This window comes from Pipra filicauda, unplaced genomic scaffold, assembly GCF_003945595.2.
Source record: "Pipra filicauda isolate LSUMZ 115617 unplaced genomic scaffold, ASM394559v2 scaffold9_size5747161_pilon, whole genome shotgun sequence".
NCBI lineage: Eukaryota > Metazoa > Chordata > Aves > Passeriformes > Pipridae > Pipra > Pipra filicauda.
Window position 1 is genome coordinate 3303678 of NW_024105198.1, and position 69344 is coordinate 3373021.

The window sequence follows — 69344 nt, forward strand, 5'->3', positions numbered from 1 at the left end:
CACTGGGGCTCTGTCAGTGGCCCCGGACGGGCACGTTCCGGTGCGGGGCGCGGCGGCGCGGGGGCGGCGGGCACGCGGGGCTGCGGATGCCGCTCCCGCGGGGTCACGGGTGGAGCAGCTGCCAGCGGGGCTGCGGCGGCAGCGCGGCTCGGTGCCAGGCGGCACTGACACCGGGGTCCAGTAAGGGTCACCCCAGCTGTCCCGAGACTCCCGGGCAGCACTGCCGAGGCTGAACCGGTGGTGCTCGCTCTGGCTCTGTTGCTCTGTCCCTCACGGCCGCGGTGGGTCCACCGAGCGCTGTCTGTGGTCCCGCCCATGGCCGGGGGCTCCGGCCGAGCCGGCGGACGGTGGTCGCCAGCAAGCGGCACTGTTACCCCGCCAGCCCCGCCTGCCGAGCCCGCAGGCTTTGCCTTTATGTGACCACAGTACCTGGAAGAAGCGGGTGCCGTTCTGGGAAGGCAACCCCCTCCAGTCCCGGGTATTAATAGCTGCTCGTGTTTCTTTTCCCTGTTCAGTGCTGTTGGGACTCAAACGCACCCAGGATGTGCTCAGATAAGCAGAGGCATGGGCAGTTTCAACTGGATCTGACACTTTCTCTCTGCTGCTTGTTTCTTCCACAGTCAAGGTCATTTTATTGCTCTTTGCTCCCCAAGACCCAAAGTGTTGGACCTTGTGCCGTTTGGGGCCGGGGTTAGTTGGACTCTCGCTGCACGCTCTGGTTATTAGGGAGCAGCCAGCAGTGTTGCTGCAACACACACAGCCTGGGGCCAGGGATTTCCTGCTGGAGGCTTCTCTGCTGCAGGGAGAGTGCTGGCATTAATCACCTCATAAAATCCAATAAATATTTAATTCCTCAGTGGGCACACTTGGTCACTTCCAGTGGGAAGGTGGATAACTGCACTCGCAGCATCTGAGTAAGAGCTTACCTGCAGCTCAGCTCACCAGTTCTGGCTTTGAAGTTGGGACTGGTCTGGGTGGCACTTGGGGTGCACAGAGCAGCAGCAGCCAGACAGGATGGCAGAGCCAGCCCCCTCCTGTCACATGGCAGCATCTGGAGCAAAGGCTGGGCAGGAAGGGCTGTTAAACTAAAACCATGAATAACAGGCACATGTCACAGGTGCGTGCTGCAGGTCCTTCCATGTGCTGGGCAGCTCTGCTGGTGTGCCAGGGTGGGGCAGGCTCTGGGCCAGCAGATGGAGCGAGGCTTTAATTCTTTATTTTTCTCAGTTGATAAAAAATCAACCCCATTCCCTTCATAGCAAACTATTATTTTTCAGCTGTTGGATGTCTAAGCAATATTATTTACAGCCAAAACTTAACCCCTGCCTTGATGAGGCAGTGCATAGGATGGGTGTGTGCCATGCTGTGCATGCTGTGTAGGGCATTGTGTGCCATGTCGTATGGAGTGAGTAGGGTGGTGTGTGCTGTGCCATGTGTGGTGTGCAGGGTGGTGTGTCCATACCGTGTGTCATGTGTGCTGTGCCATGTGTGGTGTGTAGGGTGGTGTGTCCATGCCATGTGTGATGTGTAGGGTGGTGTGTCCATGCCGTGTGTGGTGTGTAGGGTGGTGTGTCCATGCCATGTGTGGTGTGCAGGGTGGTGTGTCCATACCGTGTGTCATGTGTGCTGTGCCGTGTGTGATGTGTAGGGTGGTGTGTCCATGCCGTGTGTGGTGTGTAGGGTGGTGTGTCCATGCCGTGTGTGGTGTGTAGGGTGGTGTGTCCATGCCGTGTGTGGTGTGTAGGGTGGTGTGTCCATGCCATGTGTGGTGTGTAGGGTGGTGTGTCCATACCGTGTGTCATGTGTGCTGTGCCGTGTGTGATGTGTAGGGTGGTGTGTCCATGCCGTGTGTGGTGTGTAGGGTGGTGTGCCAGGGTGGTGTGTGTGTGTGGTGTGTAGGGTGGTGTGTCCCGTGTGTGGTGTGTAGGGTGCCATGCCGTGTGTGGTGTGTAGGGTGGTGTGTCCATGCCGTGTGTGGTGTGTAGGGTGGTGTGTCCATGCCGTGTGTGGTGTGTAGGGTGCTGTGTCCATGCCGTGTGTCATGTGTGCTGTCCCATGTGCGGTGTGTAGGGTGCTGTGTGCCACGCCGTGTGCAGTGTGCAGGGTGATGTGCTGGTGCTCAGGGTGAGTGTATGCTGTGCATGCTCCTGAGTGTATGCTCCTGCTCCACTGGCACTGCCCCTCGGGCCCCAGCCATGCCACTGGATGTGCTCCCTCGGCACTGGGCTGGCAGAGGCTGGTTTAAGGTGTGTTTTAACTGTTCTCAGTGCCCCTCTCAGAGCCTCACATGTGTTATCAGTGCAAGTCTCTGTGGCTGGTGCTCCAGCAGGGCTTGACATTGCACAAGAGCATTGCAGGACGGGGCTTTTCAGCAGTGAGGCCCCCCCAGCTCCCAGCAAAGGGCTGCTCCCCACTCTCGCTATGTCCATGGCAGGCACCTTCCTTCAGCTGCGGTGACAAAACCAGCTGTGTTTACAAGGGCCAAAATTTCTACAGGTGGCCTTTGGCCAATGCCCCTGGGGATCTTTTGGCCAGCCTGCCTCAAGCCCAGCTGGAGCCCTCAGGGAACCACGAGAGCCTGAAAACAGGGATAATACTGGGACATCAGAATTATGCCTATCCCTGCATGAGGAACTGCTTCAGTGGGGAACCAATGAACTTGATACTTGACTTTTGCCTTTTAATAGTATTTTCAACACAATACATGGAAGGTAAGGGAAAGAAATTCCCGTAGTGCTGGATCTTGTGTCACAGCCTCAGGAAGCTGTTTGTGCCAAGCTAGCATGGCTCTTGGGGAGGTGAAAGGAATGAAACAACTCAGCATCTGTGCAAACTTGAGCTGGGGCTGAACAGTGGAAACACTCCTGCAATGGGGTTATATTTTACAAGCAATTGATTTTTGACACCATTCTTGTCTGGAAGTCTGATTTGCAGAGGAATTTGTATGATAAGTTTAAATCCAGCTCTGTTCTGAGAAGCTCTTAAGCATGGACCTAAAATAGGCACATACTTCAGTGCTGGTAAAGTGTTCATTCTGATGAACAGTTGGGGAACAACCCTCGGATGCTGTTCCTGAATAGGGTGCTCTGGAGAGCTGTCTCCTCACTGTGCTCTTACAGGAATAGGCAATACTGACAAAGACATTGTTTTACTGATCTGGGCACACTTCTTGGAAGGGTCTGCAAGTGTCGGGGGAAGATGCCCTCTGTGTTGGATTATTTTATACTGCAGACTTTGGTGCTTTAAAAAAAAAATAATCACTACATTTCTGTAGCCATGGTTTACCCAGGGTAATACATGGTGTTTTTTATGGTGGATGTTATTTTTCTTTAAGGTTACAAATAGGTTATTTATATTTTTGTAAATTCTGTGTTGTTACCATTGTAATTCTGATGTAGCATTGCTTGTTAGGTTTGGGGTGTTGTCTGTGTTCAAATCTAGCAGTAGCTGAAGCTCCTGCCTTCTGTGTTAATGGTGGGAGTTCCCCCACATTCCTCCAGACCTGGTGCTCTTGAGTGCTGTGTGTTTGTAGTTCAATAAATTTTGGATCCAGAGGTGATGATGCTCAGTGAGTTTTGATTCCCCCCCCGTGGGTCCCCTGCCCACCTGCTGGTGGGGGCAAATGCTGCAGGGGCTGCAGGGGGCTGGTGGGCCCTGTCTGGCAGGGGCCTGTCTGGCAGGGCAGGCAGGGCTTCTCAGAGAGATGCTGCAGCAGCTGAGGCTGTCAGCCTTGTCTTAGGTTGATGCACAAGGACTGATAATAAACCAACCATGTTCCCCTCAAAGTACTTGGGATTCTCCTCCTCCACACTGGGAAAAGAGGTAGCTGTATGTGGAGTAAGGCTGGCAGAGGAACATATGTGCTCTATGCAAGCAGAGAAGTGTGAGGTTGAGAACCTGCTCCTCGGTGGTCAGGGCAAGGCTGGCTCCCACCCCAGTCCTGGTGCCACCTCAGCCACACTTTGCAGAGAGGCTGGCAGCACGTCAAGGTGCTGGAGTACATGGTCCTTACCTCAGCTGCCTCCAGCAGGAACATCTCCAGCTGGGATGCAGAGCTATGCAAAGGCACTCACAGCTTGGCAAGCCTCCAGCTCCAGAGGGAATGCCAGGGAATGCTGTTTGGCCCACGCGATGCATGTGCACCATCTCCTGAGCTGTCTCTGGAGGGGGAATGCAGATGTGTGTCCTGCTCCCAGCAGCCACAGCTTGCAGACAGCAATCCTACCGAGCCACATGTTCCTGACAGATGAGGTTTTGCTTTGAAGAACTCAGGTGAAACCTGTGGGAGTAGATACCTCACCTGCACCCCCTGAGGATGTACCTGCAGAGGTGGAGACTGTGGCTCTGTCCCCGTGTGGACAGTGACCCCTGAGACGAGATTATGTTAGACCTGCTGAGGTGAGACTGCAAACTGGTGGGGTCTTCGCATCATTCTCACAGGGGACCTCCCTCTGAGGGCGTGTCCTCCCACCCCTGAGCACTGAGTGGCAAAGGGGAGCCATGGAGGAGGCTGGCCAGGGTGAGGAGGTGTTATCACTAATGAAGTATTCTGGGTGGGATCTTGCTTGGAACCAGACTAACCAATGAGCCCTGAGTTAACACGGACTGTGTGGTCTGTGGACAGTGAAGTCAGAGGAGCTTTCTAAGGTCTTCCTCGTGTGCAACCTCTGGAGGCACAGAGCACGTGCTTTTACAGTTGGACTTTTTCCTGAAGCCCTATGTTTGCTTCTCCGTTTTTGGGCTGTGATGACCTGGATCAAGAACAACGTCGTGTTAAAACACAAACCTAAACATCGTAGTTACAAGGAGGGGAGGGCAGAGAAGGGAGCAGTGGGCAGGGGAAGGCTGCCCTTTTCCGTGCAGTAGAGGGGTAGAGGGGAGCCCTCGCTCCTCAGCCGGGTCTGACCGAGCTGCAGCGGGCAGCGACCAAACGCCAGGAGTGACACCGGCGGCTCTGGAGCGCCTCGGCAAACAGCTTTCCTGCTTTCACACTTCATTTCCTCACCTAACCTGAACCAGGAGGCTCACCACTGAGGAAACCTCAAACACCTGTGGCAGACTGGTTTCAGACCCGGGATGAGGGAGCTGTGGAGAGGAAGGAGGGGGGAGGAAGGTGCCACTGTTTTTTCCCACTCTCGACTTGCTGCTAGTCCCCACTCCCAGCCTGTCCTCAGGCACACAGACCCTGGAGGCAGGGGGAGCAGAGCTGCTCTCCAAGCATCCCTCACGTCCCCAGGCCCAGTGATGGTGATGAGCAGCTGCAGTGGCTTTAGGTGAGGGATGGGAGTGAAGATGCAGTGACTGCCCATGGTGGGGGCTCAGTTCCACTCTCCAGCCTTCCTGTGTGCATCCATTGGGGGGAGGAAAGAGCAGAAATCTCAGGGAACAACGGCAGGGAAGAAGGGGATTCTCACAGGTGAACTCAAGGAGAGAGGCAGTAATTAAATTTCAGCTGATTCTGATGTCAGGAGGGACAGGCTCAGAGGATGCTTAACCTCCTTTTGCTCTGCCCCTTGCATGGGAATCGCTCATCCCCGTGGGCCTCGATGGCATTCAGCTCCATAATAAACCCCTCCTCCCACTGGGCACATCCTGCTCAGCCCTGCACTGCCCTCCACGTGCCCCTGGCCCCTGCAAGGACAGCAGGACAGGTGGGTAAGTTTCCATTGCTAAAATTGAAGACTGAAATCCATTAGAGAGAACTGAATTTCCAGACTGGAGTTCCTTTCCTTCTCTGCTTTCCTTCCCCACAGGTGATGTTTTTACAGGTTTGTTCTCTGATTTTCTAATTCTATATTTCCCCCAGGCTTCCCCCGCATGCTCAGTTCTCACCTCACCATGCCTCTGCAGGACACAAGGACTATTACCAGTGAAGAAAACACGTTTCACAGCACATTATTGAATTGGATGTGTTTGCCCAGAGACAGAAATGTATTGTTCTTCTACCTTCCTCACGGGTACTTTCAAAAAGCAGCTGAAAAGCTTTAGCAGTGTGTTTGGGACATCCCCAGCATCCCTGGCTGCTCAGCGCCCACCCAGGCAGTGCCGCCTTCACCCACAGTCACTGTGGGCACACAAGCCACTACACCCTGGGGGAACTGGACAGACTGCTTAGGGAATTAAGGGAACATTAGTGAGAGCAAACCGTCTCAATTGGGACCAAACTGGGAGCAACAACATCCATCACACCAAAAAAAAAAAAAAAAAAAAAAAAAGTTCCCAATTCCTTTTATTAGCAGCAGTTGTTAATTTTTAAGGGAAAATAAATCCATCTCCAATTCCAGAGCCATGCTGATGGCAAACAAACATTCTGTCTTCGGGGACAGCCTGATGCCAATAATTATTATCCATCAAAAATACATTATTATTCCAAGTGAAATTCCTGTATTCCTGCCCTGAGCCCTGGTGGTAAATGAGGTTTTTGAGCCTGGCCAGCCTGTTTCTGCATGACAATTAGTACATTAACGGGAGCCAATAGCCTGGGTGTTGAGGTGGTTTGGCTTCCAGTGCAGCAGTATTGGGGAAGGAGCTTTAGCAAAAGAATAAAGTGTTTTTACAACCCATTCAATACCTCTTCACACTCCCCCTCATCCTCCTCTGAGCCGCTTTGATGGAATTATCGGATTACAAATACCTTAATCAAGTACAATAACAACAGGGCCAATTTTCATCATTTTTTACCTCCTACGGTTAATATTAGCAAGTCAGAGCAAGGAGCATGCGACACCCCCGGTCTGTGCCCCGGCCACCTCCAAAGCCAGACGGGTCAGGCGCGGCTCTGGGGCCGCTCCTCCGGGACGGGGGGACGGGCCAGGGCGGCTCCACCGAGAGCAGGGCGCTGCGAGCTGCTCTGCTCCTCACCGGGCTCTCATCCAGCTCCTGCCCAGAGGTCCTCCCGAAGCACGTCCCCCACCCCGGGCACCGACAGGGTCGTGCTCCAGCCCTGCAGAACCTGTGCCATGGAAAGCACGGCAGCTTGGTGTCAGGAACGTGCGTGTGTGTGAACATACACAGCAATACAGACCAACATGAAATGGAGGAAAGGCTCCTATCCCCCACTTTGTACAGGGAGGGGGAGCAGAGAACGTGTTAGCAATGCTCAGCAGTACAGATAGGAAAATAGGACACTTGTCCCACCTTCCCCCTCAGTCTCTCCTTTCTTCACAGCGACCAGAGGAAACAAGGGAAAAACAAAGTATTAGACAACTGGGCTCCACAAAGAAGTGGAGAATCAGTCAAGCAATGAATCTGTTCCCATTTATAGCTGAGATGTCTGAATACATTGCTAAATATTTATGGTCTTTATTAGCTCTGTTAATCATAACAGTTCTCCTGGAGAATGAATATTCCTACATCATGCCCTGCAAGCTGTGCAGGACAGCAGAATACTTATATTCCCCTGAATGGAAGGCGAAGGAAGGCAAGTTAATGCAATTCTCTCAAATAGAACACAGAGGTACCCTTATGTTCAAGTCAGCTTCAGGTTTCTTAAAATGAACCTTCTAATTTAATAAAGGGAAAAAAATCAATATCCTACCATAGAAATGTGAATGTAAAGAGGGAAGGGACACTGCATGGAAGAGTTTATTTGGAATGCAGCCATGGCCACCTCCATGTGGGAACCATTGGTGTCAGTCACTGTTCGTCAGCACGAGCAACTGGTGCATTTCATTTCAGAACAGGGCAGGAATTAGAGACAAGCAGGTGAATAACTGGCCTGTGAAGAGGGGTTCATGAAAGACAATATACTGTGAAGGAAATACTACAGTGGTAAAAACTAAAACTTGATTCTTTTCCAGCCCTTAGGAGGGACTCGGTTTATTAATCTGAAGGTGGAAGGTCCAAGCAGTGTATCACAGTTCAGAAGCAAGTGAAACTATCCAAAACAGCCCAGGGCCACCCAGCCTGCTGCAGGTCCCCACTAATGGAACTGTGGTAAATCCATCATGGAAGTGATTCAGGCACTTCTTGTGTTCTGAATTCTGCCATGTTTGGCATGTATTACCAGTAAAAGGTCAAAATAAGCTGTGGAAGGAGAAAGAAGCTGCAAAAGGTTGGGGTCATTGATTAATTGATCGCTTAATTCCTGTGGGAAACTGCCTGAGACAGGATGAGGCCACAAGCAAACATTTTTCCTGTCTCAAAAATAGGTACAAAATCTGCTGCTCTGAAACTTGCTGCCATCATTTTTGTTAGGTATCATAAACTATCTCCTAACAGAACCTATGGTCTGGCCTCTGATGTACCTGCTCAGCATAGATCGGGAAGAGCCAAGGACTGGGAGTATTCAGGCATCACCCTGGGAGAGCAGTTCAGGAACAGACCTTGGAATTGGGGTGGGGATCACTTGGGAAATGCCAGCAGTCTTCAAACCAAGCACTGACTGCACCCTGTGCCTGGTGCTAAACTGCCCTCACCTGCCGGTATTCCTGTCTGGGCTCCATCCAAAGTCTGGGAGATCAGAAGTGTTCCTCTGCCCAGTGCAGGAGGAGTGGCAGGGGGAGGCAGTGGGGGCTGAGGGGGGGAGAAGGCTGGTTCTGTGGGGTGCAGGTGGGTTCTGTGGAGAGCAGGGGGTCCTATGGGGGGGCAGGCAGGCTGACTTTGCAGTCGGTGAGAGGGCAGAGCTGTGTGCCCTGACTTGAGGGAGGTGCTCTCCTGCTGCCTGGGGCACAGGGCGGCTGCACATCATCGCCCACGCGGGAATTTGGGTGTGCCTCTCACGTCCAGGTTCCTTCCTCCCTCTTCCTTCCCTGGTCCATGAATGACCCAAGCTGCCAAGTTATTTCTCAGTGCAAAATGATGGTCTGACTCTGGCTCACCTATACCTCTACTTCCCAGGGCTTGTGCTGGATTTAACAGAGGACATTTCCATTTTTCTCTGCAGCATGCTTTGGCCAGCCCCTCCATACTGTTTTTCACTTGAAGAGCTAACTGATGATAATTGTATTCTGTTTCTCCTTCCTGAGCTAATTTTCTGACTCATTGTGGTTTTTTTCTGCTTGCTTTTTGTTAATCTAGTTGGCATGTTGTGGTTTCTTTGTTCATTATGTGATGGGGCTATATAAGAGGATTTGTCTCTGGAATTCAGGTATCCCTTGCACTATGTTCCCTGTTATCGTCTTCATCAGCAACTCTGCTGAAGGCACTCAGCTGCATTTGGCATGAGCTAACCTTAATAAATTTGGGCTGTTAATCACTCAGACATGTCTCGTTGGATCTTTGCACACTGATTTGTGTGTGCTCAAATAGCTTCCCTGGAGTAGACTTGTAGTGACTCAGTGTTTCAATAATCTGCCCTCCAAACTCTCCCTCGGGGTTCTGCCTCCCGGGGCTTCGCCTGCCGAGAGGCGCCGCACCCGCAGCCGCCGAGGGCGCGGGTCGAGGGTTCGCTCCGCAGGCAGGACAAGGGCTCCCCACGTGGCTCGGGCTTCCCGGGGGATTCTCCTCCCACGCCACACTCCTGTCCGGCTCCAGCCTCGGGGCTGCAGGGACCAAACCGTGCTGCTGCTGCCTCGGCCGGGGCAGGACCCTGCGCCCACCAGCACAGTCTGGATGAGGCCGGGAGCACACGCGGGGCAGCCCGGGGTCCCCCTTCTGGGAGCTCTCCCTTGGTCCTGTCTCGGGAAGCTCTCCCTTGGTCCTAGGGATCTCGGACACCAAGTTGCCTCTGCCACTGCTCAGGAAGCCATTCCCAAAGGTGGGCGGCGGGACCAGAGACAGATTAAGGAATGTCTCAGCATCTATTTACCTGCTGAGTTGACTCAGACTCAGCAAAAGCCGAATATCACAGATTCCCTTTTCCAGAGCCTGTCTCGGTAAGCACTCTGCTCGCCTGCAGTCCATCAGGGATGCAGCCTCCTGCCCCTCAGGCACTGCCCTTGCCCTGGTCAAACATCACTCAGGCTTTTTTGATGTTTTGCATCCTGTGTTTGCCTGAGAACTGCTGAGGGGTGCTGCTGGGAGTCAGGGTATCCTCAAGTGATATGGGAATGTCGAGGCATTGGGCGAAGCATGCGAGGCTCTGAATCTCATGCAGGCATTGATAATTATCAGTCCAGATAGCTGAGCCTTTAGAGAGATGTGATACAGTCAGCTCTTACATCGTGCCCATTTAGGGGAGAAAAATGCAGCAATGAGGAGATGCTGCGATTGACAGATCCAAGCAAAACCAGCCAGGTTATTTCTCACAGCAAGAGATGGCTAACTTCAGGGATTAGCAGCAGGTCAAGGGAGTGCGAAGAGAGACCCACTTCTTTGGAGTGAGGTGTTTGATTCATCCAGAAAAAGGTTATAAAGCCATTTAAAGGAAGAAAGGAAGGAAAATAAACCTAAGAAATATGAAAGACAATTCATAGCCTTTGAGAGCCCCTCACCAAAAGCTGATGAGGGGTGAGGAACAGCAAAAAAGTAAATGACCACTTCTCTTAATAATTAAATGAAGTGATGCTCAATAATTAGAGATAATTTTAACATTTAGAAAAACTCCCAATGAGGTCTTTTGACTGAAAACAGACCCTGCTGTACACTGAGGGAGGGCAGCACTGGCACCCAGCACAGGCAGCTTTGAATTCCCATGTTCAATAATTGTGACTTCCAAGCAAGGTGCCTCAGGGACCAAGTATGCATCCATTTCTGCTGCCACTCCTGGTTTGGGCACTGCAATGCACACCCGAGGTGCAGGGATGCACCCAACTGGGGTCAAGTGGCCAGAAGAGAGGACTCCCCCTCCTTTCTTTCCTATTCCTTCTCGCTGCATAAATGGAAAAAAAAAATCAGTCCTTGGTTTCCATTCTTTGGTCTGGATTATCATGCCCCAGGAACTGCTGGGAGTACTTCCTCATCGTCTCCAGCTACCAGGGCACTCCCCTCCTCCCTGGGCAGAAGCTCTGCCCAGCTATGGCCAGGGCAGACCAGGAGCACCCCTGCCCCCAGCAGCCACAGCTCCTTTGGGCTACTGGAATTTGTCACCTGGTTTGCACCAACTAGACAGCCCCAAAGTCCTCAGTTGCTCCTCACAGGACATTGCTTCTGGTCCTTTTTTGCCCTCCTGTTGTTTAAATGAGACTTTTACAGCAATTAGTAATGAGGCAGAATGATTCCATTCTTCAGTGAGTGAATGCTACAGTTCTGATGAAATATTTTGTGGCCTTCCATAGAGTGCCATTGTACCTCTATTTCCTGAATTAATATATTTATAATACAAAGAAATTCTCAATGGACTAAATTACTTGGTCACCGTGCCATCTGAGGCTGCAGCCATGGCTCCTGAGGTGCATCCCTGCTCCTCTCGCTCGGGGCTGGGTTCCAGCTGCCATCGGTGGTACAGAGATGGGGCAGGAGGAACAGCAGCATCTGAGGGAAAAATTGCTGTTGGAAACCTTTACCTCTGTCAGAAGACTTTGCTATAAACTATCTGGTGAAACTCCCTGTGGATGAAGTTCATCTGATGTCCAAGTCCTTCCTTCAAACACAATCTGTTTCTGATGCTGTGCCGAGCTCCATGTCGTGGCACGTGTTCCAGGCCAGCGACTCAGGCCAGCGTGAGCAGTGATAGAAATCCGGGTTCACTACCTCTGATAACAATAAATGAGAATCCCCAAAAGCATATTTCTGTGTCTGAGGAGCTCCATGTGCCCTGCATGTACTCCTGCTCCCTGGGCCAGCTTTACTGGTAGGGTGCTGGAGAGGCTGAGCACCCTCCATGCCAAGAAATAGGAGGGGCTACAGCAAGACCAGCCAAAAATCAGCAGTGAAACATCAGAGCAGCAACGTTGGCTTCTGAGGAGAGACAGGCAGGTGCCTTTTGATGTCCCACACACCCAGGTAACTCCCCTCAGCCCCACAGCTCACAGGTCTGTGTTGGCTGTTGGGAGGTTCCCGGTGGAGCAGATGGTCTGGGAGACAGTTCCCTTCCTGCACCTGGCCTGCTCCATCCACACCTCGCGGCAGGACGTGGGCAGGGCGTGGTCCTGAGCCCGCGGGGCCTTCTGGCAGAGGCCCAGCAGCGCCCGGAGCTCCGCGCGGAAGCTCTCGTTCAGCCAGCAGTAGATGAAGGGGTTGTAGCAGGTGCTGCTCATGGCAAACCAGTGCAGGGCGAAATAGAGCGAGTTCTTTGTCTTGATGCCCAGACTGGAGATGAGCACCACGTAGCAGTTGAGGGGGAACCAGCAGACCGCAAAGACCACCACTACCAGCATCAGCATCTTGATGCTCTTCTTCTTGTTCCTGTGGTGGGTGATGTACTGCTGCGTGGTGACATCCCCGATGGCATTGCGGAGCCACAGCTTCTTGGCCAGGCGCGTGTAGGTGATGGTGATGATCAGCAGAGGCAGGAGGTAAAGAAGGAGAAATGTAGACAGGTCCAGATACTTCCACACCAGCTCTGCGGGCTCAGGGAAATCAGGGAGGCACAAACTCCGGACAGTGGCTTCCCTTGAAAACAAAGAAATATAGGCCAGATATGGCACATGGTCTTTGCTGTCAAATGGTGCTGCCGGCTCGGCAAACCACACTGGGGGTCTCACACCACCCATGGCCACTCTTTCAGAGGTGTAGTGTGGACAGTGGGGACAGAGCCTGCAGGCCCTGCCCTCCATGGGTACACCCACCCTGCCGTGCCCCCCAGCAGCCAGGACCCCTTAACCTGCTGTGCCTCCCTAGCACAGGACCCCTTGGCCAGAGCAGAAACTGCTGCAGCAGTGAAAAGCCAAAGTTGTTTTGGAGGGGAGGGAAGGGGCTGCTGGAGCCTGGGAGCTGTGAGAAAGCCTCACAGGCACAAACAGCCCATCTTCCTTCCCTTCCCTACCCACCATTCTCTTGCCATCAGCTGCTAAAACCTTACTGCTACCTCTTAAAACAGGTGTGATGATTAGTGACTCGGCTCCAGTTGAACCTCTGAGATAAATAACAGAAGAACCAAGCGTAACTATGTGCAACTGCTCATTTTAACAACCCCTTACACCCATCCTGTCCAGCCCAGGGTCCTGGCACGTTCCCAGTGCCCGGCAGTGGCTCTCAGCCCCAGCACCCTCTGCAGCACTGCGTGTCCCCTCCACACCCCGCAGCTGGTGACTGGGGGTGATGGAACATTAGGAGAAAAGAGCACTTGCACATTTACTTCCAGTGAATGTTTTCTCCCTTTCTTTCCTTTCCCCCTTCTTTTGCTTTCATTTTGTCCTTCTCTTTTCAGTCCTTGTACTCTGCTGTCCTCTATTCAGCACAGACTTTAGTCCCCATCAAGTTGCATTATTCTTTGCAGTATTGATTAATATCTTTAATATCCTGTTTTCAACCACTGGAGCTGCCTTTTGTGCCACAAATAGAAGATTGTTGAGAACAGGTAGCTGGAGCAGGGGCTGAGGCCAGAGGGGTGTCAATAGGTGCTGGAGCTGAGCTCTGCCAAGCACGGAGGACCTGGAGGGGCTGCTTGAAAGTGGGACTGACTCAGGAGGGAAAATCATCTTTTCTGAACTTCAGTCTTGGCTTTTCCTCCACAGATATGGCTTACCACTTGCACAGGTGAGGCCAGACCCTGCCTGCAGGCAGCTCTGCCAGCCTGCCTGCCAAAGGGGACCTGCCAAAGTGGGCCAGACAAGACACTGTTTTGGTGAATTCTGATATGACCAGGGATTCAGACACACTGCTGTGCAGTGCAGCCAGAGAGGTGGATGCTGGTGGAGCCCCTTTTCCCCATCCCAGAATCCCAACTGCTCTCTGGTGGGAATCTCAGGAGCCCTGGCCCTGCAGGAGTTATTATAAGCAATATTACAACTGGGATTTTTTTTCAATGGAAAGCAGGGACAGGAATAGCATGTCCTGGAAGTCCTTATATCGCTGAGCTGCCTCATGCCAATGTGGGGCTCAGTTTCCTCCGGCTGTGCCAAAGGATGAGCAGAGACAGGTGCCCAGAAACAGATCATGGCATTTGTTCATTCATGAGCAATTTGTTCCCTAATCCCCGAGCACAGCTGGGGAGCAACGTGAGCACACAGAAACCCTGCCCGTGTTTACAGTCTGGGCAGTTTGATGTATGATATCCCCTGGGTCTCTCGGTCACATCAGGCACAAGCACAGGCAGGGGAGGGCTGTGCAGCCCCGTTCACACTCCCAGCTGGTGCAGCCCCGTTCACACTCCCAGCTGGTGCAGCCCCTCGTACACCACGAGCAGTGACAGCCTGTGCAGGCACTCGTGCTCTCCCGCAGGGAGGGACCTGGCTGGGCTGTAACAAATAATATTTGTCCTTAATACAGAAGGTCAATGTCTACAATAGAAATCTCACTCCTGCTGCCTGCCAGTGCCTCCTTGCCCCATTCCTTGGGATGCTGATCTCAGCCTGAAAACACAGGACATGGTAAGATTATCCCTGTGCCCTCGAGAATGACTTTCCTGTGAAGGGCAGCACCAAGAGTGTGATACCCACCACAAAAATCCCACTTGGGTACCATTACGGTTTTCTCGCCAGGAGGGGTTACAGCAATGCCACAGGCTGGTGGAGACAGGAGGGACAGAACAGTTTGGGTACCACAGAGGAACAGGGCAAAGAAACCCCGAAGCTCTGGTTCTGTGTTTCTCCCTGGCGGAGGGTGTCAGCAGCGACAAATGCCATCCCTGAGCCATTCGTGGGAAGATAAGCTGTTGCGCCTTTTTATTAACTTTTTTTCTCTCTAGATCAGAACCTTGAACTCATTCTGACATTTCAGCAGCCCTCATGTGGGTGTGAAATTCTACTTCATCTCCTTTTAATAGCTCCTGTTGCTGTGTTCAGCCAAGCAAAGAGTTCCTTTCCCTTGTGGGGAGGCACCATGGCACACCAGGACAGCTCCGGTTCCGGCCCAAGCACTGGTCCCTGACATGTCTTGCACAGTTATCCCCCCAGCCCTACACTGGTTCCCCCTAGTCCTGCACTGCTCAGCCACAGAGGAGGGGGTGAGGGCTTTGCTTTGCTTTGCTTTTCTCATTTGTGTTACATTGGGCAGAGGAGCCTCAAACTTTAAGGAAGGTTGGTCCTGATTCACAAATCCACATGGATGAAATACAGGGAAGCCACAACGTGCAACTCAGTATATGAAGTCCTGGGGACAAGGGGTGGCCCTGCTGACAAACCGAGGCAGTCCCCTCCTCCTGCTCCCTACAGAGCCTTGTTGATGTCAGTACCAGGTGTTCCCATCATGAGGTTTATTTTCTTTCCTTTCCAAACTGCAGTCTGGCTCTCTCTCTCTCCTCCCTGCATGAGCGAGTTGGCTGGACTTGGTCTTGTTCTGTCTGAGGAGCTGAGCAGGCACGAGGAGGGAAGAGGAAAGGCCCTCGGGAGAAAATTACCTTCTCCAGACAGAGTCCATCCTGGCAGGGCCATGGCTGCACCTGGAGCTGCCCCAGCAGGGGCTGGGAGTGGGACCCAGCCCCTCGTCCGGGTGGTGGGAGGTGGTGAGGGCGATCCCAGGACTGGGGGCTGCGTGTGCCCCCGACAGGCCAGGCAGCACTTGCACAGCCCAGCCTTTGCTGCAGGAAGTGGGATCTCACCCACACGCTGGCTCCCTCTGATCCCACAGCACCCTGCCCCACACCTGGGAGCTCCCAGCACCCTCCCTGCTGAGCGGCACTGCACGGGGGCTGCCGGACCTCTGCACACTCACTGGGAAGGGGAGATCACTCACCTGTAGTTATACTGGAAAAGCTTTTGGTAGATGGCATGGGGCAGGGAGAAACAGGTTGCCATCAGCCAGATAACAGAGATGCTCAGCGCTCCCTTGGTCAGGGACATCCTCTGCTTCAGTGGGTTCAGGATGACCTACAACAGAAATTCCGCCATGAATCCTCTGCCACAGGGAAGCAAAGCCCCTCCCAGCCCACATGGCAGAGGCAGTTTGTGACACAACGTAACACAGTTAATCATATGAGAATGATGGCCATGATTAGGAAAATGTCCTGCTCATTAGAGTGACCTGGAAAATGGGAAATGTTGAATTTCTCAATCTGCTCAGAAGAACTTTTAAATTTTATCTTTTTCTGTGAGAACCATTTTCCTTAAATTGGGGGTTACGTTAGGTCAGAAAAAAGAAGATATCTACACAAGTGCCTTCACTCCAGGATATGTTTGTTTATTCTGTATGAACTACATAAAAAATATCTCCTGTTTGAATTGGGCCTGTGAAAATGAGCCCTCCTCCCCTCTGCTGAGGCAGCAACTCACCCGTCATGAAATTTACACTCTTAGATCTTTCAGCTGATGAAATCTGATAGTCTGGAAGTTACTATTTGATGATGGCACAAGAGAGGGCAGTGATTACAAGGGACAAGCCCATGGCCCAGGCTGCCCTCACTGCCCTCGCAGACAGCATTTGTCATGGCCATGGACAGACAGACAGCGAGCAAGACCTTCTCACAGCTCAAGCCTCCTCCCAGTATTTCCAGCAGAGATTTCCCCTCTGCCACTCCCCTTTGCACTGGTCCAGCATCAGCCCCATGGCTCCACCACGGGACATTGGTCTCAGAATTTAACTCCATCTGCCCTGCAGCTTGATGACACAGCAAATGCCCAACGGGGAAAGAAGAGTAGAAGAACAAATAGACAACTAAATCACAATTTGAGCTGAGGATGCCTCACACTGGTGTTCTATGGGCTTTGGGTGTTAAACAAAATACCTTGAAGAAGTTTCTGCACAGCTGAAGTAGCACTTGGTGCTCAGTGCTGGCTCTCTGCCTTTCCAGGGCCTGCACACAAGATGAAGCCTCTGGAATCAGTTGCCCTGCCATACCTGGAGCTAGGCTGGACCTAGCTTTCTTCAGACTGGGTGGAAAAGGTGTCCTCACCCTTTTTAGCTGGAAATCTGGGAGCACCCTGTGAAACCCATGATGCCATTTTGTTCCTTCACTTCTGCCCCATATTCAGGAACCCACAGAAGTCCATCAATCCTTCCAGCCCCTGGCACAGGAGGGCTCTGAGTGAAGCTCTAAAGCCTTCTCACTGGAGAGGGGTTGAATCCCCAAATTCATCCACCTTGGGCCCATGGCTCGACCAAGATTGAGGGGGAATTGGGAAGGTCTTGGAAGAGAGGAATGGGTGGGTGGTGTCACCTGGTGCCTGTCGAGAGCGATGGCTGTCAGGGTCAGTGTGGAGACGTGCAGGGAGCAGTACTGCACGAAGCGGCTGATGTGGCACATGGCCTTCCCAAAAATCCATGTGCTGTTCACAAACCGGACCTGAGGGGAAACAACAACTCATCAGCCAGAAAACATGCTGAAAACAAATCCATGGGGAAATCCCTTGGGTGGCACCTGAACTGGTTCAGGGGTTCTGGCTGGGAGGGCACCTTCACCTGAAACCCAAAGAAAGATCAGCTACACTGGGCTCTACCTTTACAGAAGAATTTAGAAGGTCAAACCCCTCAGATTATGGGGTGGTGCTGCTGCAGCCCTCCTGGCCTGTTCTGGCCATTATGTGTGAACAGCAGTAATAACTTTTTATTGCATTAACAACTATATTTGGAAAAAGTGCACCAAGGTTTGGTATCAACTGTCAGGTCTGGAGAGCTTTCACTGAAGCCTTTACCCATCTGGCAGCTCCGAAAAGCTCAGTTACTTTCTTCCGGTCACCTCGTATGACTGGCATTCGGGCTGTTCTGCCCTACTAAGGGACTCTCTAGTGCTCTCCTGCACGAACATTAAAAGCACATGTTCACCAAGGTACCTGTTCTCATTCCCTGAGAAGCTCTTGCTGGGGTTTGGTGGTACACATGAAGAAACTTAAGAGTCTCTAGGAGATACAGAGACTAACAGAGAAAAGGGACCCCACAGGTTTCTGAACAGTGTTTTACTTGCCTGGTAGAGTTGTCTATTAGACTTGGTGGTGTTGGGTTCCCACCTCAGCCCTAGGAGAGCATGCACAGAGAGACTGTGACCACCAGAGTTCTAAAGGGCAGGAGACTCCCCTTGTGGCTGAAGGGATAGCACAGCCAGCCACTTACCAGAGTGAAAGGTGTGTTGAGCAGTGTGATCATGATGTCAGACACAGCCAGGTTGACAATGAAGAGGCTGGTGGCTGAGTGCATCCTCTTGTTCTTCAGCACTACGTGGCACACCAGCATGTTCCCAAAGAGAGACATGATGATAATGACTGAGTACGCCACGATCAGGAGAGCTTTCATGGTTGGTTTCTGGGATTCTGGCTCATATTTAGCCAGCTCGGCAAATTTCTCCCACTCAGTAACACGGCTGTCCGTCCAGTTGAAGGTGGTCCTGTTGATTGCTTGGTAGATGGACATGAGTTGGGTTAGGGAAGAGTAATGGTCCAACTCCTCCAGCAATCTCATCACCTGTGACCTGTATGGCTGAAGCAGCAAGGAAGGCATGGTGGGTTAACCCCAGTCTTTCCTCTGCTTGAGGTCACTGGGATCATGGCTCCAGCTGACAGCACGTGATCCATCAGCTTCGGCTCCTTGGTTGTCCAGGAGATGGCGAAGATGCGGCTGCCATTGCAAACACCACCCTAAAACAGAAAGCTGGGGGAGCCTCTGAGGTACAATGGGTTTCCCGGGATCAGGGGTTTCCTGGCACTGGCAAGGTGTTCCAGTGGCGTCTCACAAACGGGTTGGTTTGGGACTTCACACTCTCAGCACCTTCTTATATCAGGAAGAGCAAGAGCTTCACAGGTGAGCTGGAAAGAAGAACTAGTCGTGACATATGGCAAATGTGGAAAAATCTCAGGTGGGGTTTGAAGTTGTTTTAATTTGACATCAGCTTTTTTGTCTTTGTTCTTACCTGAGTTCATTTCTCCTCCAACTTCCATGGAAGGCTGCACTACCGGTGTTTTCATCCTCTGCTTCAAACCACCCAGTTCTTTTCTGTTGAAATGTAAAAGCAGAGACATTGGGGATCATTTTTGAGAGCAGAGGCAGCTTTTGTCTGCACCTAATTCCAGCAATTAGCCTGAAACTATTCAGAGCCTAGAAATCACATTAGAAATTGACTTTAGTCTCTCTTATTTTCTCCTCCAAATGATGGCTGAATTCTGCTTCCAGTGACTGAGTTGTAGTGGGGAAATGGTCTTTCCTGCAAAAGGCAAGACTTAGCAGTAGAGGCACGGAACTGGTGGAGGAGCCACTTCACAGCATAAAACCCAACCCACACAGAACAATTCCCCAGAATCTACCTTGGTTCTTCTTCTCCCAGCTCTTCCAGGCTCAAGCAGGCTGCCAGACCACCCCGTGCCGCTGCTGCAGGAATTTCTTCCCAATGCAGAAACACTCACCTTTAGCTCTAGCAAATCCAAAGATGTCTTTCCAGCAACATTGTGAATTCTGAATAGAAACCAATGCTTCACTCCCTGGACTGGATAAACCCATTAATGACACACATTACAGCACCCATTACACGCCAGTTCCCCGCACGCCCCAATGACAAGAAGAAACCAAACTCCCCTCCCTCACCCTTAGTGCCCTCCCCAATTCTTACCCCTTACCCTCACCCTCACTCCCTCACTTACCTCCCACCACCCGGTCGTTGTCGTCCCCCTGCGCCCGCTCAGCAGCGGTTCCTTCGGCTCCCTGCACTGCATTCCCTGCACCGCACACCCCGCACCGCACACTCTGCACACCCCGCACCACACACCCCCTGCACCGCACACCCCCCACACCTCGCACCGCGCACCCCGCGCACCCCGCGCACCCCGCGCACCCCGCACCCCGCACACCCCGCGCACCCCGCGCACCCCGCACCCCGCACACCCCGCACACTCCGCACACCCCGCACACCCCGCACACTCCGCACACCCCGCACACCCCGCACCCCGCACACCCCGCACACTCCGCACACCCCGCACACCCCGCACACCCCGCACACTCCGCACCCCGCACGTGCCGCCGCTCGGGGCGGGGCTCGGGGGCGGGGCCGCTCCATTCATGAAAAGCCGCGGGCGCGGCCCCGCAGCCCCCACCGGTGCCGGGAGTTATTACCGGGGGTTAATCAGTGCTGCTATTTCCCGCCCGCCCGGACCCTCCCTGCGGGCACCCGCAGAGCGGCCCCCGAGGGGTCCCAGCGCCCATCACCGCGAGCGGGGCACGGAGCATCCGTGCTTGCAGAGACCCCGGCAGTGCGTTAGCGGGAAAAGGGGAAAACCATCTTCACAAACTTCTCCCGACCCGAATCTCCCGGTGGAGTCTCAACACTTCTTCTTTGACAAGTGTTTTTCCCACGTCTGGATCCCTCTTGGCAGATGCTGGCACAGAAACACAAAAATAAAGGCAGTTAAGGTTTCGAAGATTTTAGACAGCATATTTTTAAACTAGATATTATCAACCTTCTCATTTTGCATCCCGCATGTGTCACTCATTCCTTATTAAAAAAAAAAAAGGAAGAAAGGTATTTTCACATCCGTGATCTCCTGCCCCCGTCCATGGTTCTGTTCCCACTGTCCATGTCTTGCCTAGCACCTCTGTGGCCATGTCATGCAGGACAAAAGTAGGGGAGCAGCTTTGGGACGGGGAACGCGTGAGAGGGACACAGGACACAGAGCATGTCTCTTGCCAGACTCCAAATTCTGTGTCTGGGTAAGAAGGTCCCACATTGAGGTGTGGAGCCAAGAATTTACATCAATTGCAAGTCCAAGGTTTAACAGCCCAATCCAGTTCATTAAGACGCTCCAGTCGTCCTGCTTGTTCCAATAATAACAGCAATTCTATTTTCCAAATTATCTAATTATTGCTAATTCCAATTAATAATGCACTTCAAAGTGTCATTCACAAGAGCCCTGATGTCTGTCCTAGTCTCCTGCATTTGTAGCCTCCATCAGGGCAAATAAACCATTGATGAGAGTTTGAAGGTTGGGCTTTTCCCACTTTGGGGTCTGTTTGCCACAGAGCAGAATAGGCATCCCAGCTCACACTGTGCCAGCCAGAGGCTCTTGGAGAGACCAGCGAAGATCCTTCCCATAAGCAGCAGAAAAAGAGCCCAGACAGAGATAGGAATTCCTTCTGTGGGAGGAAAGATTTGTATAGTTGGTGTGTGTTTCTCCAAGGAACTGGCTCTTTGCTCAGAATTTCGTATTTATGAATTCCCAGGTCTAGGAGCTGCTCCAGTTCATGGTTGGGTCAGAACCCCAGTTGCTTTCAGCAGAACGAGCCTTGCATTTGCTCTCTCGGGGTTTCTTGCCCGAGGGCTGCAGGAAGGACACACTTGACATTTATTTTCGCAGTAGCAAGATGATCTGGGAGGTTTATGCTTTTTTTTTTATTTCCCCTGAAGCTATTCTCACTGCAGCTGTGAGATTATCGTGTATCTGAAGAGCCATTTCATTATCCTCCCATAGTGTTCCTGCCTGGTACATATCATCCCTGGCTTTAGAGCTGCAAGCTCAGAAAAGGAAAGCTACAACTTTAGTCTAATCACATTTCCAGCAAAATCCAAGGCATGCTTTCTCCAGGTGCAAATTTTCTAACCACAGGTATGTGCTAGAATCTCCTGAAAGACTCAGTCACTCAATGGCTGAGGATTTAAGACTTGATTCCTTACACAGCAATAATTCTGACCAGCCTCTCCTGCCCCTGGACACCCAGTGGAGCTGCCAGTCTCTGACTGATGTTTGTCTGGTTTTTATCTGTCAGAAAACACTTTAGGAGCAGGAATGGCTGTACTGTGGAATAAAATTATTACAGTTTTCTGCTTGTTTTTCTTGGGCAAAATTCCAGTTACCTGCCTGTCTCTGCAGAGACTTCGTAGGCTGGAGGTATTAAAGGCATTCAGTACCTTTCCTTCTTGTGTCTTACTCTTAAATGTCAGAGGGTGTCTTTGTTTCCTGGAGGGCTGGATGCCCTCTGGACAGAAGAATTAATGACAGTGCAGATACACCAGCGCCAGAAGCTTTGCAACGGGGGAGCTGCAAAACGGCTCCTTTTGCTCTCAGGGCAGAGAAGGTACAGCTGAGGCCCTGAAATATTTATTACCAAGCCTCACACTGCCTGTGCTGCCCAGTGTGCACAGCTGGGCTGTGTGTGGGTCACTCCTGGGTTATAAGCCAGCTCGGGTTTGCCTGTGGCAGCAGGAGGGCGGGAGCTTCGGCCCCAGGCTCTGCCCTGGCTGTCCCAGCCAGCCCGGCTCAGCCGAGCACAGACACGCCAGATTTCTAAACAACTTTGCACATCTAAACCAGAAACTACAACCATATTTTAAATTCTTCTGCCAACTTAAGCCAAATTAAAATTCAGGGGGCAGGAACTGGGAAGTGCAATAATCTTCCAGTGACACCAAGGCCTGATTTCCCCAAGGTCAGAGTATGATCTGGCATTAGCTGCCACCCACATGAGAACAGTGCTTCCACACACATTGTTTCAGACCAGAGCCTGCCATTAGCATGTGCTTTAACTGGCTCTGAGATTCAGCACAGGCAGTGGGTGGAGGAGCAAGTTGTCCAAAATGGGCTTCAATGGGAGAAATGAGAAAAGAACAACACTGCCATTGCAATTGCATTTGACATTCTGTGAACAGTTACAATTTAGACTTTATTATTCAAAATACAAATGGCAAGTACATAATAGCTACTAATAGTGGAACTTCAGGATGGTTGGAAAAGAAAAGCTTTAAAAGGATTTGATAGTCCTCAAGTTTCAGCTGTAAGGTTTGTGTGACAGAACAAAGAGAACTAATCTGCCATTCTGCCATTGTAACTGTGCACTCTCCCTGCACTAATGGACCTTGTCTAGTGACCCACTTGGGCTGGATCTTCAACTTTAATTTTTTATTTTATTCTTGGGGTTTTTTTCCTTTTTTTCCCTCCTTGGAGTCATACAGCATAACTGACAGCACACTCAGTTCCTGCCCAAGTGCTGGCCCCCTGATTTCCAATGGGATGTGAAACCCCAGGAGGTAACAGCGACAGGCAGCTCCTACCTGTGTTGTCCTACCAGCTCCGAGTACTCCAGCCTGGCCACAGCTTGGGCCCACAACCTCTGCCCTCTGGGTCAGAGCAGTCCATCCATGTGAGAATCCAACTCCTCCATGTGCATCATCCTTTGCTGTAGTGGACTCTCCATTCCATAAGCCTCCAAGCCTTGAACACCCCTTAGGGTCTGTTTTCTTCTTAAGAGGTTCTTTTTTAGCTCTTCTCTCCCTCTGTGTAGGAATCAGGACTGAAAACAAACAAACTAACAAACAAAACAAACAAACCTTGGTTTCCTTAACAGAAAACTCTCAGCTAATGAAAAAGACTTGGAAGAGAGTAGAAGGGGTAAGTCCCTCCCTATGTGTGATGTGCACAGAGCTGTTATCGGGGACATTCATTCTTCATCCCTGCCTGGAGCTCACTCCGGGGGGCATCAGTCAGAGCTGCTGTGAGCTCACCTGCACAGGTACAGGAACAGTGAGCAGGGACACCCCCACATCCAGATGGGAGCACACACAACCCACACTTACACCCCCACTGCACTGAGCTCACAAGGAGCCCTCTTGCCTTTGATGAACAGTTCAAACCTCCTTCCCCTCTCCCAGTCTCTGAACCCAGCCCATCTGCGAGCACATCACTGGTTGGAGGCCGGAGAGCTGGAGATCCACAGGCAGGAGATTGCTGAAGAGTTTCCCTTTGAAGGTATCTGGAGCAGAGGCCAGCAAGACAGCAGACACCACACAGACCCTGTCATGAGCTCAGGAAGCAAAGCCTGACATGTGGGTGCATTTGACAAGGTGAGGAAGACTCAGGCAGCACCTTACCATGTGCCATTCGTTCCCTGGCTTTCAAGAAATGGCATCCTGGAACGGCTCATTATCACTGTTCCTTTCCAAGGCCCAATTAATTTAAGGCATGACGGGTTTGCTGGGATGACTCACACACCAAAGGAAGGGAGGAAGGAAGACAAGACTTTAAGAGTAGTGGTTAAATATGCATTTACTTCAAAACTCACCCATTGTGCAGTTCTGACCAAAGGAAGAGAATTGATGAAGGCAGGAGTCACCTGAGCCAGCAAGGGACAGTCATGCAGAGGCTGACAGCAGCTGCAGCAGCCTGTCAAGCTCTAGCTGGGGCCATCACCCACCAGGGCCCTGATTTGGGGACCTCCATGTGTGGCAAACGTGTCTGTGCAGCTGTTGAGGGATGTGTCACTTCAGAAAGCCTCTGAGCTGTGGAGTTCTGGTGAAAGGTCACCCACTCAGCTGGAAGGATCCCCCATGGATCCTGGGAAGATTCTCTCAGGATCCACTTGTTTGATCACCTTTTGGATGAGGAAGGAGCAGTTCAGCCACCAGCAGCATTGGTGACCTGTACTTTCCTGTGTCACCCCTGGCAGTGACTCCTGGCCAGGGGTGCAGCTCTGCCAAGCAGCCCAGGGTAGAGGACAGAGGGTGCTGAGGCTCTGTCGGGTTCCTGACCAGCAGAAAGGTCCAACAACTGCTCATGGGGGTGATGAGGGGGACCAGGGGCAAAAGCCTCAGCAAAGCTGAGCTGCAGTTGGTGCTGCAGGGTCCCAGTAGGGTCCCAGCAGTCCTTTGCTCTGGGTTTGCAAACACACAGCAGCAGGAGCACAACCAACCAGAAAAGGGGGAGTGGTTCTGACAGTCACTCAAGCTGAAGCATTTAAAACTTAATTTTCATCTCATTCAGGCAAAAGAGGTTATGAAATTATAAAAACCAAATCTGAAGAGCATACTCCAAATGACACTTTCCCAGGAAGTCTAAAGAGCTCAAATACAAAAGTACTGATTATCATGCTTTTAAATTATAAGTGAAACTGCCTTACCACAAAGGGAACAGAAAATGACCAATGTGGCATTCTTTCTGAAGAGGCAATCCTGGTTATTTTACATGCAAATTCCCTTCCAAGCAGCCTCAAAAAAAAAAATTAATACACACTGGAGAAATGTGATTTACTGGAGGAAAAGTCCAGACACATTCATGTTAGAAACATGATCTCCTTGCTGGAAGGAGGCACCATGGATAAAGAGGACCCCTCTACACAGCCCCTTTGAATCCCCAGGAGGATTTGTGCTGGTTTTCCCTGCAAAGGCTCTTGAAGAGACTGAGCTGGGTGGGACGGTGGGCACAGGGCAGCCATGGGGGCGGGCACACCTGGCAGAGTGACTGACTCTGCTCATCCTGGGATGGCATCAGCCTGTCAGCCCAGGTGGGACACACGGATGGCCTAGGCTGGGCTGCAGGTCAGGGATGTGCTTCAGGGAACTGCAGCAAAGAGGAATGGTTGGACTGGTTTGGAATGAAAAGGGCATTTCTCAGTGCTGTGCGAAGCTGGGGAGTGCTGGGACCAACCGCAGGCCCTGCCCTGCCCCTGCAGCAGCAGCGCTGGGGGCACTCACCCAAAGTCATACCGGGAAAACTGGAGCCTCAGCAGCTCAGTGTGAGGAGCTAAATGAGCACTGAGGAGTGAGCAGTGGACACAGGATCAAGCAGCACAAAGGTTTCCAGGGCTGCTTGGAGACTTAGATTTCTGTAACAACTGTGGACAAGTCAGTAATTTTCCTTTTCTTTACCTACTGGTGCAGAATCCTAAACAATCCAGGCAAGAAATCAACACACAAATCACCCAGCCAGCATATGGCTGCAGAACACTGCCAGCCAGCATCCTCTGCTCCCAGCTGCAATTATTCAGCAAAGCACGTTATCTGTGCCAGATTTGGCTGGTTTATCAGCAGAATTTTGAACAACTTAAATGGAAACAGGCCCACAGCGTGAAGTAAAGGCTCATCAATGTGCATTTCACTGCTGGGTAAAGTTGGGACAGCTTTTTTCCTCTTCACTTTATTAGTATACTCTTTTCTATCAAAAAATTTTGTACTTAAATCTTCCGGAACTGGATAGGGGTAAAAGTGCAAGGGTCAGCCAAACCAGAAAGGACATACCTGAAGGTATGTATCTCCCTCCTGTTGGTTCTCTGGTCTCCAACCACCAGCCTCACTTGGCCTTTGGCCACTGGTGCTTCCTCTGGCAGAGAGACTGGGCAGGCACTGATGAGTGGGCATCTGCAGCGAGCCAGCCCAGCTATAAGGGAAAATATGCCATTTTATTGAACCAGAAGATGAAGTTTTCACAAAAAACAAACAAACAAACCAACCAACCAACAAACCTACTGTTAGTGAGCTCAGCTAGTAAAGCCTCCCAGCTGTCAAACCGTCAGGGGGGTCACCCCTCAGCCCCCCCTGCTGTGGGGCAGGAGCCACTCACAGCCCAGCTGATGCCTTTCAGTTCTGCAGGGGCTGGGCCCCTGCCCGGCCATGGTGGGAAGTGTTCTCCTTGCCAAAATGAAGCTGGGCTATGTTTTCAAAGTGCCAGGTTTGTTCTGGATGCAGGGGGCTCTGCTCAGAGTTGGGTACCTGTTGGAACAGAGAAGTGGATGTTCCCCCGCTCTGAAGCTGAGGTACCTCAGGTACCAGGAGATGTTTCAGGAATGCTGTTTTCCTGCTTCTGCTCAGTTTTCTTGCTTGAGGGACTGATCTGGATCACAGTCCTGTGGGGTTCCTCCCTTTCCAGGTGTGAGAGGAAAAATTATGAAACTTCTTCTTGCTTTTGAGATGTTCAGTGGGAAAGAAGGCACGAACCCTCCTCTGGGCTGCTGCTGGGGCAGGGACTACTGGACCATGGATGGAAGGAGCAGGGATGGGGAGAGGATGCTGGCAGGGGCTGCCCATTACTCCTGTCTGCCCTCCCCAGCACCAGCACAGTGCCCAGCATGTCCCCAAAACACCAAAACCCCAACCATGAGGCTGCAGAGCCTTCAGTGGCACACAGAGACCCACCCGTGGCAGGGGATCCCGCTGGGCAAAAATGCAGACACCAAGGAAAATGGTGCTGCTGCTGCTGCTGCTGAAGGCTTTTCCCAGGAGGAAACAAGAGCAGGATTTCAAAGTCTTTGGTAGGCTCAATGCCATTCCCCTCAGCACTGGGACCTTCAGCAAGCCTGCCCAGATCCTTCCTGTGAACCACTCTTCCTGTCAGTGATGCTTAATTACCCTGGGTGATGGATTAATTTCTGTGTTTGGGGCTTATCCAACCTGGAACTCAGGTGCTATTCTCTTTTCTTCCAGTTTTTTCCTGCCCTAACTGATATTTCATTCAGGAAACTATAGATCGAAGAAGCCCCTCCTGCAGATCTTCCCAGACCAAGGCCCTCGAGGACATGAACATCAGGTGGATGTATCTGCCAAATATTTTTTTCTGGTTTTGTGAGACTTCAGAGTGCCTGGGATTTAAATGCACGTTAATATTGTGTGTTCTCTGTTTCACTGATTAGCCTGGCAAGCACAGCAGCCAATCCTTTCCCAGAGGCACATGAATGGCTGCAGAGAAGGAGCATTGGGAGCCTCTCTTTGTTCACTTAAGAATCTGAACACTTAAAACTGAAGAGACAGGCATTTCGTTTTTGTATAGAGAATTCAATGCCAAGTGCTGGGCTCAGAGAGCCATTTTCCTATTTCTATTCAACTCTTTTGTGCTAATCAGTGGGGTATAATCTAAGTCAAGCAAGTAAGTGCAGGTCAGTGACCCTGATGTGTCTTGCTGGGATGGAGGGATGGCTGGCTTAGACCAGCCTAAACTGATTTGTGGACCTGAAACCTAAAATACTCCTGAGACGAAAACAGGCTGTTGTCAGCACCGAAGACCTCTTATGAGAGCAGATGTACACTACAGGCTCTGGACTGGCTCCTTATTTTGGCAGTCTAAGCTCTCCCATTCTAATGCAGGAGACAATCTTGAATTCCCTGGGAAGAGGGAAGGTACAGAACTGGCTGTTGCAGTTGTGTGGTAGCTGTGAACAAAGATGAGCCAATATGATTCTGCTTTGCTTGCAGCCCAGGTGTTAATAAATTGACAGATTCTCCACGTGCCAGATGGGCAAAAATTGATGTGCTAAATTTTGGGGTGGCTTTGGAGGTGGCTGTACCCCCACTTCTCCTGATCACCAGCCAGTGTTTCCTGCTTCCTTCAGTCAATCAGGACTGAGACAGAGCAATGGAAGGCCTAAGTGCCTTCATTGGTGTGGTGAGGAGGATGCAGACCTTCAGCAGTGAGGTTCTTTGCCAGGCTGCTCAGTGAGCAATTTTCTCTCTTCCCTCCTCAGTATTTGATTAGGCTCATACCTGCTGACAGCATAAAGAAAGGCTTGAAAAATAAAAAGTCTGTTGTGTTTATGTGTGGGGAAATAGGAACAGCAAAATAACAGCACCCAGTAATGTAAACCATGACACAGGTCTGGGGTTCTGCTCCGCAGCCCCAGCTGAGCTCAGCTGTGGCTGTTGCCAGGAGCAGGGGCAGCTCAGGGTCCTGCAGCAGAGCAGACGGGTACTGCAGGTCTGGAGCATCCTCCCCCAACTCAGGGCTGTTCCAGACTCACCTGCAATTGCAGCTGTGGGCAGGGGTCTCAGCAGAGCCCTCACGAGGCTCAGAGCCAGAGCAGCAGCAATCGATACACAAGAGTGAAGATTTTTTGAGCAACACGAATCCTGGCTACTCTTTTGTCTGTTTGATGGCAGTCTGCATTTGCACAGTCAGTACTATTTCTCCATCATGACTTCTGTTTCTTCTCCACCAGGACTGGATAATGTTTATTTAATGAGCACTTAATCAATATGCAGCTGTTCTCTGGAGATGAACTGCCAGGGCATGACAGAGACATTCTTCTGGATGATATTCAAATTTCTTACACAGGTATTTTGATTCAAATGTATATAATTCTCTAATAAAAGCTTTGAATCAACCTGTAGCTCTCATACCAGAGACACTAAAGTGGTCTAGAGATAAACAATGAATATTCAGAATTTCAAATCTAGATTAAACAATGTTTTTTCTCCACGTTAACTTACGTCTCCTTTCTAGGAGTCAAGGAAGAGCTGTGAAGTGTAACAGTCCTCCAAGTGCCTCCCTCTGCACCATCCACTGCCTGTTGGGGCTTCCCAGAGTCACCGGCCCAGCGGGTTCGTGTTCTCCTCCAGAAACAAAACAACCTTCAGCAAACCACTCCCTCTCGCAAGAGCTGCACCCTGCACCAGGAGAGCACAACGTGGGCTTTGATGCTGTTATCTGCCTTGGTTCCCCTGTTTCTCAAAAGCTTTTTAATACCTGAGATTCCTTTTACAGGCACATCCAAACCAATCAAGCACTCCCCTTTCCACAGGGCTCAGCAATTAACACTAATCCCTGACAGTAACAGCATAAAGTGGAATCAGAAGATATGGGGCAGATCTTCACAGGGTGGGAAAGTGCCTTCAGAGTTGCTGGAACAAAACTCTTCCTAGATGCTCAGGCAGCTTATCCCTTGGTTAGGAAAGAGATTTCTTATTTCTCCAGATAGACTGAGGATTTACTTCATTAAGATGCCGGAAAAACTGCATCCCCATTCCTACACTCTTACACATAGAAGAACTAGCCATTTGTTCCCCAACCAGAAAAGAGAGAAACAAGTTTTCTTGAAAAATTTATGAGTATTCAGAAGTTTGCAAGGAGGCCAGAGGAGACAGCTCATGGTGTTGACCTCCTGAGCAGAGGGATGCAGGGAGGGAGGAAGCACCTTTCTGGGGGTGGCTGTGCTGCCCCTTCAGTTCCCTTCACCCAGACCAGCCTCATTCTCTCCATGTCCTTCATGTTTTTCCATATCTGAGCACATGCTTGGCTTAGTGCTTCCTTGGTGTTACAAACAGCAATAGACAGGGCTGACCATGACCTCAGAAACCCAAAGTGAAGGCAACTGCAGGTGAGCTAATCCCAAAGCTAAGCCTTCACCAAGATGTTCAAGAGTGCAAATAGTTTGGGAAGCAAACCCTGAGAGGCTGAATTTTCAGGAGTTCTGATTTGGCATTTCCAAGCATCACAAAATAGCATCTTTCCTGTATTGCAGATCATTTATTGGGATAATGAGAGGCAAAAAGAGTAGGATAACCTGATGCCCATGAAGCCTCACAGGACTGCAGTGATGCTCAGGGAAGCAAGACCTGTGGAACAGCCTGACCAGCAGCAGAGGAGAGAGGGGTATGGAAGGATTCACTGGAGGGAGAAAACATTTCATGACTCTGAAAAGCAGACAAGAATAGGTAATTATACTGCTATGGCAGCAAATGAGTCTTTGAGGTGCAAAGAGAAGCCTAAACTTCTCCTGAAACTCCTAAGTGCTTTAAGATTTGGGAAGTGGAACTTCAGCTGCATCCCTGTGAGGAGCAGAGCCCCTGCCCAGTGTGGGTACTGAACTGGAGGAGGCCAGAAACACAGGGCAGGCACAAACAGAGCCCGCTGTGCCCCCAGCTCTGCACAGCCCAGGGGATGGTCCTGGCTGCAGCCCCACCAGCTCCTCCGCCCTCAGAGCTGGGATAAAGTCTCAGCTCTTCCCAAACCCCTGGGCTTTGGCTGCCAAAAACACCACTCCAAGGGCAATTCCCCTGGGATAAGGTTTATCAAATACCTAAAAGCTCGTGCACAAACCCCAGGACAGTGGGAGCACCACAGGGATTCGCTGCCCCTTGGATACCCTTTTCCAGTGGTGTAAATTGGACCCCCTGAGCTCGAGGCTCCTTCATTTATGCTCCTTCTGGAGTTGGATCTTACTGAAGACGAGGATGAATCTCTAATCTACACCGTAACATGCAGCACAAACCTGCTCACAGATTTTAAGGCTGTGAAGAAATTATCAGACACCCAGGAAATGCTGGACAATCTGTACTATCCTCATTTTCTGTGCCCCTCCAGCAAATTGCTCCGCAATTTCCTCTTGCACGGTGCTAAAATAGAAGAGAAATAGTTTCCTTATGAATCAGCACAATCAGCATCTTTTGCTTGTTTTATCTGGCTGAGTAATTTTTTCTTAGAAGGGAGAAAATCATGCCCATGAGCCCATGAAACATCCATGGTCAAACACCCACATATCCAAGGGAGAGCGATTGACTCTGGACTTGGGAGCCAAATATTGAGACTAATTTCTAATTATTTTTCCATCTGCCATGTATGGAACCCTGTGGGCTCTGCTGAGGTACACAGGCAGCATGTCCCACAGTCCTAGGGGAGTGAAGCAGGGACCATCACCAGGACAGCACATGCCAGTTTGCCACCCACTGCTGCTCAGGGAATGTGGCCGGAGGGGGAGCAGCCAGGGCTGAGCTCATGTGCTGTGCAGGCTGACACTGCACTGCTCCCAGTGTTTGGAGTTGCTGTGGAGACACAGAGCAGGATGTGACATGACAACTCCTCTGCCCATGACCTTAAAAAGGACTTATTTTTATTAACAAGGAATGAACACAGACAAACATTTCTCTGCTGCTGGCAGCCATCTGTGTGGTTTGGCAGGTGTCACATCCCAGGGAGTGGGAGGGCAGGGGGACAGACAGACCTCAGCAGGGTCACAGCTTCACCCCGATACAGGCACAGACTCACTCACTGTGCAGCTGGAGGCCAGTGGAGCTGCCACGGGAGGGAGCCCCAAAGGGACACTCCTCTGCAGGGCTGGGCACCCTCCTGGTGCTGGGGCTGAGGGCTTGCCCTGCTGCAGCAGCTGCCCCAGAACAGGCCTTGGGCAGAGCGGGACGGAGGATCCCACAGGTCTTTGCTCAGGGCAAAGCTTTTCCTCTCGGCCTCTGTGGAGCAGTTCAGCATTATAAAGCCCCCAGCACTGAGCCTCCCCAGCCCTGCCAAGGGTCCACCTGTGGCTCTCCCTGAAGATCCAAGTTTACAGTTCTGTGGCCAGTCTCACAACGGGTATTTTGTCTCTGAAACTGTATCTCTTGCAGTCCCAGCAGTTCACAAGGAATTGTGGTTTCCATAGGAGTGATTGATAACTCCTCTTTCCTGAGCAAACATGACTTGACACAAAGGCCTTTTAAAATGGTGATCAGGAAGGAGCTGTAATTCATTACAAGAAGCTGGAATTAATTACTGCTGATAATCAGGGCATGCACGTTCTCTGCAGAGTGATCAGGAGTGCCGCCAGATAAAACAGTGGAGCTCAACAACATGGGGTGACCCTTTCTTTGGGAAGACCAGAGCAGGAGACATGGAGTCATCTGAAGCCCCTCGTGCCTTTCAGATGCCTGTGTACCCCCAGGACATTCCCAGTTTCCTCTCTCTACTCAAAGCCAGCCATGCTGAGCCCTCCTGTCACTCTTACCTGGATCTCTGGGACCGCATCCAAATGAGCTCAGGCTCTCCGTGATGCTATTTGAAAGGTCAGGATCTGACTCATGACTTCAGTATGGTGATATTTTTGGCTCTGCTTTAATCATTTTCTCCTCTATGTCTCATGCACTGCCTGCTAGGACCTCTTGTCCTTCCAATTATGGTGAAAATAGATTATTAGTAATAGACTAATTCAGGAACTACTTGGAATTATTGACTACCACAGACTCTAGTCCAACAATATGATTCCCTCATTTATCTTCCCCACTCCAGTACTGGCAAAGGGATAAATGCTGGACCAGGCTCTCCAAGGGAAATTCTTGTCTGCTGCTGGGAATGTTTATCATAGAATCTTGATGTGTAACATTAACATGCCAATGCAAAAAGGAAGACAAAAGCCATCACTAGGATCCCTGCAGTTTCCCTGGGGTCTCCACTCCCAGTGACAGAACTAACTCCTTCTGTGATCTGCAGAAAATCAGTGCCCTGTTCCCCAAACCCTGTGCTCTCAGCATGCCAGCTGCTGGCATTCCAGATCACATGAACTCCCAAATCTTTCTGACTTTAATTTGTGTTCCTCAGTCTAGACCCATCATGCCCAGCTACTTCATTCCTGAGAGCCCAACAATTTAAAAACTGCATTTCTTCTGCAATAATTTTATCCCATATTGTCTTTTATGCCTCATTTGGCAAATATTTATTCATACCAGCCCTCCTGTGAAGCAGAAAAATTGTTATCATTGACCTCATTTTATGGAAAGGAAAGAGTGGAGAAATGAAGTGATTTGCTGAGGGCAAAGAGGGAGAATCAGTATTAATGTGGGTGTAAGAGCTCAAAGGTCCTTTCTCTGAGCCATCCCTCTCCTCAGCTTTCCAGTGTGAGGCATCCTTTTTTGGGTGGCCAGCAGAGACCTTTATGGTGCTTCACTCACATCTGCTCTTTTGTTTTGTTCCACGGAACTTGTTCAATAAACACCGGAGTTGCCCAGGTGCTAGAACAAGGGAAGCCATCCTGCCCTGCCTCCCTCCCCTGCCTTCTCTCCTGCACCTGCCCCACAGCAGCATCCCCTCAGAGTCCCCCTGCCTCCAGTGTCCCTTTTCCTCATGAAGACACCAAGACCCTTCGCAGGGAGAACACCCTCCAGCCCTCACCTGGAGCCAGTTGCTGGGCTTTGCCCTCACACTGGCAGCCACTGCAGGGGCAGCACTGACAGCCCGGGCACCAACCCACTGACTGCAGGCACCACCACACACACCACAGGCATTGTCACACACTGTGGGCACCTCCACACACACCACAGGCACTGCCACATGTACCACAGGCATTGTCACACACCGTGGGCACCTCCACACACACCACCGGCACTGCCACATGCACGAAGGGCACCACTGCCATGCACCAGGGGCACTGCTGCACACCCCATGGGAGCACACTGGCACAACCCTGCAGATCAGCCAGAGTGAAACCCCAGTGCTGCCCCTCCAGCGCCCCAGCTGTGGCAGGGAGCAGGTCTCACTGTTCCCCAAAGGCAGGGCTTCCTCAGCTGGTTTTATTTTTGCCAAGTGACATGTCTGACCCATGGAGAGGTGAGCTGGTCCCAGCTGTTACAGGGCTGAGTTGGAGCAAATGTGCTGACAGCACTTGACACTGGCACAAAACAGCCTCCCCCCTTTTTAATGCTGCATATACTGGAAACTCCTATCTCAGCTGGCAGAAGCCTGGATCACCCAAAAGTCCATCTCAGCATGGAGAGGTGTCAGGAAAGATATTTTTGAAGTTCTGGATGAGCTCAGTCAGTGAAATGCAATTCCTATGAAAAACTTTTCATAGAGAAGATGGATTTTGCTGCACACATGGGATCCTGCACTCCCCAAACAGAACCAAGAGCTAAAGCCAAGCACTTGTTCGGGGGACACACTTTCCTGGTACTAATACCTCAGATACTTTTTGAGACTTGTGAGAGGGGGGAAAGTTATTTGACTGACCCTGTGTTTTCCTTTTCTCTTTCTCTCTCCAAAAAAATCATGTGGCTTTTACAGGAAAACAGGAAACTGGAGTTATTAGGAGCCACCACAGAGGCACCTTCAATGGCTGGAGCTCTTTATTTTGGAAAAGACTGTTGCTTCCCTACAGCAGTTTGCCTAGTCTTTTGGATATGTGTCTAGTTTTCCAATAAATGTGTCTATTTAAAAGAATTATTTTGTCTGTAGCCCAAGGTACGACTTTACCACCAAAACTCCTTCTGCCATAAGCCCATGTCAGCTGCCTGACTGATTGCTGAAGGCTGAGCACAATTAATGAGATCACCAATATTCAGGATTTCTGCATGACCAGGGCAAGGAGAAGTATTTAAGATATGAAATCCTTTTTCCACTGAAGAGGTGAAAGTTAAAATAGCATTAATAATAGCAGAACAGCCTTCCATTCCCAGGCTACCGAGAAACCCAAACATACAATTCATAGCAGTTTTGGGGTCATTTTCAAACGCTTTAACTCATGTCAAGCAATTTGCAGAAAACTGGGTAAGACTCCAAGGAACACAGGCTTTTCTGATTGTTCTTTGACTGCTTTGAGATTTGTTCATGTCTGAACAGCAGCACTCAGGCTGTCAGCAGTCCCAGGGATACCCAGCTGGAGCACAGTGGGGGGACACAGGGACAGGGTGTCAGCACAACAAGCATCGTCCTGTGTGGGACCCCTGCTCCTCCACCTCCCTCCCCCTGGACAAGTGCCCAGCCACCAACTCGGGACAAGCAGGACAGGGCCTCTGGAGCTGAGCTTAGAAAAGTAAGTTTTGGAACAAGTTTTTGTCCTTGCCAAGGTCCCAGACATGTGGTACTGAGCACACTCCTGTGCAGGGCCCTGCACTTCTCAGTGCTCCCTCTGTCCCTCAGTGCCTCCCAGGGGGATGCTCGTGGAGCTCTGGGTGCCTGCTCAGCCCCACCTACAGCTGATGCATCTTGCCCTACTTCAGTGGTGATGTGAAGGGAGCTGAGCAATTCTTACTGGACTGCAGGGAAACTAATTCTTGTTTTAGATGATTTTTAATTTCCACACACTGATGAAGTAGAATGGCTTCCAGAAAAAAGCCTGTGCTTCAGGCAAGGGTGTTCTCTGAGAAGGGAGGTACCCTGGCCAAAGCCTCTCCAGCTCAGGAGGAGCTTTTCCCACCGAGGAAGAAGGCTTCCCCTTGCTGGGCAAGGATTTAGTTACACAGTTTCAAGACACGCATAGCTGTGAGAATCATTCCAGTTCTGTGTCTGGCATTCCCTGTGAGACTCTGCCTGACCAAGTTCCTCAAGCATACTGGTGGAAGAATCTCTTTTCTGTGTGCTATCCAATTACCAGCTTCCTAAGAAGATTGCCTCTTTCCAAAGAACATGGCTTTTATGGGAAAAGAGAGAAACTGGGGTTATTGGGAGCAACTGGAGAGGTAGCTTCGATGGCTAGAGCTTTTTCACATTGCCCCTATGGCTGTAATGTTCCCTCAAGATGGACAGTGACACACACCTAAGGGCTCCTGGCCCTTTAAGCCCTGGTCTGAAATGCAACACTTCAGAAATACGATGGTTTAAACAATTTTAGTCAGTGAGTCAGTTCCGGATTATCAGCCCACAGAGGGAGGGTACTGAGTCTCGCTCATAAATTAGCAACCAGCAAGCTCTTCCCTTTGAAGAATGTTATTTTAAAGAGTCAGTTCACTTCTTTGCTCCAAGAACACTGCCCATTAATCACCACACAAGAACATTGCACCCTCCTCCCTGATGGCTTTATGCCCAGAATCACTAGTTCAGCATCACCAGAAAAGAAGGAGGGAGAAGGAGCTGGAGAAGAAGATTTCATCATACCAAAGACATGGGGAAGTAGGTGCCACTATGGAAAAGGCACTTCAAGGGATGGGATAGATGGGAAGCAGCACACAAATGCTTGCAAGACCTCCAGACCTGAAAATTTTAGAAAAGAGCTAAACCTATGCCTGCCTCAGGAAAAAGAGTAGGAATGATCCTGTGCCAAGACATGAGCAGTTCAGAGCCTGGACTGAGCAGGCTGCAGTCACCTCCTGTGACAGATTTCCCTGCCACACACCCTCCCAGATCCTGACGAGTTGTGCTTATTGCCAGGGCCGCTGCCATCCCACCAGTGCCCAACGCTCAGCCTCAGGCTGTGCCTCTGCTCTTCTCTGCCAGCTGTGGTTTACCCAGGAGGAACAGCAGTTTAACAGATCAGAAGAGTAGATGAAGCTGCTGAGGAACAAGTTCCTTGACATGGCTCGGATTTCATCTCTCAGTTTCTAGAAATCGAGAGAACCTGTGATTATCCCTGGAATAAAGTTAGTGACATCAGAGAAGAGCCTATGGGTATGACTGAGCAGGAAAAAGCCCCAGAAGCATCACTTCAGTGAATATTTACCTTCACTTGCAAGACCCCCTGGAAGGGTGGTACTTGCAACAGCTTCCAAATGTGATCCAACCTCCAAAGATCTCAAAGTTTTTTGTGGGCTAATTCCACCAGTTTTTGTGAAGATAGGAAAAGTCTGTGCTTCACATTATCTGTGAAGAGGGTTGTGCTTCAGGTGAAACTTGTATATTTATGCACACACACACACAGAGAAATGTATATACACACATTTTCAAGAGTGAAGAAGGGGGAACCAGGCTCCCTGGCACTGTGGAACTGGAGGCTGATGTTGCTTCACACTTTATCTGAGCACGGAGAGGGAGGGACTCAGCCCAGTTTAAAGGGCCCGTGAGATGCTGGGTTTGTCTGTCAGGCAGACACGAGGCTGTTCCAAGACAGACACTTCCCAGATGCTCTGTCCTGCAGTGATGAAGCCACAGAGGAATGCTGATGGCATGCTCAGGGCATCATTTCTATTTATTCCTCACAGGCTTTGTGCCACCCAAACTCTGGCTCTGCTCAGACGAGGTAAAGCATGTGCTTTACCTGTTTGGAAACAGGGCATATGCCCTGTCTGGAACAGAGCTTTAAATTCTGAACTCCAGGTGAAATCTATCCTTCTGAAAAACCCTTTTTCTGCCCTCCCAGGAGCCTCTCCAAAGTTCTTGAACCCATTCTCCTCTACCAAGACCCCTTCCTAGACTGGGACTAGGAATGAGGTTGGTCATTTGAGGACTTGAGAGTCTCCGTCAGTCCTGGTCTTGCAGATGGGCCCATCAGCTCAGAAGTTTGAGGACCCCACGGACCACACTGCCCCTGGCACCGCTTATTCTTGCTTCAAACCATTGACTTCTTCATACCAGAATTTTATGACTGATAAATCAGTGAATACATTGACAAGAGAAAGTAAATCCATGAAATACATTGACAAAAGAGAGTAAATCCTCACTTGGCTCATGTCCACCACTGATTTTAGTTACAAACCTCACATGGACATACTGCTGCAGCATCCCTCCTTGAGAAGGGCCTAACACCTGGTTCCTCAGGGAATTCCTCTGGCCTGCCCTGGTCAAAATGAAGCCTCTGATGCCCACTGACACTCATGGGAAGGTGAATCCTCTTCCCTGATCCCACAGGGCCAAGAAAAGTTTCAGAGGGTATTTTAAAGCCCTGATCAGAGCTGACTGCAATTTGTTCCAATAGGCTTTAAAATCATAGAACACAGAACCATAGAATCAGGTAGGAAATCATAAAATCAAGTATTAAAAGGCCACTGGGACCCTCTCATGAACTTCCAGGCCTAGCAAAACCTCACCATTAGTTTTACAATTCTTTCTTCCCATTGTTTCTATATTTCACATTCCAGAGTTTCCTGTGGCTTACACTGTATTACCAAGAGCTCCCTGAGGAAGAAAGAAGAGACTCACACTGTTACTGGTTGGCAGGCTCATTAGCAAAGGTATTAAAACCAAGCTTGAATGTTTTAAAACTACTAGAGCCCCACTGCAGTGTATCCAACCCCACTCCCAGTGTCCAGGCTGTGGCAGCAGGATGGAGCCAGCACTGCTCAGGGTGGCAGCAGGATGGAGCCAGCACTGCTCAGGGTGGCAGCAGGATGGAGCCAGCACTGCTCAGGGCACACAGGCAGTCCCAGGGGAAGCAGCTTCCAGGGCAGAGCTCTGCCGAGGGAACATGGACCTTCCCAGGCAGAGGGAAGTCTTCCAGCAGGGCTCACCAGCATAAGGAAACCCTGAAACCCAGATCAGCGGGGCCGGTGACGGGAGCCTGCGGGGGGGTCCAAAGCACAGAGCCCGGGGCAGCAGCCTGGGCAGGGGCAGTCAGAGCAGGGAGAGGAGAGAAAATAATGACTTGTTTTTGTGCCCCTGCTTTGATGTCCGGTCCCAATGACAGAAACACACCAGCCAGCCACAGAAACACACCTGTGCCAACAGCAGCAGCAGATGTCCATACAAAAACATTTCAGGCAGATAGTTGTCTGCAATAGAAAAATATTGTAAAAGAGGAAATTTTATTTTTTTAAGTTGCTGCAGGAAAATATTTTTCACTCAAGTTTTTTCCAATTTCAGATTGATAATGCAAGCTTATATTTTAGGGTAGAACATTTTGACTTTCCCACGGCAATTGGCAACTCCTTTTGCTGGCTGGATCACCTGTGAAACTGGTCCTTTCCATAAAACATCTTGGAAGCCTTGTGTGACTGACAGCTGTCATATTGGCATCAGGGACTCTCTTCTTTTATCCCTTTCATCTCTTTCCTTGTGTCCTAGAGATTTTGGGAAACTGGTCAAAAGCCCCCAGCAGCAGAACCCCTGGGATCCCTTCCCTCACCCTGTGAGGTGGTTACAGATCAAGATCTTCATCTCCAGCAGACAATGCTAAAATAGCAGTCTGCTGAAGGGCACACATTAAAGGTTCTCCTTTTCGACCAGTGCTTTTGGGGGGTCTTCTCTGTTGTGCATTTGCTTGGGTTTAAGGCAAGTAAAGAATTCACAAAAATTTTATAGTTAGAATCTTTCTTTACCTGGAGGCAGAAGTTTATATTTTTCACTTAATATTTCTAGAAATATCAGAAACAGCTGCTGAAGAAAACTGCCTGTTTTCAGAAAAAGAGAGGAAAGTTTTCATTTCAGATTTGAAGTGACTTTTGCTTTCTTTAAACACACCTACTAAGGTCTAACTTCCCTTTTTCAACTTTATACAAATTTTTTTTTTCATACAGGGGACAAAAATTAGAGCCTTCTGCATTTTGAATGCCAGACTTCTGAAGTGTCTAGTAGTCCAGCGTGAAAATTGCCAAGGAAATGAGGACAAAAAGTGTTTTAACAGACAGACAGATATTTGTTATCACAGGAAAGAATGAGGTAATTTAGTTCATCTAAAAAACCCTGATCACCAAGAAAAACGAGACAACGTATACACATCCCCTAATTACCAGGGACATGAGCACATCAGAGGAGTTTCCTAGGTTGAACAACTCACAAACTGCATGTCCTGGGGCCCTGGATTTGGCTGCTGCTGCCCAAAAGATCCATTAAAACAAAGTTGTGTTTCAGCACAAGGATGACTGAGGGCACAACCAGGACCCAAACAGTAAAGGCTAAAACACAGGCTGAAAATAACTTCCAGGAGAGAACAGACACTCTGGGGCAGGATGGGGTGGGGTTTCTGCTCAAAAGAGGAACCACAACTGAAGCAAAATTATCATGTCACCTTACAGCCCCAGCAGCCAGCCCTGGGATGGCAGCCAGCTCTCCTCAGCTGTCGGCAGGACAACAGAGCACATCCCTAATTACAGGGTGAGTCTCCCAGGCTGAGACTAGTTCTTGGGGACATGGGGGAAGGCAAATGGTCCATGAATTTCACTTACCTAATTGTCCCCCGGACTTATACTTTGCAGTTCCCAGCTCTCTCTAAATCAAGGATGTTTCCCAAAGCACTTTTTGGTACACAGTGTGATAACGAGACACAGAGGAATCCAGCTTAATGTCTATTCACTAAAGTTCCATAAGGCAAGTTCATCATTGTCTGTGCTGCGGGGCAGGAGATCAACTCAGGGAACTGGGAGGAGAAAATCCCCAAACAATGAGCCACCCTGTGGCAATGAGCTCAGTGTCTCTGGGAGGGATGGATCTGGCTGCTGCTGGGGGTGCTGGGAGCCAAGCACCAGCGCTGAGGAACTGGGGCCAGAGGAGCTGTAGGGAGCAGGATCCTGGCAACAAAAGCTGGGTGCTGAGGGGATGAGCTGCAGCTGTGCAGGGACCCACAGCCAGCACGTGAATCACCACCCTCACGCCTGGCAGGGTCATGAGCTTCAGTGGGCTTTGACTCCTTTTCTCGCATTGCTCAGCAGCACCCACAATCTCCTGTGACACCCCCATCAGCTGCCAGCATTTTATAACCTAACTGCACATGTATACTGAGGAAAACTACTGAATTTTGCAGCAGGGAGCCTTCCTCAGCCCTTGCTGTAGGGCTGGGGGCTTGCTCCAGCCTGCTGATCCACAGGGAGGTTTTGGTACCTTTAGGCAACACACAGTCCTCTCACATCAGCCTCATCCAACACAGGACAAAAATCTTTGGGGTGGCCTTTCACCAGGAACCCACTTTAACTCAGAGTGTGTTGGAGACAGGAGAAGAGGAACAGTTCTGGGAATCAGCTAAAGTTGTTCCTTCCTGCAAAGCAATGGCTTTGCCTCTAAGCTTGGAGCATCTCTCCAAACACAAGGAGTGCAGCCTGCATAAGTGGCTGTGAGTAATCTCCTTTGGCTGGTATTTTGCTGAGTTTATCATCTTTTAACTTTGTGATGACCTTCCTGAGTGACTGCAAATGTTGGAAATTGCACAAGTCCTGAAGGCAGAGCTGGCAGCATGCGATGAAGCAGCTGTCAGGGGCATCCCTCCAGCTCGAGGTGATGGCAGACTCGAAGTGTTTTAATAACGCCTCTGATTGATATTTCTATCTAAAATAATAAAGGGGATAAAAGAAGAAGTGCCCAGTGAGAATGTGGGCAACACTTTTACAACATGCTTTCTGGAAACTTTGTAGCATTTCATAAAAAGTGTGATGATGAAACTCCCACTTGCACCATGTCACCAGAAGGAAGCCCTCTGCCCAAAGGCAAACAGACCTGATAGGTAATATCAGGTAACATACTGTAGGCCATAATGCAGCCAATAATCTTTAGTTCACAGCCAAGGGTACCCAGTGCATGATATTTTACGGGATTGGGCTGAAAGTCCCTCATACTGGGTGACACCCAGTCACCTGCTGGTCTGGCTGGGCCCTCGGGTGCCAGATCCCACCAGGCTGACCGGCTGCATGGGGCTCGGGGGCATCTCCAGAAAACCTGCTCTGCCCTCTGCTTGGCTGTGGTACCAACCGGCTCTATGAACTCAGTTACACAGGCAAGGAAAAGTTTTATTGTTTCCCTGAAAACCATGGAAACAAGTAATGATTTATAGTGATTTATTGATAGACTGATTCTGACACCTCAGGATATTCATGAGAAAAGTGGACAAAAGACAGGATGCTGACTCATGGGAAGAAATGGAGAAAAAAGATGACGTTGTTCAAACCAGTCTTCAGAGCACTGATGAAATTCTGGGAGACATATTAATGACAGGGAAAAGTACCTGTGGGATTCATCTGTTTGTTTTAACCTCCCCAGGGCAAGAGTTTTCCAGTTGTGGGCCTTCATGTATAATAAGTGCAACATTATTACTCACAAATCATCAGCTGGAAAGGAGAGATGTTATGTCAGAGGACAAAACCCGACACCCTCAACATTTGATTCAGCTTCATTGGAAATCTATCACCTCCCTGGCTGTTTTTGGAGTCCAAAGATTTCAGTGTTTGGAGGTATTTTGGCTACTCTGCTCTGTTTGACCACGGCAATCCAGTCATCAAGACCTATTTTTAGACACATAAATAAAGAAGGATTTTGGAGTGGATCCTGAAATGTCCTGAGCCTCAACAGGAATGTGGCAGTGGCACTCAGCCGGGCTCATTCACAAGGGCTTGATTTGTTCATTTGCTCAGAGCTCTCCATCCCAGAGTGTGCCGTGAGTCACATCTCTGCCCGTGGCCTCCCTCTGGGAGAGGTTCCAGTGGGGGGTCTGTGCTAAACTGAGGTCCTGCCCCGGCCCAGACAGTTCCACCTTCTATTGATGTTTCTGTGGCTGTGACTGCCGCAGCCCTGGCACAGCCCCCCCAGTCCCCTGCCAGGCTGGCAGCTCAGGTCCGTCAGGAAGGTGTTGGGGACACCTTTGCAGGGGCCCAGGGCTCAGGGCAGTGACCAGAGCTCGAGCTCAGGCTGCCTTATCTCATTTATTTGCTGTATTCTGTCGGCTGAGACATCGAACTCCTCAGCTGTTGCTGTGTTCGAGGCTCGAGGGGTCCCTGCCAAGGCACTGGCACAGCTCTAAAGCTCCAGCACTTGCACTAGCACGAGCAGTGTCACTGCGGCACACCCCGAGCGATGATGGTGCCTGGTTTATCAGCACCTGGGGCCTCTGGAATTGCAGGTGAACGCCCAGGGACAGGTGGGCACAGGCACACGCTCCTTCTCCCACCCCGTTCTCGCCTCCTGCTGCGGGTGACTGAGCTCAGACCGGTGTCCCAGCGCTCCCTGGCGGCTCCCGCCGGCGGCTCCCGGGGCCGAGCCCGCTCCCCCCGGGACCAACCCCGCTCCCCCGGTGCCCTCCCTCGTGTCACTGTCTCCAATTAACGGCGCTGCTTTGGCTCTAATCGGTGGCCCTCGGTCAGCCCCGGTCATTAGTTATTGGCGCCTCGGCTCTGGGCTCCCCGAGACCGCTTGTGGTGATAAGCCTTGTGTATTTTCCTGCTTATTTAACTGAACTTCCTTGGAAACACCAGGAGCCGAGTGAGCTGGGATCTGCTGGGCAAACCCCACAGAATCACACCCCGTTACAGCAAGTGGGTCAGGGGTGTTCGAGTGGGCAGAGATCAGGGCACTTTCTCACGTGAGAAGTCAGTTCCATACCTGACTGAAACATTTTGGAACAAAGCAAAGCAAACCACCAGGAATAAATAAACCACCAGAGACATCAATCCCTGTATTTCATGGACAGGCAGAGGTGAAACAGCCAAGCCAGCACAGGTGTATAAATGAAGTAAACAAGCTGTGTTGGCAATGTTGCTTGTAAAGAATCACAAGACCTTCAATGATGCCAGGACCTCAGTGTGATGCATTCCAGCTGAAAAATAGACTCTGCTCTTCCTGGCCTTTTGATTTACAGTGGGTGAAAGATGGGATGGGACCCAGCCCATGTCATGCGCCCCTCCAGGTCCTTGGCCCTCCCAGGAGTTGCTAGCAGCTCGCTCCCCTCCAGGCTCCATCCTGCTCTCCCTGCAGTGTCCCTCTCTCCCATCTTTTTGTGGTGCCTCTCTCCCATCTTTTTGTGGTGCCTGTCCAGGACCAGACACTTGCCCACAAAAAGCCCAGGGGGTTTCTGAGGCTGGTGGGACACTTTACCTGCGAGGTGAATATCAGTACAAACCCCATTTACTCTTGTCCACATCTTGTCAGGAGAATATTAAAAATGAAAATGAATCTGGGACAGTTTAAGGGTCAGAGCTGATGGTACAGATGAGAGTTTGTTCTTCTATGAAAAACAGAATAACTTCTCATTTTGGTGTGTAGGACATCAGGCCCCTTGTTCCTCAACTCACAGACCAGTCTTTGTGTCATTGATGGCACTGTGCAAGTTAACACCTTTCTTGTAAGGAAAATCATCAAGAAGAAGCAATACCTGTACCTGAGTCAGGGATCAAAAATTTTAAAAAGGCCAAAGTCCACAGTAGCAGAAAAGTGGCAAACCAAGTAAATTGGTTTTACCAGCTTAATAGTTACCCAATTAGCTAATAATTACTCACTGGCAAGCTTATCTCCCGCACAACAAGCACTGGGCTCTTCGGCAATAGCAACAATCCCAAACGGACTCTCAGTTCAGGTGACCCCTCTGGCGTGTTCATCTGTGTTGGGGAGCAGAGTGCCCCTTGAGCAAACCCACCAGGGTCTTCTCGCCACAGTTAAAGCCAAAGTGAGAGGAACAGACAGGTTACCTGTCTAAGCCCTTGCTGTCCTGCTTGCAGATTTGCCCAGCGAGCCTGGGTCCTGCACAGTCACAGTGCACATGTTGTTACCAAGCAGCTCCTTCCAAACAAATCCGACCGATAACCAGTTTTCAAGAGTGGCAGAGCTGTAGCAGCCTCAGCAGTGCGTGGTTCCTGCTTTGTTCCTGCTTGGGGGCAGGTGAGGGAGAGCAGGAGGTCCCCAGCGAGGGGAAGGGAGACAGGGGATGGCTGAGGATCCCAGCAGGAGCACCAGGGAGAAATGCACAAGGAATCAATCAGGCCGTGCTTCTGCTTATTGAAGTGCTTATTGAAGAATAAGTATTAAATTCAAGGAATTGTCCTCAAAGAAGCCCATGCTCCTACCTGGACCAAGGCACCAGGCAAAAAGTGCTACCAGGACCAGCTATTGACTGCACAAGCTGCAGGGAAGTGCATGGGAATGGAACAGCCTTTGCAGTCGGGGCACATCCATAGCTGACTCCCCTCCTGGGTAATCACAGTGCTGCTTTGTGCAAAGGGCTTTTCATGCTGAAAGATGTCAAAACACATGGAGACAGAAGTTTTGGTTGTGGATTTGAGACTGCCAGGAGCAGCACTCTATGCTTTCTTGCTAATCCCCTCATAAGAGGGAATAGCATCTCCTTTTCAAAACCCAAAAGTTACACAAAAGCCACAGGAGAGAGAGGATCCTGAACCAGTATTTTATTGACTGTTATCAGCTCCCAAAAAACACTAGTGGATCAAATCTTGTTGTATTATAACCGCACAGAAATTTTGACAGAGCTCATATTAAAGCAAGAGCATCCAGAGAGAGGTTGTGTGTGATGAGGGTGAAGTTTGCCAGACTCTTGCAAAAACAACCATCTCAAAGAAACGATGTTTATGAGGCAGCCCAATGTTGCCAGACTGCATGTGCTGCGAGGAAACAATGTCAGTTTTCCTTCCAGGAGCAAACTGTCCCTCAGAGAACCTGGGCCAGGAGAGGAATGTCTGCCCACTGCAGAGGTCACACAGGCAGCTGTGGGTTTGAGCTTGGCTACACCATCTGTCCTTCCACAGGGACACTGACCCAATGTGCTGTCCTGCCAGAATAGACTCTGCCTGATTTATCCCAGAGTAATGAGTTTGGCAGTTCTCTAGGGGCGCATACTGCATTATTTAATCTCATTGATTTTTTCCAATGTAAAGAGAAGAACATTGGAATGAGAAGAAGTTTTACTAAGTTACTCACCATAACAATATTTCTTTGGGTTTGTGATTGGTTTGATTTCTTAACAAGAGACATCTTGTTTGCAAAAACCTCCAGATAGTGACATTAGGGAACTGCCATTTGCAGTGGCATGAATTCCCAGTTTTCCAGAAAGCAGAACACCAAACTTAGTAGTAATATATGGTTTATGCTGTAATTTACTTGTAACGCAAAATGAAAGGCTCCGGTGCTGCCTCTGTGGTGGCAGCTCCAGGAAGGATTCCACTCCAGCAGAACCAAAGTGAAGGCTCACACAGTGAAGCCCACAGGGAAAAATCTGTAAAACACATTTTCTGCAGGTGAATTCCAGCTGACACCCGAGCCTTGAGTGCTTGTTCTCTGAAGGGACTTTTCTAATTCCATTTCCTCCCCTCTAGGCACATCTTCTGCAGACTAATTCCTGCAGATGAAGAGGACAAGTGAGCACTGTGCCTAATATGGGAGCCCTGACCTGAAGCCTTTAGTGCTGGCAATGCCACTGGGGTTTGCAGTGTCCTGAGCCACACCAGGTCCCTGTCTCTGTCCCAGCTGCTGTTGTCCTTTCCCTTCCCACAATTAGCTTAGGAAGAAGAAAGATTCTTGTTGCTCTTATTCTTTCCTCAGCTTCACAGTTTCTTTTTGAAATGCCAATACATTCTCAGGTCACATATTCTTTCACCCATCAAAACATCTTGATTTTCAAATTTAAGCAGCCTTTCACCCAAGTCTGCAGCTATGGCACAGTGCCAGTCTGGATGGAAATGCCCAGCTGTAGACATGTAGTTTGGATTATTTTGCATAGGAAGGATGAAGCTAATTTCCTTTTCACCGTCTTTTGAAGCTCAATCCTTTGCCATCACAAAGGCCAAGCCAGGACTGAATGGACACAAAGAAACTGGTTATTCTTTCTGAGAAAGAGAAAAACACAACCTTGGTGGATTTTCACAGCCATAGGTTGAAGTTGGCCACGTGTTCCCACTGAGTCTCTCTCACCTGTGACCCAAACCCTGCTCTGAAACACAGGGGCTGGCTCTGCAGAGCCCCCAGAGCAGCAGCTGCCAGCACCCACTGTCCTGGCACTCACATCCCCAGGGATTCCAGCTGTCCCTTAGGTTCAGGAGGCACCACTCGGACCAGGAGCAGCGCTGCTGGCAGCGCTCCATCACCACTCCAGCAGCGGAACACAGGGGGCTGTGGCACTTTGAGATGCTCAGTTTTACTGAGTGGGGAGTACATGAAGGCTTACAAAGGAGCTCTCTCATCCAGGGCCAACTTCTCCTGTTTCCTACCTTTTGGGTTGAAAACCTGCAGCTCTGTTTCAGCACAACATTGGTTCTATCTCAGACAAAGACGGGTCCCAAGTTCCACAGGTGCCGAGTGGTTGCCGCTGCTGCCCATGGGATAACTCCAGGACAGACAGACAGACTGACCTGACAGGGAAGGGCTGCCAGGCTGGCAGGGAAGCCACTAAGGATGCAGTTCTTGAGGACTGATAAAAGATAAAGTATTATTGAAAGTGAAAAAAATTAGATTTTATGTTAAGAAATGTCAATTAATGAAGTTAAAGCCCAAACGGCCAAACCACTGTGGGCACAGCTGGTGTGTATATAACCAGTGTGGCTTCCTCATGTTTGCTTAGATCATGAAAGGCTTTGTGTACTGTTAAAGAAGTCTCTTAATTTTTTTCTGACTGTTCCACTGAAAAATATATTTGACAACCCTCATTCTGAAGCCCACACTGGGCAGTTCATCCCTGGAGAATTTTGACACCTGACAGGATGAGGTCCTGAATGACCCAGTCAAAGGTTGAAGTTTCTGTGCCTTCTGGCACAGGAAGGCTGTGGAAGGCTGACTAGATGGTCTCCACAGAACTTTCCAACTCTATTTTCCCCATGATTCTGCAATCACAACATGATGCTGCCCAGCTGTCAGGTGAGGGCTTCAGCTTTCTGCCACAATTGGCTGCACACTGGATATGTCTGTCTTTGCAGAGTTCCTCTGAGAGGGTGTCTGTGCCTTCTGACAGGCACTGCCTCTTTTGTCCCGGCAGTTCTCAGCCCAGGCGTGCTGGAACGGGGGGGAGATGGACTGCAGAGCGTGGCCCTGGGCCGTGGCCCTGCGCCGGCACACGCACAGCAGCGCCCGGAGCTCCGCGCGGAAGCTCTCGTTCAGCCAGCAGTAGATGAAGGGGTTGTAGCAGGTGCTGCTCATGGCAAACCAGTGAAAAGCGAAGTACAGAGCGTTGCTGCTGTGGATGGCCCTGCAGGAGATCAGCACCACGTAGCAGTTCAGGGGGAACCAGCACACAGCAAACACAACCACCACCACCATCAGCATCTTCAGCGTCATCTTCTTCTTTCGCTGATGAGCGTAGTATTGCTCCATGGTGAGGTCCCCAATGGCATTCCTCAGCCAGAGCTTCTTGGCCACCATGGTGTATGTGATGGAGATCACAAGCAAGGGCAGGACATACAAGAGAACAAACGTAGTCAAGTCCAAATACTTCCAGAAAAGGTCAGCAGGAGGAGGGAAGCTGGGGAGGCAAACCATTCGGATGGTTCTGTTTCTGAAGATCAAAGAGAGAAAGAAATCTCAATTCCACTTACAGCTATACACACCTGAGGGCAAACACCTCAGACATTCAAACAAGTTTCAGTTCAGGTATAGGTAGCAGAACTCATTTGGTATCATGGATAGGTGTCACTCTCAGTGGAAAATTTTTCTCTAGGTTTGACCTTTGGCCCCAGTGAAGGTATCTTAAACACACCCCCAGAAAAAGAAAGAAATCATCCATAGTGACATCTGTGCCCTCTACTAGCAAGTAGTCCCTCTCTCCTCTGTGCCTGCCCCAAATTACAGGGTTGAATCTCTGAGTCCGAAACAACTAATGAACCAGCCTGGAAGCAATTCCATCAATTGTCATTGTCCCTTCATGAGAGACACAGTGTTCAGGCAAAGGGAAGGACAACTTCTCTGTTTCACCACCCTTTCTAGTAAGATGAATGAAGAGGTGTGGCCTTGGCATATGTGGGGCTTTGATTCAGCTGCAAACGTCATATAACAAAAATCACCATGTAAATGTCTTACCCAATATAAAACCTTGTCAGAGTCTGATAAATGGCGTGAGGCAGCGAGAAGCAGCTGGCCATAACCCAGATGATGATGATGCAAATCCCTCCTTTCACCATGGACATGCGTGGCTTGAGAGGGTGCATGATCACCTGCAGAGAACAACCACTCCTGAGGATTTACAGCATCTGGGTTACTCTTTGAGCCTCATATTGCAGTGTGGCAGCTTCACATGCCTCTGGTGTTAAAAGGCAGAGAAACTTATTTTACAGGACTTCAGGGAGTACAAGGGCTGGGAAATGCATGGAGTTGTGCACGTATTGAGTGCTGCTGCTGGCCCAGAGTCTGATGCTCTGTGACACCCATCAGTGTGACTCCAGAGACCACGGTGGTGAGATCTCTGTTGAGCTACATGCACTGTGGGGAATTACATTAGGCAATGAAACAATAATTAAGAATAGACCTATCATATCATCCAAACGATCTCTTGGTTGATGAAGTCTTTGGTATTTTATGCATATTTTCTCATTATAAATATCTACTTAGTGAAGTAGTACAACTTCCATGGAACATCCGTCTGCTCTGGTACCTCTCAGGACTAGCAGTATTTTTAGAGGCAAGTGTTGATTTCCCTTGCTGAGAGACATCTCCTTACTTCTGTCTTTATCTCCTTGGGCCATACTAGCTCATTCCAGTTCTGAGGAACCATCTCCACTGAATTTAAGGATGGGTATTGTGTTTGCCCTTAATTAAACAAACACTTCTTGGTGCCTAGCCGTGCCTTGCAATCAACCCAGGATCTACTGATTAAAATTAAACCACTATCAAAATGCTTTGATTTCAGGAGCTGTAATGTTGCACATGAAACAGGCAGACTGTCAAAGTCTTTATGGTAAAAAAAGACTGAATTGGCTGATCTGTGCTCCAGTAGTCCCTGTGATTCTCTGACACCAGATGGAGCCCATCCCCGAGTGGAACCCAGTCTTGTTTTGCACTTCATCCAGCCATATCACATGACATTGCTTTTCAGTAACAAATGTTTCAATGGCTCCAGCACTGCAAGAAATCCAGGTCTGCCTGAGAGCTCACTGTGCTGGATCTGCCCTCGCAGTGCTCAGCATTCATCAGCTAAAGCACAAATTGCAAACTGTGTTAAAAGGAAGCTCTTTGATCTGCACTCATTGCTTGGCCTGGAAGGTTCCTTGAACTGGATGGGCTAACATAGCTCTTGCTGCTTCCAGCCTTAGGCATCCTGAAGGAATGGGACAAGCCTCAGAACTAACAGACTCTCAGAAATCCATGTGGAGAGAACGTGTGGGCTGGCTGATGTTTGCATGCAGCACATGATCCTGTCGTGCTGTCAGGGCTGTGCTCCCCAGTGGGGCTGAGAAGGGCAGGGAGTCCACGAGCCCAGGAGCCCAGGCAGAGAAGGAAGGGAGCAGGCTGCCAGCACTGATCTCCTGGGCTTTTCAGTGTCTCCAAGGACAGGGACTCCACACCCTCTTCGTTTATCACACTCACTGTGAAAAACATGGGTGTTTTGTCTTCTGCCATGAAAGCTGGAGTTCTTCCCTCCAGTCCCTGAGTCCCAAGTCAGTGCAGCTTTCCAGGTACTGGGATTTGAGGGGGAAACAACCATGTATTTAGTCCCTTATTTTCTTTGAAACATAGGGGTGGTGAATACGACATACCTGGTGCCGGTCCAGAGCGATGGCAGCAAGGGTCAGCACAGACACGTGGACGGAGCAGTACTGAACAAACCGGCTGATGTGACACATCAGCTTTCCAAAAACCCAGGTGCTGCTCACAAACCGCACCTGAAGAACAGACAACGTTGCATTAACAGGACCTGTACCTGAAGAGCAGCAAACTGGCTTCCCAGGCACATGGCACAGAGGAAATGTTTTAATACAGCTTCCCAAGGCTTTGTAGGTGCTTTATCCTCAGTTTTTCCTGTGGAAACAATGACTGTGCAAGGGGCTTTGAAGCAGCAGTGAGATTGAGCAGTGCCCTGTGTCTGTGTTTGCATGTGCATGTGTGCACGTGTCCATGTACCATGGCCCTGCAGGAACACGCAAAGAAACCTTAGCTCTGCTCCTCAGTGAGGCTCTGAAGGGCACACTGGGTGCCTCCTTGAAAACATTTACACCTTTGAACATGTGGGTGCTGAAAGCTGCATGGGCTCCAAACTTAGAGAGAGAAATCCTGTTCCTAGAGAGGTGTTGCTGATGATGACTTTTCTGCAGAGAAGATTGTGCCAAATTGCCTCACTCCCTCATTACTCCTGACTGCACAATATTAATTACAAATTAATGTAAGTCATTCTGCAGCAAATTAAGCTAATTTGAAGTAAAGCACATTTACTACAAAGCATCCGTCCACGCAGAAAATTAGTCAAGACTGTTTTCAATTAATCTAATTAATTTCCCTGTAGGGATGATTCTTGCAGCACTGACTGTCCCTGAACTGGAGCAGTGTGCTGGTTCTCTGGAGCTGATGTAAAGCTCATTCCTGAGAGAGCTGATGGATATTTAATTACTCGTGCTTAGTGTGTAGCTGTTGGCGTGAGAACACGCAAGAGGGCACCAGCCTCTCCCTGAACAGATTACAGAGTGCAAATCCCATCAGAGCAAGGTAGGGAAATCCCACCAAAGAAACAGGATCAGCATGAATTCAAATAGCTAATTTGGGATCTGCTTTTGGAAGGAAGAAGAACACTCTGGATAATGCTGAGCAGGGATGAAGCAGCGGAATTTAGGAATATTTGCATCTTTTGAATCAGAGTTCTGGATCAAATCCAGCTGCAGAGTCCTGGTTATATGATGTTTATAGTCTGTAATAGTGGGGCAAGAAATTAATCTTTACTTCTTCCCACCTATTCTTTAATGTTCTTTTATATTGTGTATTTTTTAGTCACTGCAAATAAAGAAAGGACGATCAGCCCCAGGAAGCACTGTCTGTAGTGCTGAGGGAGGGACTTGCTGGCTGACCCAGCTCAGCACAGCCCAAGTACTTCCCTGAGGTCTTGCACAGGGACTGACCTTGTTCACGGGGTTTCCATAGGAAACTGGCCATTAATTGGATTTTGTCATATCAAACTAGTCCTCACTTCCTTCCCCATCAACAAACAAAAGGTCTCCAACATCTGTGCCCTGCCCAGGCAGAGGGGGTGGCCTGCAGTGAAGCAACCCCCACTATGGAATGTGAGGTGGGGGCATGAGCCCCCATCTCCACTTGCTAAGGGGCTGTTGGGGAGGGGAAGCACAACTGCAGCCTCTCTGGGAGGCAAAAGGGGGAGGGGGCCAAAAGAAACTCTGGATCCCAGCCTGGTCCCAGCCCCTTCAATCCTCCTGCACACACAAGCAGCTGGCACACACAGCTGACAGGCACACACAGACAGCAGCAGACATGGCCGGGGCTCACCAGAGTGAAGGGGGTGTTCAGGATGGTGATCATCACATCGGCAATGGCGAGGTTGACGATGAAGAGGCTGGTGGCAGAGTGCATCCTCTTGTTCTTGATCACCACGTGGCACACCAGGATGTTGCCGAAGAGCGAGATGCAGATGATCACAGAGTAGGCGATGATCAGCAGTGCCTTCACCATCCGGCTCTGGGACTCGCCCTCATACTTGACCCCACTGTCAAAGTCGCCCAGGTCCTCCAGGTCCAAGTCATTGTGCAAGAAGGATTGGTTAGGGAAGCCATACAGTGCAGAGAAGAAGCTGGCTGTGCTGTTGTTCTCCGCCCTCCAGAAGGGCTTGGGGAGGTACTGCAGGGGGAACCAGGTGTGCCGGCTCATGGCTGGGGCAGCAGAGCCCCGGCACTGGTCACGCTCCTCTGCGCCTTCTGCCAGCTCAGCTGCTGAAGCTGGTGGTGGCAGGAGGGAACACTTGCCTTTTGAAAATCTGCCCCGTGGTTGCAAACCAGAGAAAAGAATTGATAATCGGGTCCTTCTCCCTGTGCTGAGGACACGTCAGCTTTGCCCTAGGGGCTCTCCTTCTGCTGTCCTTTTGAAGTCCCACATGTCCCCTACACGGAAGCTGATTCGGAGGCTGAAATGTCAGAGATCCCCAAACACTTTCCCTCTGCACCAATGAAGAAATCCTACTGAATATTTCCTTTTGAACATTGTTCTTCTATCTGCAACTTATCCTTGGAAATCTGCTTTATTGGTTCTCCACACAGTCCTTCATCCATCAGGTTTCTGTTTCCCAAGAGTTTTCAGAGCTTTTCAGAATCAAAAAAGCAAGAGCTGCCTTTCCCATTGCTTTCTCCCCTCCAAGTATCTCTGACTATCCAGTGAAGCAGCTTTGCTCAGCAGCCGTGGTCGCTGCGTTCCCTGTGATATGCACAGCTGCCAGATGACACACCGTGTGGGAAGGAGCCAATGGCAGATCTCTTCCCAGTTTATCCTGAGGTGTATCACAACCCACACGTGGGCAACGGCAGAGTCTGACATGTGCAGATCTAGAGAGCAGCAAAACACAGAGAGTGGATGTGCCATGATCCCTCCCGTCTGCTCTCTCCTTTCTGGGCACCCAGCACAACACCTACATGGGGTGAAGCATCTTTACTACTTCACAGTATCACTCTTTCTCTCCATCCCAGAGTTTTTAGCAGACAGAGAACATCCAAGGATTTTCCTTTCTGGTGCTCTTTTGAAATTGCTGAAATGTCAATTGAGATGCAGATCCATCTTCTGAACAGATTTAGTGTGATCCAACGTAATCTCATCAACAGACCAGTGTGGATGAGGGCCAGAGAAATCAGAGCTGTACTATAAAATTTCAGATTTTTGGGAACATTAAAACATCAGATTTCAAGCATTTTCATAGGCCATTGCCACAGTTCAGGCCAAGGAGGACAAGTTGAGGACAAGTCCCTGGGCTTGGCAGGTTTATGTACTTCCCTGCAGTGACTTTTTCCTGCCTGACAGAGAGAAATGAGATAATTCAGCAGCTCATTGTACAACATGTAAAAGCATTCAGAGTCAAGGCTGCTCACTCTTGCACCTGAATTTAGGCTAATTTTAAAGAAATTATTTCTAAAGACATGATTCATCTCCATTATTGGAGAGAATTTAATGATGAGGCAAATCATAATAGCAATACAGCCTTTTTGCCCAGGCTGTTACCAGGGGCTCAGCAGGTACACACATTCAAATGCTTGCCCTTGACTGCTCCCATGAAGACATACAGAAAATACTTTCATTACTGGAGTATTGAGCTTGAAAACTGAATAAAATTGTCCCCACAGGTCCGTGCAGATTCTTATATCAAACCGGATTTCCTTCTATGACAAGGTGACCCGCCTGGCTGATCAAGGGAAGCCAGCTGGTGGGATCTTTTTGGATTTCAGTAAAACTTTCAATACTGTGTCCCCCAGGATCCTTCTGGACAAACTGTCCAGCCCACAGATGGATAAACACATCTTGTGGGGGGCGAGCAGTTGGCTCTCGGGTAGGGCACAGAGTGTGACAGTGACTGGGGTGACATCAGACACCTGTCACTAGTGGGGATCCACAGGGCTCCATCTTGGGCCCTGTGCTCTCCAACGTCTTCATCAGTGATTCAGACACAGGACTGGAAAGGACACTGAGGAGGTTTGCAGATGACACAAAGCTGGGAGGAGCTGTTGACTCCCTTGAGGGCAGGGAGGCCCTGCAGAGAGACCTGGACAGATCAGAGGGCTGGGAATCACCAACCATGGGAAGTTCAACAAGGGCCAGATTCTACCCCTGGGATGGGGCAACCCCGGATGTACGGACAGACTGGGAATGAGAGACTGGAAAGCAGTGCCAGGAAAGGGCCCTGGGGGTCCTGGTGGGTGGCCAGTTGTTCCTGAGTCAGCAGTGCCCTGGCAGCCAGGAGGGACATCCCTGTCCTGGGGGCATCAGGGAGGGGGATTGTCCCGCTCTGCTCTGCCCTGGGGTGGCCTCCCCTGCAATATTGGGGCAATTTGGGGGGACACAATGGAAGGAAGAGATTGAGCCATTAGAGAGTGTCCAAAGGAGGCAAAGGAGATGGAGAAGGGCCTTGGGGGGAAGCCATTTGAGGACACTGAGGGCACTTGGTGTGTTCAGCTGGAGGAGACTGAGGGGAGACCTCACTGCAGTTCCAGCTTCCTGGGCAGGGGCAGAGGAGGGGCAGGGACTGAGCTCTGCTCTGGGGGGACCAGGGACAGCACCCAGGGAATGGCCTTAAGTTGTGTCTAGGCAGGTTTAGATTGGATCTCAGGAAAAGGTTCTTCCCCCAGAGGGTGGTTAAGCACTGACCAGGCTCTCCAGGGCAGTGGGCACAGCACCGAGGTTGCCAGAGCTCAAGAAGCATTTGAATGATATTCTTAGGCACATGGTGAGACTCTTGAACATGGTCCTGTGCAGGGCCAGGACTTAGACTTGATGATCCTTGTGGGTCACTTCCAACTTGGCATGTTCTGTGATATTTCATATTTATGAGGTATGTAAAGATCTCCCAAGAGGTCACAAGAGAAATCCTGCAAATACAAGGCCACTGTATTAAAACTTTTTCTATTGCAGAAGTCCCTATCACACTCCAAATGTGCATTTTTTTCGGCTTCTTGTCGTTATCTCCATCCGTCCTTCCCTGAGTCTCACTGCTGGTGCTGAGCACAGGCTTCCCACATAATTGGGAAAGGTGAGAGCTGCTGGAGATAAAGTGCTGCTCCCACTTTGTGTCTGTTTCTGGCTCAGGACACACAGAGTTGATCCCCAGAGCACTCACCGAGAACACGCTTGGCCTCCAAGAGAATCCCCTGAACTCCTGGCCAGAGCTGTGTCGTGGAAAAGGGGAATCACACAGATCATGGCAAAGCCCAAACCGAGGTCTGCTCGTGCAACAATGAGATTTTTGGCTTGAAAAAGAAAGTATCTCTGCTCTGCCATTCAGAGCTGAAAGCAGCTGGAGCAGATGGGAAGTTTCAGTGCCTGAACCTTGTCCAGAGGGAGAAAATTCAACAGCTGAAATTGCCAAGTCCAAATGAGGAAAAATTCATTCAATGCACCTGTTGTACCAGGCAGCTTCTTGAAAGATTCCTGTTCCCTAGAGAGATTCATAGCTTACACTTTCCTGTTTTAGATACAGGTTTGATAAATAAAAAAAACAAGAGCTGTAGATTTTATTTTACTCAACCCCTGAGATTTTATTTTACTCAAAAGGTGTGTTAGAAATAAAAGTTTGGACAATACTCAGAAACCATGATGCTGAAACTTTCTTTTTTTATATTTGCTTGACTGCACTGAGGACACTGTACTCCTCTTCATTTGCAGTGTCTAGTCCTGCTTTTGTGACTCAGAAAACGTGGGATGAACAGGCATTTTGCAGGACATTTCATGGACTTGATAATAAGACTTAATAAATAAACCACATTTGGTGATAATGGAGTGAATCCCCCAGTAATGCATTAAATAAAGCAGTTCTGTCATTCAAACAGGTGCTACATTCAAAACCACAACTCTAAGTGATGCCTTTCTGTGCAGGTGTGCCAGGGTTTGGCTCCCGGGGAGGGACAGGTCCATTCAACCTGCAGCAGCACAAAGGTCACCTGCATGTTCTTGCATCTCACTCACATCACTCACCACATGCTTCCTCTCACTCCTCTCGCAGTATGTGAGAGCATTGCAGATACAACCCAGGTTTTACAAAAGGTTCTCATTTACTGAAGGCAGACTTTTAGGCAAAATCATAAAATTTACCACTCCTGATGTGGTAAATTTACCAATCTCAATGGCTTTTGTTTTTTTTCACAGAGATAAAATCCCTCTTTGTGGGATAGAATGTGGGAGGAAGGTGCTGGGCACAGACTTTCTCTGCCAGATACTGAATTACATCCCCTTGAAAGAATATTTGAGCTTTTATTCTCAGAGCTTTCCTGAAGGCAGAGTAATTGGATTCTCAAGCTGCAGACAGAGGGAAGGGACAGACAATGGAGGACACATGTGGGATACCAGGGCACTGATGGTTGAGTTAGGAGCTGGAAATGACTGAATACACTGGACCAGCCTTTCTGCAGTGAAGCCTGACATAAATTAATCACAGTGAACTGGAACATGGGAGAGAAGCTGCATGACCTTGGATCTAAATGCTGTATTGTTATGGACCATGTCCTTTCCTAGAGAGCAGCCTGGATTAGCTGAGTGTCCCTCATCTGGCAAGGGAGAACTCCCCAGAGGCAGAGTCAGTTCCTGGCCATTGCCTTTATGAAGCTCAGTACAACATACCTGACAGGTTTTCTGTGACTTCTCTAACATACTTGCAATTATTTGTGATTCCATGAGGAATTACACACACAGTGGAGACCAGCTGTAGCACATGCAGGTCACTCACAGCAAAGTGCTCAAGGCAGGTAGAGACACGTCACCCCCAACAGCGAGAAAGGACAAAGTTATATTCTAAAATGTCACATTACTCCCTATAAATGGCTGTAAAGTAAAACCAAGGGACTCTCTATCAGCTCAGGACATGGAATTTGATATGCACTAGTCCAGAAGGTTGGCCCTTGGCAAAAAAGGCTTAATGGATACAGCAGAGACAGGATGTACAGAGGTGGTGACACGGCAGCTGCCAGCCAAGGTTCATCAGGAGATGGATTCAAGCACTGCCAGGTTCAGGCAATGTCCTGAGGTTTTTTTGCTTTCCAGATGATTCAATATCAGGAGGAAAAGCCAGACAGGCTGTTCAGCAGCCAGGTCACACTGGTAGAGAGAGAGAGGAGTTGCTGTGGAAGCTTCTGTCATGTCTTTTTTCCTTAGTTTGAAGGAAACTCCTATGGGAGGATGGAGTAGACTAAAAACTGCTTTGAAGTTTCTGAAAAACAGCCAAAAAAACCCCAGTTGGACTTTACTAGCAGCTACAAATGTTCAAACAGTGATCGAGAGCTCTGGTACTTGAATAAGTGATACAGAAGATAAAGATTTGAAAGAAAACACTACTGAAGACAGATGCTGTGAGCCTTGAACACGCAGTTACGAAACCTGCTTGTGAACAACAGCTTTCTTTTTCAGAGAGTGAAAAGGATTCTGCAGGCAGGGTTCTGCACGTTGCATTTGTGTTCTGAAAATGCTGTTTTTTCACTGAAAATCTGAATGAAAACCAGGACATAAACATCATCAAAAACAATCTGAAGTTTTAGCTATGGACGATCAATTTTACCCCATTCAATTAAAACTATAATTTAAAAAAATTGCTTTCCTTCAGAAGCAAGTATTTCTCTGCAATAACAAAATTTCCAGCTTCAGTCTCTCAGCCCAGACTTCAGTTACTGAGTTGGGTCTTGGTACAGAGGTGGAGGAGGCAAATGCCTCTGAGTGACACGGCCCCGTGCAGGGAGGACGTCCTTCAGGGATGAGAGTGGTGGTAGATTGACAGCGAGAAGCAGAAACTGGCCTTCTCTCAGGTGTGGGGAGGTTGGCTCTGGGAGCAGCTCACCCCAGGAGACCACCCCTCACCTCCTCCACAGTGCCCTTCACAGCCCCACCATCTCCCACTGGGATTCTTTTGCCCTTAAAGTATTCAGTCTCTTTCAGTGCCTCTTACTCATTCTGGAATTTTGTTTTTAATGTTTCATTTCTTCAAATGTTTCAGTGTTTCAGGGGCTAAATTTTGGAAACACTGATGACTATTCCAGCTTGGATTAGTTTGCATTCATAGTATGAAAAACATTTCTTGCATTCAAATCCTTTCTCTCTTTTCAACTGCCCTTTATCCAACTGCTCCAGGAAACGTAGAATTAGCCACTGCTTTGTTTTCTCTCCTTACAGCACTGCCACAGCCCCAGCTGCACTCATTACAATTCTTGGTTTGCAAGAGAAAAAAACATTTACATCTACTATTTCCTTTAGACACCAGATGCCACATTCACATTCTTGGATGATCTATGAATTCCCACATCTCTTTTCAACATCCAAAATTTCAGGGACAGAGGCAAACCTGCCCAAAGGCAAACCTCCCTCTGTCACACTGACATACCAAGGCGAGGGCTGAGAGCGTCCTGAGAGATCTCCTGACTCTCTGGGCTCCAAAAGGCTCCTTGGCAAGCTTCAAACATGATGTCAGTGCTCAAAACTGAGCACCAAACAAGGGCTGTAGCTGGAGAAAAGCTTGGCAGGATGTCTGCTCGATGCCAAGGTGCCCACCTGCAGCAAGGGCACGGCTGGCTTTAAGGGGTTGTTGACCATTTCCCAGCTAAATTCTACCACCCTGTGCCTCAGCATCTCTTCATGGAAATGGAAATGGAAACCAAGAGCAGGACACAAAGTAAGACCCACAGACTTCACTCCTGCCCCTCTGGAAGGGTGATGGCTCTAACAGCCCATTCCTCACACTGATGCGTTTCTGAGCACCAACCAACTGCGGCTCCATCAGCCCACAAAACCAGCTGTTACTGTGGTACAATCAGCTGAAACCTCCCCAGACTGTGCTGTTATGTAAAATCACACAGCTGCTGCCTTCTCTCCGTAGCATCCCAGCCTTCCTTGTCTTTGCCTGTTTCCTGGCTCTGAGGGAAGCCAGGTGGGTCACATCAGCAGTCAGCTCAGGGAAATGCAGAGCCCAAACTGTTCCTTGGGTTTGGCTTTGGGTACTGTGGCAGGAGGTGCTCTCAAAGCAGTTCTTCCCAGGTGAGAGCAGAATCAGGTATTTCCCATGCACCCCTGGGGACAGGGTGACAGCGAACACCCCCCACACTCCCTCTGCAGCACCACAACAACTGCCACAAAACCTTTCCTGGAACTTTTTTAATTCCAAGTAGCTGGTATTTCAAATTTCTTGTAAGTTACCAGTGATCAGCAGAGTAGAAATTATTTGGTCTTGTTTTCTCCCCAGCACACAAGTATTCCAGAAAAGTTACTTGGCAGTAAAAGGATAATGAGGGAGCCTTTGTGCTTCTTTATTTCTGTGCAACATGATCGGCAAGAATGAGGATGGGGGGGGAAGTCAAAACCCTCAAAGAGGTTCTCTTGTACCTCACCCAGCTAAAATAATCAAGGGACAAGAAGAATATCCCTATGTCATGTTCCCTCTTCAACTGAAGGAACACGATTCAGCCAGACCCATTAGTAAGTGCTGAACAATTCACTGTCCTGGAAGCAACAATTGTAACAATAAAGGGAAAAATGTTCTGAAAGACAGATAAAGCCATTCCAAAGGACTGAATCACTGAGAACAGGAGTCCCTTGGCGCAGGGAAGCGTGTGATCCAGAAAGAAAAAAGTGCCTGAGTCAAACTATTCTAATCCTAAAGGCTTTGCTTGATGACACAGCCTGATGAGAGCTCACATGCCTCCAGAACATATTTTTTAAGGTAATGTCTTTAATTTCTTTAATACTGGTGAATCTTAACGAGGAAAGATGTCACCATCATAACTAGTTTCCTCCAAAGACTACAATTGTGTCTGGGAATTTATAAGGCTCTCAGTTTGGAAGAAATGCTTGAGAGAACTGCAGAAGAGAAAGAAATAAAGTTTGAGGCTGTATTACCTCTTTGGTAACAGTCAAAATTTGAAAAGAAATACAAGATTCTGTGGGAGGTTTCCTACCTGAGAGGTTTCAAATTCCTACATTTTTTTCTTTTCTGCTTCTGGTTACTTAAATCAAGGACCTTCTCCTCAGGCTGGACAGACTCAGGCATTAACCAAACACAGACAGCTTCTCTGAGGGCTTATGTCTCCTCTGGTCATTAATAGATCACAGCTGCAATTGCAGCTGTCCAGAAATCAACTGGGGGAAAGATGCAATTTGAGGAATCAAATAATCTAAGTCAGAAATGTTTCTCCCCATCCACTTTTCAGTTATTTGTTTGACTACACTCCGGAGTCAGTACCCTGGAGAACAAGGGAGAAACAAGGGCAGAGCTGGCCACAGTCACAGGCTACTCACATTCCAGGGATGCTCTCAGGCTCCAAGTCTCTCTGTGCTCATGGAAAATAGAAGAATTTTCTTCCAAACAAAGAGGAACCACATGATTTATTCTGAAAGGGTTTTCTGCAGGCAGGGCACTGGAGGAGCTGCTTGCTATCAAGCAAGGCTTCTTTCATGGAATTGCCAATTAATTATTCCTCTCTGTAAAATGAGCACCTGGGACTCCCTGCACTGTTTAGACGAGGAACAGCTGTGGTTACACGGCCACCAGCAGGAGGGGCAGCCCTGGCACGGCCGGGTGGGTTTAGGAAGAACGAGGCTCTACCCGGACTAGCCCTGTCCTGCCTCACCCGGCACCGTGGGATGCGGGGGGAGGGCATCAGCTTCACCACCCCGCTGATGTGGGCACCCAGGACACCCTCCTGGGAGCAGGAGGATCCCCTGGGGGAAGGTGATTTGGGTACTTGCTGTCTTGTACTGCTGTCCTTCAGCTCAGCTGGGCTGAAAGCTATTTGGAAGCCCAAGTCTAAACAATATCCCAGCATTTCCAAAGGTGCTGACCAAGGACTGAGCCAAAACACAGAGAAATGCACCTAATTTTACAAAAGTAGCTTAGAGGTGAACACTGCTATTCCTGTCTTTAGCTCTAATCCTGATCCCTTTGAAATTAATGACATTCTTAGTTTTTGTGTTTTCTGAAAATTTCCCAGAATTTAGCCCCATGAAAGATCAAAAATAATAATCTGTTTGGGAACAGGCTGTCTCCTTTCATACCCTTAAAACAACAGCCCCTCTAATGCTGGCCAAAAAAGGTTTTATGCGGCTGGACACCGGGGTGTACCTGATTTGCACATAAATCTCACCTCCAGAAGGTATTGAAAAATTTTAATTTAATAGTCAGTCTGAGGCGAAGTAGTCCTGGATTACATCCAAACTTCTCCCAGACTGGGCAGAGGGTTTTGTGCTTGGCAGTTTTACAAACCCCTTCAGCAGCCAACTTAACAGAATAATGCTCAAAACCCTTGAGAGCCGTGAGTGGAAGTGGCTATTAGTGCAAAGGTTTTATTATCAACAACAGCACCTGAATTGCTGAACCTCAGACCTAGCACAGAATGTCTCCATAACCAAACATCAGCTCTTTTTGAGTCATTGGAACATTTGTGTGAGTCAACCTGAAGCAGAACAAGCAGTCCTGCACAAAGGATGCCTTTCTGTCCCCTGATCCATGGTGCTGCCTTGACTTGTGCTGGGCAGGGACTTCTGGAGCCAGTGGTGAGCAGCTGGAGCTGCTGGAGGACAAAGCACTTTAAGTATAAGCAGCTGGACAAATTTTCAACAGCACTGAAAAGATATGCATGTGTGTAAAACAAAAATCAAAGAAACTATTTCTGTATAACCATTTGATTTGGACTTTTTGTTTGTTGTAGCACCTTTTTGCCACAGAAAAGCAGGCCAAGTGAAGGCAAAAGCAACCCTGAAATCTCTAGCCACCACCTTGCTCCATCTGTTACGAATCAGCATCTTGGACAATATGACTTTTTCCCTGTTTTCTGTGCAGCCAAATTCCCAGAGCTGACACACAGGGTGTGGAAGGTGTGCTAAGTGCTCTGACAGCAAAGAAAACTTGCCTCAGGTGCTGGTGAGGAGCATCAGTGCAAACCCAGACATGCTGACAGTGTATTGGCAAGAACTGGGAGGGGTAACCCGGGCCTGGAACCCACAGCACTGGGCTGGGGCAATCAGCCTCCAACCCCAAATTAAGAGGAGGTTGATGCTGCCAGGGCAGCAGCCATGCACACGAACTGCAGTTCCCATTCCTGACTAAGGCTCCTTCAGGAGCTTCCTTTCTTCCAAAGCCCCACAGACTTTCCCTCGGTCAGTTCCCACATTCTGCCTCTCCACACTGTGCTCCACAGACTCAGCTGGTCACGTTTGCACAGCCAATGTCACCGTGACACACACCCGGGAGCCAGCGAGGGGCTGGCTCAGCAGAACAGAACAAATTACTTCTGTCTTCACAGAGGTTTGGTATCACAATGCCAAGTGCAACAGGTGGGTGACCTGCTGAAAAGATTCTTTTTTATCACACGAAGCAAACCACAAGCCCAGAGAAGCCCAGCTGAGCTCCGGCACTCACGGGGTCGTGCCCTGTGCTCAGGAGTTTCTTGTGCTGGGCATGAACCCAGTCGACACTTGTTGCCTTTCCAGACCACAGGGTGACATTTATTTGCCATCACTCTGGGACAAGCCATGCAGGAATCCACCGACTCTCCTCCATTCAGTTTAGTAGTTTATGTGTCTTTAGCCTACAGAAAGCTAGGCCATGCCTGCCAGCTGGCAGGCCAGGGACAGAACCAGAAAGCTGCAGGACATGTTCAGAATGTGCTTTATAACTTAATGTCCTATTCCATCAAAATCATCATCTGCCTTCTGACTCCAGACTCTCAGTTACAGGAAGCTGTCCAGGTACAAACAGGCAGAAGATCCAGATGTGGCGTTGCCATGGCAACACACTTGTAAAACGAATTTGCTGGTTTTCTAAGATTCTCCATTTAGAGAGAAGCAGCAGTAAAGCTGGATGTTGCAGATGACCCGAAGAACTGTTCAACGGAGCATTTAGAGCACCAGGAGACCCTGAGAGAGGTGGTCAGTGGGACAGATCCTGGGGGGTGGTTAGGGATGGAACCCATAAAGCAGCCACTGTCACGAAACACTATTGAGGCAGTGAGGTTATAGAGGGGTGGATAAATAAATCAGCAGAAAGCAGCCTAAAGAAAAGGATTCACAGGGAAGTCCTAATGGAGTGTGACTGTGTAACTAAAGAGCTGACAGAGGTGACAGACCAGGTGCAGCAGCCATGTGGCTCTAGACGCAGGGATTTGATGATTCCTGATTGAATATAGGCAAGGCCTGAGAAGCTCTTTGAGTTGATTAGGTTATATTTGGGCAAAATGGAATGAGAAGAATTTTGAATCTTGGTTCCATTTCACCTGACTATTCAAAATCCCCCAAATTAGGATATAGTTTGTGTTTCAGCAATACTGACGTTCCCCTGGGTAAGAATGAAATTGCTGTCTGTAACACGGTGTGAAATGCCAGTGTCACCTCCTGGTATTTAAATTCTTAGGCAATAAAGAAGCAGCATCAATTTATTCCCAAAGCCTTGTATAAGCTCTCAAGATGCCAGCTGCTTCCTTACAGTCCCTGAGGTCACAGCATGTAGTCATCAACCACTATGTTAATTGGTGCCCCTGGGCATTTCCACGCTGTGTTACTGTGGCTGAGCTGAAGCATTCCAGACTCATTTCCCCACAGCCCCTCCACTTGTAACAAGTCTTCAGGCTCTCAACATGACTGAAGATGATGGCTTACCTTGACAGTGATTTATATGAGTTTCTCAAAGAGGTAAAAGATGTGGCCTTGTCTCCCAGCCTGAGTCACTGTAGACAGTGATTTGATACTCTGATTGATGATCAGCCTTTTGGGAATTTGCTGGCTAATGAAACACTGCAATCAGTTTTATCAAACCTTTGTAGAGCTTCACCCAAGGGAAATCACATAACTGAGCCAAGGCACCACCAATCAATTTCCCAGAAGATTCCTCATGAAGCAACCGTGAAACCTGTTACTTTTACACCTAAAATTTGCAGTTCTGCCATGAGTCTGTGGGTCCCAGTCACTGAGGTTGAGAACAGGTACCATGAGGATCCATTTCTGAGCTGTGCATCTGGAATATTAGCAAAGGCATAAAAGTCATGACTACAACACCCAGAGGTGGTTCATGACCCACTGGGCTTCTCAGACTGGCAATTAGCAATGCCAAGGAATCCTGGATGGTTCTTCCTGCCTAAATCAAGAAACACCCCCAAGCTGAGGATCTCTAAAGACTGTAGAGAGAAAACCAAGAGCTTGTATCTTTCGATACAAGACTTGCAGCCAGACCTTCAGAGGGAGTGAGGATGGGCAGGGAGGCAGAGGGAGGAGCACGGCTGAGGAGGAGAGGACAGCCGTGTTCTTGGGCAGCAGCTTTGCTTCAGGACATTCATTGGTGCTTCCCAGACAGTTGCCTTGGGTCTGTGCCAATGGCCGGAGAAAGGGACAAACTCAGATTCCAGTTGCTGTAGGCTCTAGTCCCAGCATAAAACAATGGTAACTATTTTTTTAAGTTTCAGTGATACCTTGTGAAAATCAAACAAATCATTGTGGTCGCATCAAAACACCTTTGTGAACTGAAGAGATAATTTCTATTTCCTATTGTGAAGACCTTTTGAAAGAAAGCGGGGAGTTTTGGCATAAATCTCCCTCAGGTTTTCAGAAAGCAGAGCTGGAATGCCTGTTTCAGCTTTTCAGCTTTATTGAAGCAAAACCTGTCAGTCAGGAAATGTTCCTTGGTTTTTTCCTTGTGAAACAACAGAGATTACAACTTAAAGGCATGACATGCCTTGAGAAGTGGAAAATGGTCCCAGCTGCTCAGCTTTACACAGACCTGCATGTGTAAGAGTGTGGCAAGTCCTTGGTGCAGGACAGGAGCTGGCCACCAGCCTGGGGCTGGCAGTGGGAAACGAGGCCCCTCCTGCACAGCTGTACCACACATGAGGCCCCTCCCGTGTGGCTGTAACTCTTAGAGTAAGGTACTGTGCACTGGGCTGGTGCAGAAATGTGTGTGTGGCCATAAGCATCTGTACACAGGTTTATAGCAGCATGATATCAAACATCTGGGCCACAGAGCAGATTAAATCAAACAGCAAGTCTTCCCAAGACAAATTATTTCTTTTGCATTGAGAAAAGGAATCAGAAAGGAAGGTTTTTGGGATCACATGCCAGCTGTAACCTACGGAATTGTATATTCACAGAGTATTGATGAAAGAAGGTTAAAGATTGTTCCAGGTCAATGCAGCACTAACGAGTTCCTCCCACTGCACTGGAGCACCGCAGTGCCCAGCAGCCTCCCCACACACCCTGCTCTCACACTGCAGGGCTTTTTGTTGTTTAGCAAACTGAGAGTCTGTAAATTGGACTAGACACAATCCTCATGGTCAGCCTTGTTCAAGAGGCTCTGTTTTGATCAGCCCACTGAAATCTGGCTGTCTATCACTCACTCACTGCCTCCCAGCCACGACGACCCAGAGATCTGCGAAAGGACTGGGGGAAAACACCAAAACTGGAGAGACTGAGCCTACAAGAGGGCTCAAACCAGTGGCCTCTCCCACATGTTATGTTTGGCTTAGGACCTTTCTGTATTTGGCACTGACAAGGGAAGCAGAACTTTCTCACCGGTGACCTGACCTGCTTCCCACGCATGGCCACTGCCGTTCCAGGACAGCCTCCAGCGGCAGGAGGGACACACCAGGCTCACTGCCATCCTCAGCTTTGCTTTCTGCTTGTTTGCTTCTCACAAAGCATGTCAGCCTGACCCAAAGAAGATGGCTGCTCTTTGCTTGCTTCTAAAGGGAAAGCTTCTCTTTGAAGAAAATAACACCTAAACATGAAAAATAAGGATCCAATAGGAAAGACCTTACAGGTAGGGTTTTCTGTCAGCTCCTTATAGTGACAGGCTGCAAAACTTCCCGTATCAACATCACAAAAGGTAAGACAGTAATTTCTTTGTTATACTTGATGACAACGGATAAGAGAGAATTTATCTCTCCTGAGCCTACCAGACACACATGGCACACGTTGATCTGTCCCTTATGGAGCAGGATCTTTGACCAGACCTGTTCTCTTTTGCTCCCAACAGACTGAACTCCTTCTTTATTCTTTCCCTGGGAGTCTTCAGGGATAGGTGACTGTTTCATCTCACCCATCCCTCCACAGTTAAAGAATGTAGAATCAGGCCTGTCTCTCAAGAACACCAAAGGACATCAGGTTTATAAAGCACCTGCTGAGCAACAGATTTACTTTCCCCAAAATAGGAGCAAATTAACAAACAAATTGATTTCCAAGGCAGACTGTCTTTGATTTTTAACACCGTGAATGCTAATTTCAGCAATACCTACATGATACTCACATGTCCAGTCCTGCTGTTCTCACATCCCAGAATAGTCAGTGACTGAATTCATCAATTGTTTCCAAGATTAATGCTGCAGCAGATCTGGTACACTGTGTGTGCAAATTGCCTTATTCCTACACTCCATATCCTAGCTTCCATATAGGGATAAGCTGGAGGCCAGCTTTCACTTCTGCTCAGATCCATTCCAATTTGAATTTGCAGATCCCCTTGTTTCCACAGCTGTTGTGCCTGAATTCCTCTCCCCAGGAACTCTGTGAGCACATTGCTCCAGACTTGCAATCGCTCCTATAAATTTGCCAGTGAATTGCAAACAGCCTGCACAGCCAGTCTGTATCACAAAGCAATTTAGTTCAGAAACAGAGGCTGCAGCACAGCTGAGAGCCAGGCAAACCCTTTTGCTGACAATCACAAGTGTCAGTTGTTTCATAGGGTGCCAGGGGTTAATTCCACATTAACTTTTATGTTTTGAGAAAAAATATAAAATGGCATTTATATTTCCATGCACACATCCAAAAGGCTTTTGACTCACACATCTCCCATGTGCAGCCCAAGTGGGAACACACAGGACTGTGAGCTGCACTGCATGCTCTGGGCTGAGCCTGTCACCAAGCAGGGTGACAGCACCAGTGCAGAGATTCCACCCCAGCTCTGCTGCAAACAGCCTGCTGCTGTCATGTAAGGAGTAACTCTGCTTTGCAGTCACCTGGGACAGCCTAGAAGAGGGTGGGTACCTCCAAACAGGTGAGTGATCATCTGGGTCAACTTCTGAAAACAGCATCACAGCTAATGTGGGTCTAGGAAGGGCGATGTTAGAACTGCAGGCACTTAACATTACAACAGGCAATATTAGGTGGTTATGTTTGCCCCATACAAACCCTGAGACATCAGTTCCTCCATAATGGTAAACATGCTCTGGACTCATACTGGCAGCGTGGATTGAAGTGGAGTGGGTGTGTTGTGGAGGGTTTATTTCAGTTTCCTATAGAAAACTAAGAGCAGATACACCTGTACTCTTATCCTGTCCCTAAGCTGAGCCCTGCTAGCAGGTGACCTGGGCACTTCTAAACCTTTTCAGCATGTGTTACCACAAACTGTTTATCTCAAATCCCTCCAGAGCAGAGCTTTACCTTGGCTGGTTTATTGTGTGCTGGCAAAAGGAGAAGAACTGGTATGATCTAGAGCCTTAGCTCCATGTGGGAGCTATTGCCACCCCCGTGTCTCCCCAGGGAGCAGCAATGTTGAACCCCTGCCCATCTCACTGTCATCTTGAGAAGGTGACTCCTTGGGAGCCATAGGCCCATCAGGGATCAGTACAAACAGACACACAGGATGCTTACAGGATAGACTTGCTGCCAAAGCCAACATTTGCTTGCTCAGTATCACCAGGACTGTGAAACATCTCTCCTCCTCTTTGCCTGCCCAGCAGCTGGGAGAGCCAACTCCTGAGTAGAAGCAGCTGTGAACTTACTCATAAACTGTTCTTTAACACAGTTTATTGCAACAGAAACTTCTAGCAAAATGATCTGTTTCTGTTTTGTCCAAAGCATTCCCTTGAGTTCTCTCGGTCTGGGGAGGAATTGGTTGTCACAGGAGCTTCACCAGAGCCACTCAGCTGCAGTCTCCTCCAGGGCATGGGCCCCAGGGCTTCTCACAACCTGGCTGGAGAGGAGATCTCTGCCTCTGATGGTCCACCTGGCCCAAAAAATTGGAAGAAATTTTGGAAGCCTGTTCCTTGAGGAATGTGTGAAATCCAGCTCCTGGCCCTGTGCTACCCTGCTTGGGGCCAGCACCCAAACCCCAGGCTGGGCACGGGCTGCAGAGCTGCAGGAAGGACAACTCCCCTGTTCTGCTGCCCTGAAGCAAGAGAATACATTTACACTCACTCCTCTGTCTCAGTGCAGGCTCCAAACCTTTTTGATCTATTTTTTAACAAGTCCATGGTGAAAAAAATAAAATAAAGGCTTCCTTCTCGGTTCTTATTTCTGATGCCATAGCTTCTAAATTCTCCACGGACTGATGGGCTTGGAAGCCTCCGTTTTGCAGCAGCAGCTGAACCAGGCCTGAATCTGAGCAAAGAATGCTCTGAATATGGATGCTCAACAGCCATCCAGCCTCTCACCAGGTTTAATGAAGTGTAATGAAAGAAATTAATGAGCTTTGTCCTCACTGCCAAAGGAAAAGGCAGCTGGAAATATGCAGGGATCCAGTATGAATTGAACATGATTAAATATGTGATAACTATTGTTCTGAAGAAAATAGTGCTGTTATACCTAAAGAGCCCCCAGAAGTCCCTTGTCATTACAGCCATTTAGCTGCTTTAATTGCCTCTGAAAGCCTCTCAGATTTTTAATGCTCTTTCCACTTTAAAACCAGGCACAGAAATATGTAAGCACTAACCTGCATCCATTTTGATAGTGGGAATTCAGGGGAGTGAGCCAAAGACAAATGTTTCATAGGGAACTGCTCAGTTCTTGGCCCACAGGGTGATGTGACAGTGATGTAAGTGGGCGTGGCTGCCACTGGAGGATGGCTACCACAGCCCATGGGGTGGGCCACAGAGGTTAGTCCCACCACCCACCCTGGCCTCTGGCAGGCAGCTGTGGCAGAGAGAATAGGGAGTAGGAGGTGCCTGACCCCAATCCAAAGGCACCCCAGGGCTTGCAGGGAGGCTGAAGGACATGTCACAGCAAGGCTGACAGTGAGGCACAGCTCTTGTCATGGTCCTTGATGGGGCACTCACCGTGACGTGCACTACCCTGAATTTGTGTCGGCCCACTTGCTCATCAAAAAACAGCAATCCAACTCTAAATTAACAATTTCTCTTCTGTATTCTTAATTGATTCACAAAACTGAAAATATTACCTCCCCCCCTTTACATTAATTACTTTAATGGCTCACAGTTTTTTGGGAGACAATTCCCAACTCAGTTCTGGCAATGGAGCAAGACTGGAATGGGGCCTGAGCTAGTCTGCTAGGAAAGACCAAGTGGAGTTGTTCTGGAGAGAAGAAAATGTCTCCCTTCTTTCTTGGGGAAGAGGAGTATTTAAGAAGGACCT

The 69344-nt window shown here is 49.3% G+C and overlaps 3 protein-coding genes and 1 long non-coding RNA gene across 6 annotated transcripts in view; 1 reads left to right on the forward strand and 3 right to left on the reverse strand.

The window, feature by feature from the left end:
* The window catches only part of EDA2R (ectodysplasin A2 receptor), an 11686-nt gene extending 10200 nt beyond the window's left edge, over nt 1–1486 (forward strand). Inside the window, exon 9 of the mRNA XM_027730962.2 lies at nt 1–1486. This exon is cut by the window's left edge and continues 1378 nt beyond it. The gene's annotated coding sequence lies outside the window, so the exon portion shown is untranslated.
* A 4725-nt stretch (nt 1487–6211) lies between these two features.
* LOC113993090 (probable G-protein coupled receptor 83) lies at nt 6212–19575 on the reverse strand. Of its 3 annotated transcripts, XM_039378171.1 has the most exons (7): nt 19482–19575; nt 19248–19296; nt 18758–18840; nt 17965–18653; nt 17075–17200; nt 15655–15788; nt 6212–12432 (listed from the first exon to the last, which is right to left on the reverse strand). In XM_039378171.1, the coding sequence occupies exons 4-7, from the start codon at nt 18346–18348 to the stop codon at nt 11847–11849; spliced, it is 1230 nt and encodes a 409-aa protein (XP_039234105.1). In that variant the 5' UTR covers nt 18349–18653; nt 18758–18840; nt 19248–19296; nt 19482–19575; the 3' UTR covers nt 6212–11846. The 3 variants fall into 3 exon arrangements, with proteins under 3 accessions (XP_039234105.1, XP_039234104.1, XP_039234103.1); XM_039378170.1 differs by lacking the exon at nt 19248–19296; XM_039378169.1 differs by lacking the exon at nt 19482–19575 and having other exon boundaries at nt 19149–19372.
* Nucleotides 19576–25861: 6286 nt separating this feature from the next.
* On the reverse strand, nt 25862–44536 carry LOC120322544. The gene is made up of 3 exons (XR_005562310.1): nt 43904–44536; nt 30577–30700; nt 25862–25976 (listed from the first exon to the last, which is right to left on the reverse strand). It is a non-coding gene; the product is annotated as an uncharacterized LOC120322544 (long non-coding RNA).
* A 658-nt stretch (nt 44537–45194) lies between these two features.
* Nucleotides 45195–52779, reverse strand: LOC113993087 (probable G-protein coupled receptor 83). The gene is made up of 4 exons (XM_027730960.2): nt 51825–52779; nt 50093–50218; nt 48420–48553; nt 45195–47898 (listed from the first exon to the last, which is right to left on the reverse strand). The coding sequence occupies exons 1-4, from the start codon at nt 52200–52202 to the stop codon at nt 47274–47276; spliced, it is 1263 nt and encodes a 420-aa protein (XP_027586761.1). The 5' UTR covers nt 52203–52779; the 3' UTR covers nt 45195–47273.
* Between the last annotated feature and the right edge of the window lie 16565 nt (nt 52780–69344).

Coding starts and splice junctions, on each gene's coding strand:
- LOC113993090 (XM_039378170.1), bottom strand. CDS start 18,348: ATGCCTTCCTTGCTGCTTCAGCCATACAGGTCACAGGTGATGAGATTG. Junction 17,201..17,964: donor TCAACACACCTTTCACTCTG/GTAAGTGGCTGG, acceptor GTTTCCCCTCAG/GTCCGGTTTGTGAACAGCAC. Junction 12,433..15,654: donor CTTTTCCAGTATAACTACAG/GTGAGTGATCTC, acceptor TTTGTTTTCAAG/GGAAGCCACTGTCCGGAGTT.
- LOC113993087 (XM_027730960.2), bottom strand. CDS start 52,202: ATGAGCCGGCACACCTGGTTCCCCCTGCAGTACCTCCCCAAGCCCTTC. Junction 50,219..51,824: donor TGAACACCCCCTTCACTCTG/GTGAGCCCCGGC, acceptor TCTGTTCTTCAG/GTGCGGTTTGTGAGCAGCAC. Junction 47,899..48,419: donor CTGACAAGGTTTTATATTGG/GTAAGACATTTA, acceptor TTTGATCTTCAG/AAACAGAACCATCCGAATGG.